Source organism: Nicotiana sylvestris, chromosome 11, assembly GCF_000393655.2.
Source record: "Nicotiana sylvestris chromosome 11, ASM39365v2, whole genome shotgun sequence".
Lineage (NCBI taxonomy): Eukaryota > Viridiplantae > Streptophyta > Magnoliopsida > Solanales > Solanaceae > Nicotiana > Nicotiana sylvestris.
Genome location: NC_091067.1, coordinates 5892075 through 5964013, shown reverse-complemented (window position 1 = coordinate 5964013; position 71939 = coordinate 5892075). Strand labels below are relative to the sequence as shown.

Below are 71939 nucleotides of genomic sequence, written 5' to 3'. Positions count from 1 at the left end.
GATCGTTCGATTCCGAATTGAGGGTTTGGGCTCGTTCTTGGTATTGGAAGTACACTTTGGAGCGAGGTAAGTATTCTTTCTAATCTTGTAAGAGGGAATTGTCCCCATAGGTGTAATAATTGAATAATTTGCTACTAAATGCGGGGGCTACGTACGCACTAGGTGATGAGAGTCCGTGTGTAGCTACTATTATGTTAATTGTTTGAGTAGTCTAGGAACCGTATCATGCTATATTTGTGAATTGTCTATACTATCTTGCTAATGTGATCACGGAGGATATGCTAGGAACTTGGAAAGGAATATAAGCGAATATATATACTTGTTGGACACTTGTATGAATTTGTTTGAAAATAAATGCGCCTTCATGTGTTTTCTTGATATTAATTGATATTTATGGATCGGGCGATCGCCTCGGTAGAAATAGATGCATCTATGGTTCGCGTCATTCGACCCTCTGGTAGTGCATAGTTTATTTTCTGTTGGATCGGGCTGCCGACCTCGGCATAATGTGCGCATGATATCTATATGAAATCTTATCCATGACTTGTTCTGCTAAATACTTGAAATGTAAATGGTTAACTATAAAATTGTTAAGAACATGACTTATTACCTCTTGCTACAAACTATTGATTATTTGTGACTCCCATACTTAGCATAACACATTATTATATTATTTGACCCTAGTAAGTATCAAGTCGACCTCTCGTCTACTTCTTCGAGATTAGACGAGATACTTACTGGGTACATATTGTTTATGTACCCATACTACACTTCTGTACTTTATTGTACAGGATCTGAGGCAGGTACATCTGGCTATCAATCTGGTGCGCGCTCCTGATTCATAGTCCAAGACTTCCACGGTGAGCTGCTCCCTTCCTGTGCCGTTCAGCAGCTTGATGGAGTCTTTCTTTACTTTTGTTGTCTATTCTATCTCAGACAGTATGATAGTTTTATTCTTTTGTACCCTCTACTAGTTGTCCACTACTTGTGACACCAAGTCTTGGAACACACATTAGTAGACTATTATTTTGGGGTTGTATAACTATTTTTGGCACATTACTGATCATTTCTAGTTTTAACTTTAACTTAAGAAAATGCTGCACTTATTTTTGGTGAAATTAAAATGAGAACTTAACTATATTTTCGAGTTGGATTGCCTGACAATGGTGTTGGGCGCCGTCCCGATCTATTATGGAAATGGGTCTTGACACTTTAGACCTAAGGAGAGCATGGGGCCGCCGTGGAGACCGGGGATTCGACCTAAGAAGGCAAGAACACACGAGGAGCAAGGCGGAGAATTCTTCTACGAGTTTTTCACTTCCTTCTTCCTATTTTCATTATTGGTTATGAATTATAGTATTGTAGTTATGCATACTATTATGAGTTTGTTATTTAGGGTTTTGATGGAAACTATTGGAGGATGATTTTCCTGTTACGTTAATATAGCTTTTCTGTAGATTTTTCTCTAATTGTTCAACTATACGTTTATATTGTGGTTAGTTGAAGAGCTCTCAATCGACTGTGCCTATTTAGTGTGTATTACTCGGGAGAGAGTGCATAGTTAGGTAGTTGTTGAACAACACTCCTAACGTATATAGGGGATCAATATGTAGGGTTTAAAGGTGGGTTTAGGGATAACAAAACCTTGGTGTGATCTGAGTGAGTCGTACTTAATGCCAGCTAGCGTAATTCGAGAAAATATGTCTAGTAAATTGTGATAGTAACTTGGAAAAGAATTACGACACTCAGAGCGCTCATGATCGGTAGAGAAAACTTAGGCAAATTTATAGAAAATTTAGCGGAAAGGATTTCGACAATAGGGGAAATCATAACTATATACCTCCTTAATCTTGTCTCCAATCATTATCCTTGTTAATTGATATTTTTACTGCTTTCTAGTATTTGTTAGTAATTAGATAAAAATAAGCATTATAATCTTCATAATTAGATAATTGTTTGGACTTGTGTTTCTTAGCGATATTGAATAATTGTAGCTAAGTCTTAGTTCTCTGTGGGATTCGACTCCGGACTTGTATATCGAATTATATTTGCAACGACTGCTTGGTCTTTTTTAGAAGGCATAATTGGGCATGATCAAATTTTCATGTCATTGTTGGGGAAATAACGGTGCAGCTGTAGGTGTACATATTTCTAGGTTGCAAGTTTGAATTGTTATTTTTATTTTCTTGTATTTGATTTTTTTAAAAAAAAAAATTGATTTGAGAGGCATCTTGGAATTATGAGAGTTTTGATATTGTGATGACCCACTTGTGTTGCAAGTGCATTCAACATTTCGAGGCCTAAAAACCTCCCTTTTTACTCCACCTTGATTTACGTGCATGATCCGGACTTATATTCGGAAAGCCTTCTATGTGAAAATATGAGAAATAGAAATTTTAGAATTAAAACTTTGATTATGGTTGACCTTTGTCAACATTTTTAGCAAACGGACCCGGATCCGTATTCCGACAATCCCCAGAGGTCCGTAGTAAAATATGGGACTTGGGCATTTTCCCGGAAATGAATTCTGAGGTCCCAAGCCTTAGAAATCAATTTTTGAAAGAAATTATTTTACTGAATTATCTAAGGAATAAAGAAAAGAATTAATGTTTGAAACCATTGTTATCGGGACCGTATTTTGGTTCCGGAGCCCGGTACAAACTTGTTATAGTATTTGAAAGATAACTCTGAAATTTGGTGAAAAACGGAGTTTATTTGACGTGAGTTGGACTTCCGGTTGAAGAGTTATTAACTTTGAGAGTTCTTGAGTAAAATATTGAGTTTTGAGGTTTAATTCATGATTTTACATGTTATTTTGATGATGTAATCGTATGAGTAGGTCCATATGATATTTTTGAGTTAGTATGCACACTTGGTTTGGAGTTCCGAGGGCTCGGGTGAGTTTCGGGTAGGTTCCGGGATGTCTTAGGCTTAAAAACATAGGTGTTGCAGGTTCAGAGAAGTGGAAGGCCTCTGAACCGACCAGTGGCGTCCACACAAAAAGGAATGCTGCCGCAGAGGGGCTTGTGAAGCTGCACTGAATTTTGTGCGGACCGCGGTAAGGGCCTGTGCGGCCCCACTAGATTCTGTGCGGTCCGCGGTGAAGAACGTTTCACTGTTCCGACTTCGGAATCACATATCTTTTGATTTACAAGGAGTTGTGAGATGATTCAAAAACGAAAGTTGTAGTTCTTTGTCTCTAGCTTCCAGAAAGGTAAAGAAATCATAATTTGGACATCTGTAGAGAAAGTTATGGCCAAAATACTAAAATATGTCCCTGCAGTCAACCAGGTGAGCTGTGCGGCCGCACTCCATTTTGTGCGGTCCGCACAGGGGGTCTGAGAGGAGTATATTTAGACGATATTTTCAATTATTTTCATTTTTCAAAACCCCAAAAACATAAGAGACAATTTTTCAAACAACATTTCTTCTCTAAAACGTTGGTAAGTGATTTCTAACTCATTTTCTTCACTCCTTAACATCTTTTAACATGATTTCAACTCAAAATCAATGATTTTCACGGGGGAAATTGGGTGTTTTGGGTAGAACCTAGGTTTTTTTCAAAAATTGGGGATTTGGACCTCGATTTGAGGTCCGATTTCAAAATAAATTATATATTTGAATTCGTGGGGGAATGAGTAATCGGGTTTTGGTTCAAACCTCGGGTTTTGACCATGTGGGCCTGGGGACGATTTTTGACTTTTTGGATAAAACTTTGAAAACTCATTTTCATGCATTGGGGTTAATTCATTTAGCGTTTATTGATATAATTAAGTAATTTGTGACTAGATACGAGCGAACTGGCGGTGGAATCAAGGGGTAAAGCTATAATTGAACCTTGAGTTGTGTTCGTGGCATCGAGGTAAGTGTTTGGTCTAACCTTAGCTTAAGGGATTAAGAGTTGAGTCATATTTGCTAATGTGGTAATTTTTGAGTACGACATATAGACATGGTGACGAGTATCTATATGTTGGTGTCTAACATAACCGTGAGTCTTTAAATTGTGAATATCTTGATTTCGTTGTATCTTTCATGCCTTGGTGATGATTTCTATTTGTTGTGAAAAGCTTGTGGAAGGAAATTGTGACCTTTGAACATCGAGGAGCATTGGCTCAGGTTATATTACAAATTGTGAAAGTATATGAGATGATTGAACCCTTTGGAGCATTGGCTCAAGTGGTAAAGTGAGTTATAAAATAAAAGTAAAAGAAAGAGAAAGCCGGGATTTAATTGTTTAATTGTGTTCCCTTGCCGGATTTTCTATTATTATTTTGTTTATTCCCTTGCCCCTTTGTTTGTGATTGTTGTTTGGGTGAGGAAGAGTGTTAAAGCACGAAGGGTGATGTCGTGCATTGTTTGTTATTGTGAGGAAAGAGTGTAAAGCACGAAGGGTGATGTCGTGTCGCACGACGTACCATTCTGTGCCGATTCTATTGATTATATGGTGAGGAAAGAGAGTAAAAGCACGAAGGGTGATGCCGTGCACATTTTGATTATATGATTGTTTTGGTGAGGAGGAGAGTAAAAGCACGAAGGGTGATACCGTGCACATTTTGATTATATAACTGCTTTGGTGAGGTTGAGAGTAAAAGCACGGAGGGTGATGCCATGCAATTGTTGATTTCTGCTTCCTTGTTGATATTCTAGTTATGCCATTTCTTTCTTTACTTGATGCCTTTCTATTCAGAACTATTATCTCTCCCACAGCATGTTTCCCCCTCCCACATTGATTGGTTATTTCTATATTTCTTTTTCGCTGTATATATATATGAACTGCACATGTTTATTTGGTAGTTTGGTCCTAGCCTTGTCACTACTTCGCCGAGGTTAGGCTAGACACTTACCAGCACATGAGGTCAGTTGTGCTGATACTACACTCTGCACTGTGTGCAGATCCAGGAGCAGCTTTCGGACAGTAGTTGGAGGGCTTCCTTCAGTCCACTCGGAGACCCAAGGTAGACCTGCAGGCGTCCGCAGGCCCTGTCGTCTCCCTCTATCTCTATTTCCTATTTCATTTTCCTTCTATTCAGAAATAGTGTATTATTATTTCTTCAGACTTTGTATGTAGTAAATCTTAGACCGTCTGTGACACCAAGTTTTGGGTGGTTGAGACTTAAGTAATCATAATAGACGTAGATTTAAGATATTTAATTGTTATCTTCCGCTTAATTATTTAAAGTTCCGCTGCTTTCCTGTTATCGCCTTACATTTGTTAAAAAGGAGTAGTTGATTAATGAAGTAAGAGGTTAAGGGTTTGGCTTGCCTAGCTCACACTAGTATGCGCCATCACGACTCCCGAGGGTGGAAAATCTGGGTCGTGACAGATGTTGGTAATTCTACTTTTGATCCTCCTTATGCATATTGTGGAGGAAACCACCCATTACAAAGTTGTCAAAATATTCTCGAGAATGAGTTATGTGCACCAACTCAATCTTTTGTGTGGAATGTGTGTGATATCTGTGGTGGTCAAGATGGTCACTTTAATGATTGTGCTTATGTTTCTTATCTTCCCCCAACCCCTTACTATGATGATTCTACTTTTTCTGGTGAAGTTAATCGGAACAAAGAACCCTGGGAAGCTTACATGAAGGAGATCAAAGATATGTTAAAGTGTTTCTTGGAACTATATGATAAGAAACCACTGTAGATACAAATTCAAGAGGCAACTATTCACCACTTGGAGGCTCAAGCAAATAACCTAATTGAACTTTGTAAAGCGCAACAAGCTTACATTGTGGATAATAACCAAGAAGAGCATGAATTGGCTGCAGAAATTGCCATTATACTGGAGGATTTAAAAAAATATGAGGAGGTGCTCCTAGAAAGCAAAGTCATTGGAAGAAAGCAAAAACAAGTGAGATGGTTAGAATTAAGTGTAGGATGCCCGCACAAAGAACCTGGGAGAAGTCCGAGTATCCCATGAGCTGCTAATGCTTCGGCCTATGGCCTACCAGGGAGTTTCTTTTATCCTCTTGTATTTATGAGTGTGCATTGTGAACAATATACGTTTAAGTGTGGGGTGAAGAGACTATTTGGGTAATTTTCTATGCTATTTTAGTTGTGTTATTTTATGCGTGTTGGAAAGAAGTATGGAGTTAATATATATTGATGTGAAGGTAGAGTTATGGTTTGACATAAGTGTGGGATTTTAAATGTTAAAATGTATGTATTAAAGTGCTTAGGGAGGTGTAATCACTCTTATATCTAAATGTATCTTACCTGACCTGCAACCTACATTACAACCAATTAAAGTCATACTTGATCCTATATTTAATGAGATCGATTACTAGAGTAGTACATTACGGGCAAGCCTATGGTGCATCTTTTGTGCCATATGATGTTATTTCTAAGAGTGAGTGAATTCTTTCTATCTTGAGTGCCTAAGTGTTCTTAAATTTTATTGTGTGGAACTACTCTCTTTTTTTGTGTGAGGGCGTTTGATTCATGAAGGAAAGGTGATACTTGACCTCTATGTCAGAGTAAGTGGGTGAGTTTTGAATAATGTGTGGTACTTGTGAGTCAAATCTTGAGGTGAAGATGTTACGCTTTTGTGCTTAGTCTATTTTAAATATTCTTGGTATGATAAGTTAGGAGAATTGTTTAAAAAGATCGTGTCTATATAAAGTGTAGTTTGATTGCTCGAGGACGAGCAATGTTTTATTCAGCTCCTGATTCGGAGACGAAGTCAGGATTTAAAGTTTATAGGTTATGAATTTACTATTAAGTTCAGAGTTTGTCTTAGTTGTTGGGTTCATAATTGATATTTGTACATATTTTATGAATTTTTCAATACAAATACAGAATCTAAACAACTGTTATTGAGTTCGTCTGAACTCATAGTACTCTAGTTCCTCCCGTCTCGTATACGTACATTCACGGTATATGAAATAGGGTTATCACTAACTCGAGATTATATATATTTGACTTGAAAAGTTGGCTCATTAAGGAAAAAACTAAGTAGGAGTTTGGACATAAAAGTTATAATTTTTAAAGAAAAAAATAGTATTTGGAGTTAAGTTGAAAAATAGTATTTGGACATGCATTTCACTTGAAAAAATATTTGTGGTTTTATGAGTGGGAAAAAAAATTGAAAATTTTGAAAAAGTGGTCAAAATCACTTTTTGGTTTTTGAAAAACTCTTTTTTGAAATTTTTATTTGCAATTTTTAGCATCATCATATATTCTAGTCAATAATGTGCGAATTGTTATAAAACAAAGACTATAAAGTAAAGACAAGTATAGAGAGAAACTGATATATTATTCGAATTCAAACTGATGTACATAATGAACTGAAATCTCTTCTATTTATAGAAGAAAGGAAGCTGCTACTACAAGCTGCTGTGTAAGCTGCTACTACAAGTTGCAGTGTAAGCTACTATAAGCTGCTGTGTAAGCTGCTACTACAAGCTGCTGTGTAAGCTGCTACAAGTTGCTGTGTAAGCTGCTGCTGTACCATATATGGATAATCTTCTACTGAGAGCAATATTTATCCATAACGGAGTACTGAATGTGTAAGCTGCTGCTGTACCAGATATGGATAATCTTCTACTGAGAGCAATATTTATCCATAACGGAGTACTGAATGGATAAGCTTATTATACCCGGTATGGATAATCTTCTACCGGGGGTAATGTTTATCCATAACTGGGTACTGAAAAGATAAGCTTATTATACCCGATATGGATAAACTTCTACTGGGGGTAATGTTTATCCATAACCGGGTACCGAAGTGATAAGCTTCTTCAGGAAGCTTATTTCCAATATAGTACTAAATAGATAAACATATTTACGGTGGAGTCTCATATGGATAAGCTTCTTCAGGAATCTTTTTTACAACGGAGTACTAAATGAACATCCATAATATAATATATTTATAATACTCCCCCTTGGATGTTCATTAAAAGATAATGTGCCTCATTAAAACCTTACTAGGAAAAACCACGTTGGAAAAAAAATCCCAGTGAAGGAAAAAGAGTACACATATTTAGTAAGACGCATTGCTAGGCGCCTCATTAAAAACCTTATAAGGAAAACCCCATGGGAAAAACCTTAGTAAGGGAAAAAGAGTGCATCGCGTATTTTACTCCCCCTGATGAAAACCTTGTTTCAAATATTTGAGTCTCCGCATTCCAATCTTGTATACCATCTTCTCAAAAGTTGAAGTTGGCAAAGATTTAGTGAATAAATCTGCTGGATTATTACTTGAACGGATTTGTTGCACATCAATGTCACCACTTTTCTGAAGATCGTGTGTGTAGAACAATTTTGGTGAAATGTGCTTCGTTCTATCTCCTTTTATAAATCCTCCCTTTAATAGTGCTATGCATGAAACATTGTCTCTGTATAATATTGTGGGTCTTTTATCACATTCCAACCCACATGTTTCTCGAATGAATCACTGATCTCAATCATATGCATTCCCTGCTTGCCGGTTTGAAATCGAACTTTATGGGTATCGGATAAATAACCTGCATTACCAATATGATCTGCACCACTTTTGTTAGCATTAGCAAGATAAATAAGTGCACCATCTACACCGAGATAGAGTATTTCAGGACCAAGGAGTTCCTCGTCCTCTTCTGGAGGTCGGAACAAATCCTTATTTACTTCAAGTGATCGAACAACCATTGGTGTACTCAATGGGTGCGCTTTGTCCATGTAAAAGCGTTTTAAGACCCTTTCTGTATAGGCAGATTGATGGATAAAGATCCCATCTGCTAAATATTCAATTTGCAGACCAAGACAAAGTTTTGTCTTTCCAAGATCTTTCATCTCAAATTCTTTCTTAAGATATTCAATTGCCTTTTGAAGCTCTTCTGGAGTTCCAACAAGATTTATGTCATCAACATAAACAACAAGTATAACAAATTCTGATGCCATTTTCTTTATAAAAATACATGGACAAATAACATCATTTATGTAACCTTCTTTCAGCAAATATTCACTAAGGCGATTATACCACATGCGCCCAGATTGCTTTAAACCGTACAAAGATCTTTATAATTTGATCGAGTACATTTCTCAAGACTTTGAATTATATGCTTCGGGCATTTTCAATCCTTCAAGGATCTTCATATAGATTTAGCCAAATAAGTCATATAGGTTAAGACTTGTATCTAAATGGTACGACATCTTCAAATGTCTAGACTGCTAGTCCGATCCTCACAATCGTTTACAATATTGTGCACTATATTGTGTTAAATGTATCGTCGACGATCATTTTGTGTCAGTTCCGAAGCGACATAACTTGTGGAGATCTCATCACTTTCTTTATTTTCAGGTACCTGAACTTTTCCGGGAGTTTCATGAAATGTTATGTCGTGGGCTCTTCTAGAGCATATTTCCTCCTCATTATGATCATTTTGATCATTAGCTCCTACTATTTTTCAAGGATTGTTACCTTTGGAACCGATTGGTCTACCACGCTTCATGCGTACAGTAAACTCTATCCTTCAGGGACTTTAATTTTAATAGGAGCATTTGCAGCTGAAATATGATATTTAATTTTAGATCAGCAAATGCTTCTGACATTCGACTTGAATTATCTTCTAAGTGAGGATCATGATAATTTCGATTCATATAGCATATTTTTCAACTGCTTATTCCATCCCCCAAATGTTAGAAAAACTAACATATATCCCCAATCATCTTTGGGAAACATATCTTTGTGTATTATGGTAGAGAAATTAATCATATACCACGCAACAAAAGATAGTAAAAATATTTGGTTTCTGATCCTAAACCAATTGTGAAGGGAGGACTTATCATATATTGTTGATCTGATGCATACAAGTGCTGCTATATGCAATTTAGAAAATCTTAGACCAACACATGAAGCTTTGTTCTCATAAGCAATGGTTTAGACATTAATAGGAGGTATTCAATGCTAAACCAGCTTGGATATAAACCAAGCATTATCAAGATGAACTGTCTTGATTTCATAATCTGAAAATTATGCTCTTAATCGAGAAAAGCAATTCCAAATGCCAAACTGCAGGTTGACAATAATTACACATGTAACCATCTCATATATGCACCTATAAGTGGTTCACATGATAGGTGAACGGGCCCATATTCACCTTTTATATATTTCAGAATCAGGGGTCTTAGTCCCAACTTTAGCTGGTATAATCAATTCATTATGAGAACAAGCAACACATGAGAATTCCTGAAGAATCTTCTAGTTCTTTAGTATATGCTTATCTGAATTCTCAAATAGCTCATTTAAAAATGGCAAATGAAAACTTCAAGTTTATCATGTCATGTGTTATCTCTTAGTAAACTTCTGGTTTACTATGGCATAAACTTTTGCTTTAGTAAACTTCTGGTTTACTGTGATACATGATATAGTACAAATTAAAGAATAAGGCAGGTAACTTAAAAATGGCAAATGAAAACTTCAAGTTTATCATGTCATGTGCTATCTCTTAGTAAACTTCTGGTTTACTATGGCATAAACTTTTGCTTTAGTAAACTTCTGGTTTACTGTGATACATGATATAGTACAAATTAAAGAATAAGGCAGGTAACTTCTCACATACATATTATTTTACCCCCTATGATTGTGGAAACATGAAGATTATCAATCTTCCAATCATTTGTAGTCTCAATATGATAGCCATTTGTATTAGTAAACTTCAGGTTTACTACAACATATGTTTTGACCATAATCATATAATATGAATGACATATTTGTATATAAGCTCTTCGAGAGCCTTAATTTATTATCCACAATCTAATATTTATCTGGCACTACTGGTGTCATGTATTCTTTAGGCAAACATTTAGCTCTTCAGGAGTTATTGATACATTTTGTACTATCAAATATTGCTCAGACACTGCTGGTGTCATGAGAGAAAATCACAATCAAATAAACAATGTAAAACAATTGTTTAAGCACACGAAAACTCTTCTTCATAATATTTTTCCACTTCAGGAGGCAATTTCAACTGTGTTACTTCTTCAGGAGCAAATTTAAAATACGAAATATTGAGTATATATTCTCTCAATTATATTAACTCTTCTGGAGGTGAATTGTAATGTATTCACATCAAGAGCGCGTTCATATTTACCCGACTTATTAGTATTGTCACATTCACTTCAGGGAATGGATTAATATTATCAAAAGTTCTCATCCTTCAGGAAATCGAACATAATTATCTGAATGCGCATTAATCACATCAAATTGTGATGCCTCAACCTCTTTTAAAATATTTACTACTTCAGGAGCAAATCGAGGCGTGCATTTAATATAGAGAATATTTATGTAGCTTATCTTCAATTGTAACTATAGAAAGCCTAAATTATCACTTCTGGTGATCATAGACATATACCACTTCTGGTGGTTAACAAAATATAATTACAATGAGATATATGAAATATAACTACTTCTGGTGGTTGTATATTTCTTGCAAACTCTGCTAGAGTTTAAGTTGATCTAATAATATTATTCATATTCTTTAAAATGACATAAATAAGATATATTATAGTAAACATCATTATCAAATCATAATTTTTCTTTATGTACAATAATTACATAACCATATTATCTATTACAAATAACAAAAATTAAAATATTTACATTTCTACAGATTCACCACCGATTACATGACTTGTTTCTCCTTCTGGGAGTGCAAAGTAATCAGCTACATCCAAATGCATGAAGTCTAAATTATCTTCAGAAATAAAATTTGCTTCAGCATTTTTCTCTGTCTTCTTCAGGGAGGCTTGATAAAGCTCAACCAGGTGCTTTGGCGTACGACAAGTACGTGACCAGTGCCCTTTTCCTCCACATCTATAGCATGCATTTTCTGCATTTGGCGCTTGCACCGCTTCATGCTTTTGTTCCTTCCTTTTCCACTGCTGGTGGTGAGGAGGCTTCTTTGGTGCATTATTATTACCATGATTGGGGTTTCTTCCCCGACCACGGCCATGACCACGACTGGGGCCACGACCTCTTCCACGTTTAGCTTGGTGGAAGTTCGTCTCATTCACTTCAGGGAATGGACAAGAACCAATAGGTCGGCTTTCATGATTTTTCATTAATAGCCCATTATGTTGCTCTGCTATAAGAAGATGTGAGATAAGTTCAGAATACTTTTTAAATCCCATCTCTCGATATTGCTGCTGCAGGAGCATATTCGAGGCATGAAAAGTGGTGAAAGTTTTCTCCAACATATCATGATCAGCAATATTATCACCACATAACTTCAATTGGGAAATAATTCTGAACATAGCAGAATTATACTCACTGATAGATTTAAAATCTTGTAGCCTTAGATGAGTCCAATCATATCGTGCTTGTGGAAAAACGACCATCTTCAGATGGTCATATCTATATTTCAAATTATTCCACAGTATGACTGGATCTTTAACAGTAAGATATTCCATTTTCAGGCCCTCATCAAGGTGATGGCGTAGGAATATCATTGCTTTGGCACGGTCTTGGTTTGATGCCTGATTTTTGTCTTTGATTGGTGTCTGTCAGACCCATCGCATCAAGATGAATTTCAGCATCAAGCACCCAAGACATGTAGCTTTTGCCCGATATATCCAGGGCTACAAATTCAAGTTTAGAAAGATTTGACATTATTTAGGAAAAGAAAGTTCTTACCTCAGATACTTTCAAAATATTTGCTCGAGATGGTAGAGCTTCGTGCTGATAACGTGTTATGAAATAAAGACTATAAAGTAAAGACAAGTATAGAGAGAAACTGATATATTATTCGAATTCAAACTGATGTACATAATGAACTGAAATCTCTTCTATTTATAGAAGAAAGGAAGCTGCTCTGTAAGCTGCTACTACAAGCTGCTGTGTAAGCTGCTACTACAAGCTGCAGTGTAAGCTACTATAAGCTGCTGTGTAAGCTGCTACTACAAGCTGCTACTGTACCAGATATGGATAATCTTCTACTGAGTGCAATATTTATCCATAACGGAGTACTGAATGGATAAGCTTATTATACCCGGTATGAATAATCTTCTACCGGGGGTAATGTTTATCCATAACTGGGTACTGAAAAGATGAGCTTATTATACCCGGTATGGATAATCTTTTACCGGAGGTAATGTTTATCCATAACTGGGTACTGAAAAGATAAGCTTATTATATCCGATATGGATAAACTTTTATTGGGGGTAATGTTTATCCATAACCGGGTACCGAAGTGATAAGCTTCTTCAGGAAGCTTATTTCCAATATAGTATTAAATAGATAAACATATTTACGGTGGAGTCCCATATGGATAAGCTTCTTCAGGAAGCTTATTTACAACGGAGTACTAAATGAACATCCATAATATAATATATTTATAACACGAATCATGCTTTCCAAGTTGAAAGACCCTTTCATTTCATAAGTTAATGTTCTTCTCCCTGTTTGACAAACACCACTTAAATAATAAATTATAGTTGATATTGTCAAACTCATCTCAATTACTTTAGGTTTTAAAAAGTATTAACTCCACATTATGCACCGCTAATGAAACTTTGATAAACCACTACAATAATAATAATATATTTAGTGTATTTTTACAGTGTAACGTTTGAAAAAGTTAAAATATACACAAATTTTACTTATATCTTCTCAAAGGAGATAAGTTATTTTCGATAGACAAATCGATTAAACTTTGATGAACTAATAAGGAAAAGGAATTGGTCACTTCCTTTGAGCCAACCTACTATGATTTGACAAAAATAAAATCCTTAGTTCAAGTAATAGGAATACTAGCTATTTGAGTTGTACCCTTTAATGATGTGATGTGATGATAACGACTTTTTCTTATATAAATAAAAGATTCAAGTTCGAATGTTAAATATAAAAACTTCAAAAGAAAATACTTTACTTTTCTTAATGACCTTTATGGCAAAAATCCAAATTAATTAAACACGTAGTGTTTGGATTCAAATACTTGAACCAAAAAAAAAAAAAAGAACCTTAATTTGTTAATGGTAACTAAATTACAATAATTACGATGACGTTTGTTTGACTCAAAAGATATTGAAATTTTTATAAACAAATCAATCAAAAAGAATGAAGGGGTAAATCTTAGTTAAACATAATAAACTCCAAATCGATAAACTAATTGAAAAAATAATGCATAAGTGAGATTGAGGTAACCAATATTATTAAAACTTTCCATTGTGACTCCCATTAATCAATGGAGGAGATCATTTTACATATTTTTTTGGAGATTGTTTCGTTCTTCTTTTTACTATGAAGATTACAGAGGAGAGAACAAGGGAGAGAGAAAGAAGTAAAAAACCGCCCCCTTTACCGACGGTTTTACCCCACTGTATATAGTCATGGAACCTTTGCTATGTATTTGGTCTGACGCTCTTTCACACTGTGACTGCCTTGGTCGTCCCTTAAACGCTGTTTCTTCTGGTTCGACGGGTATCATTAGTGCGGGATATGGAATAGACCATGTCATCTTTCGCCGCCTCGCTGCTTGGACGGGGTGTTGGTCAGCTTGATCGAATCGATCAGATTTTGACCAATACAACGTTAATTATTTTATTTTTCATTTTGAATCCTTCTTTTAAAATTGTGTCCACCCTCGAGAAACACAACTCATGCATATCAATTCAAACTTTTTAATATTCTTATTACCGATAGAAGTTTCAATTGAACTGATAGAAGCGGAGCTAAAATTTAAAATTTATATATTCTAAATTTACTAAGAAACTCATAACTTAGTTTAGTTATTGAGTTTGCAATATATATATATATATATATATATATATATATATATATATATATATATATATTAGTACAAATACTATATTTAAGAAAAAGTGACGATATTCAACTGAACCTGTGTCTAATAGATTAACTCCGCCTTGGTGACCTGATACTTGTGTTATGGTAGATAACATATAATAAATAATTAAGGCGTGTGCAAACTAATTTGATAATGAAAAAATGATATTGTATAGCCGCTATAAAAATAATAGCCGAAAAAAGTATAAAATTTATATATTTTTTGTATATATATATATATATATATATACAAAAATATGTTATATACAAAAATTATATAACTTTTACATACTTTTTCGGCTATCAAATATAAATAATTTCTGGTACGAGCTAGAAGTGATAATACTATTTGATATGTAATATTATTTTTGTTATTAAAAAGAAAATTTTTGTTTTAAAGTCGAAAACAAAGAAAAAGAAAAGTAGAAGACGTCAAATCGCGGAATTCCCGAAGATGATATTATTATTATTATTATATTATTATTATTATTAATAAAGAGAAAAATACACAAAATAGTTTTGAGTTTGTTGGCCTATTTTACTAATCAAAATTGGGTGGCGCCAAAAAAAAAAAACCGACTGCTTCTTCTTCTTTTTCTTCTCCTCCTCTCTCCCCAACCATATTATACGGTTAATTAACGTATCTTCGCCGGAAAATTAACGGCGGCTATCGTCCGGCGGCGACTCTGATGATCACTGCTAACGTGTCAGTTTGATTATTTAATTATTACTGGTTAGTTTTGATTTTTCGCATTTGAATTTTTTCTGCGAATATTATATACACGTGATATATATGTATTTGAAATTCGTACGCGATTACGTGTTTTCGCCGGCAAATTAACAGCGGCTTTCGTCCGGTGACTTCGATTAACAGTGCTTACGTGTCGGTTTGATTAATTAATTACTTGTTAAGGTTTGAATTTGCTCTGCGAATAATACATTTTTGCGTCTATTTGTTCATCGTTGATTATGTAAACCAGTATTTTTTGAACTTATTTTTCTTTTGTTTTAGAAATTAGAATATATTTTTTTACAAAAAAAATGAAAATTTTAAATTAAATTTCGGATTTTTTCTGGATTTTAGATATTTTTTCTGTCTTATATTGCTAGGGTTATGATCATGTATTAAAAAACGAAACTTTCAGTTGGATTAGAACATTTTTATCTTTGTTTGCCGTGTTTTTCGAATTTCATGCTGTGTGACTTCATATTCTAAAAAGGAATCTTCTTTGTCATATTTTGACAATTTTATTAAGATTTTTAATTTTATAGGGAAAATTAGACATTTTTGTTTAAATTTGGGATTTTTTTTCCTGTTTAGCTTCCTTTTTGTCTCTATTTTGCTAGGGTTCTGATCAAGATTTCTGTTTAGCTTCCTTTTGTTCAATATTTTTGAACTTTCAAATCATATTTTATGTTTTCCTCGAATCTAATGTAGTGGTACTTCATATATCTAAAGAAATAAAAAGAATCTTATTTTATCATTATATGTTTGAAAATTTACTGAGTTTTGTGTTAAATTCTATTTCATCACTCTGTTTCTATTTGTAGGCAAAAATACTACTACTACTTTGGACTAATTTGTTTCTAGTTTCTGAACAATCTTTATGATGACTGTACATGAATAATGCAAATGTTCACAGAATCAGGAACAAAATCTGCCATAGCACATTATTAGATCTATTTTCCTTATGATTTCAATATATTCTCAATATTTCATTGGTTTTTGTTCCTGAAATCCACTAAACAAGGGAAATAGTCAACATAAGAAATATATATATTTTTGGATTTCTTCTTTTATCGATGTAGGCTTGTTAGTGTAAAGAAATGTATATAGATTTTTTACATAGATATGAATAATTTTTTAAGTGCATTTATGATACTGAGAGTTCATGGGGATGGACAATGATCTTACTTGCACGTGGTCCTCCATTTCCGCCCCCATAACCCTATATATTTATCTATCATTTGCTTGCTTAATTATTTCCTTATTCCTTTTAGCAGGATTGTGATTGGGAAACAAACAAAAGTTTTATTATAATTTTAAATCATTGACCTAATTATTATTTAGTTAAAGCACCGAAATGGAGTTAATCTTGAAAAAGATGATTGAAGGCTTATTTGCTTGTTGATTCAAGTATGACCTCGTAATTAAAGTGGAGTTCAAATCCCAGGTAGTCAAAAAATAATATTAGAAGTTGATTTCTTCGCATATGCTCCAATGAGTTATTTGATACTTGTACTTGTGAGAGATAATAGGTACGGTGAAATTAATTAGGTACCTACAAGTAACTTGAACGCTACCGTTACTATATATAAAAAATAAATCCAATTTATTTATTTTTGAGAAACTACCTTAGGTGTAAGTTTAAGTGTAACTGAATTCCCTTTCATGAAAAGGAGTTGGGTGTGGGAGAGAAGGAACAGGACAGAAGGGCTGTGACTATCTGTGTAACGTATCCAGCTTGGCTGACCATGGCACTCCCGTGAGAGGGATAAAAGGTTGTTGTTGGGGCCACAGGGAAAGAGGAGGGTCAAAAAGAAGGAAAAAGCAAAATTAGGAATGGGAAGGAAAGAGATACAAAAAGAAAAAAAGAAAAACTAAAAGTTATGGTCCACATAAATATATTTTCATTCTTAACTAGAAATCTCGTATTTTTATTTTTAACTAGAAATCTCGAGTTTAAGCCAATGGAGTCGTCCGTGATAAGATCAACTATACCTCCAAAATGGAATTTTTTGGTATGAATTTGAATTGATCCGGTCTCCAGTATTGGACATCGGGTGAAAAAGTAAAAAAAAAAAATTAAGAGAAAGGGGGAAAAAATGTAAATGAGAGAAGCTTTTCTTGTCCTGTGCATCATTTTCTAGTCCTATTTCTTATCCTACACCCACCCCATCTCCCACTATACTTCCCCATTTCGAGGGAAGAGGTTAATATAACCTCTTTCTCTTTCTTTAACAAGCATACAATTGTTAAATTTTTTTCTCTGCCTGCCAATGTACATTCTTGTCTTGATAATAATACTGATTTGGCAAATATTAGCATAGGGGTTCCTCTTTTAATTGAGTTCTTGACATTTGCTTGATCTACCTGGTTTTGAGTATTGATCATTGTGATTATAAAACAAGAATTTGCAATTTATTGGCTGGGACTCTAATATTGATTCTTCTTCAGATCTGGGTGCCTGTAAAGATGTATTCTTTTGATCATCCTTTTTCTTTTCAAATGGTATATTAATTATTCCTTCTTTAATTTCATCTTTAGTATATCTTACTTTTAGCCTCGAATTTTTGTGGCAGATTTACAGCTGAGAAAAGGATCTTACTTTATTGGCATTGGTGTGTAATTCATTAGATTAATGTTGGGTTCTTGAGAGCTGGGCTTTTCAAGAATGGCTTAAGTTGTTATTAATATAAGAAAGGGGATATCATTATATCAATGCTGTCTAATCTTGGACAGTTTGGATGGATGTGTATGAATCAAAGGTAGCATTACAGAAGCAGAATTCAACATTGGAAAAGAACAATGGAAACATCCGTAGGCCAAGAACCAGAGAAGTTAGTTCTAGGTACAGGTCACCTACTCCATCAGCAGCATCCTCTGGCGTTAGACGTTGCTCTTCTCCAAATGTCACAAGAACTGGAACTACTACATCAACAATGTTCTTGCCTAAACGAGCCATATCGGCTGAAAGGAAACGCCCCACCACGCCTTCATCACCTACCAGTACTACATCACGACCGTCAACACCTGTACAGGATACATCTGCGGAAGAATTGTTGTCCAGAAAGTTGGGAGGTAATCGATTGCCAGAATCGTTGTGGCCCTCAACAATGAGGAGTCTCAGTGTTTCGTTTCAGTCGGATACCTTTTCTTTACCTGTAAGTAAGAGAGAAAAACCTGTTTCTCATGCTCTATGTGATCGTACTTTGAGGCCCTCATCAAATGTAGTGCAGAAACAGGGCGAAACACCTCCTGCTTCTCGAAAGGCGACACCTGAGAGGAGGAGGAGTCCATTGAAGGGAAAGAATTCTGCTGATCAAGCAGAGAATTCTAGGCCAGTTGATAGTTTAAATGCTCGATTAGTTGATCAGCATCGATGGCCAAGTAGAATGGGTGGGAAGGTATCATCTGGTACTATGAACAGAAGTGTTGATCTGAGTGATAAGAATAGTAAAATTGCGCCAATTAGTCGCTCAGTCACGCCTTCCTTGAGGAGATTATCATTGGATGGTTATACCAAACCGTTGCAAAAATCTTCCAGCGACTTGCTGTCACTAGTATCATCCGATGATAGAGTAAAAGGTAGAGTTCTGTCAGTAGATGATAGTTCACTTTCAATGCAGAAGTCCACATCTTCGAGTTCATTGGAAAGAACAGTACAAGGGAATCCAGTAGCTAGATCTCAGACTGTTTCAGCTCCTGGATCACGACTTCCGTCACCGAATAAGGCATCTGTTATATCATCCGCTGCATCTCGAGGAGTCAGTCCATCTCGAACAAGATCAGTCCCAAGTACACCATCTAGAGGGCCAAGTCCTTCTCGGATAAGACCATCTAGTCCATCTAGACAACCCAAAACCTCTACTTCTGTCCTCAGCTTTATTGCAGATATTAAAAAGGGGAAGAAGGCAGCTAACCACATAGAAGATGTTCATCAGCTGAGGCTATTGTATAATAGACATCTCCAATGGCGGTATGCTAATGCCAGGTCAGATGCAGCATTGCACGCGCAGAAACTTCAAGCAGAGGTTTGGTTATTTACCTTGCAAAGCTTCATTGTGTGCCTTTAGACTTATTTCTTTAGTTACCTTATAATCATTCAAAAAAATTCCATGTACCTCTCGGAGTTCTCTTCTTCTAAATTGGTTAATGGTGATCTTATGCATGGAAATGTTCATTTGGTTCCTGAGAAGTACTGCATGACAGAAAAATCCAATAAAAACAACTGCGGTATGGACATTATTTGGAATTGTAATACAGAAGGGGAAAGATTATAATTAATGAATTTTTTATCACAAGCAGAAGATTAAAACCCCTTTTTTATAATAGTATAGAAAAACTGGCATTCGTTTATCTTACTAATATTGGCTTCTTACTTTCTAATTTATTATTTAATTATGTCTTGTGGGGTTGGAATCATGGACTGATATCTTTGTGGCTTGATGTTCTCTGGGAGCTTTCTGATATTTCCCCATCATATAAGCGACTTGGTTGCGTTTTTGATGATTTAACTGACAGTTTTAATTTCCGCCTGTGCAGAAAACATTGTACAATGTCTGGAGGAATACGTCGGATTTATGGGCTTCTGTTATTAAAAAGAGAACTGCACTCCAACAGCTGAAGCTGAAGTTGAAGCTTTTTGCAGTCTTAAATGAACAGGTAATGTATCTTTATAACATATGATTCGAATATCATCCCTGATGTTTTAATCTTTATGTTTTTAGTGTTTTCCAGAAAAATCTGTGGATTGTAGATTTCTAGAACTTCCTTATCATAGGATGATCCCGTTCAAAATGAAGATTTGAGTTTAGACCACATCTTTTGTCTTTTCTCATTTGTGTAAGGGATTTGATATAGGCAATCATTGGCTTGTGGTTGAAGTTTGTAGCGACGGAAAGCAGGAATTTCATGTGGAATTCCATGAATTTTCCTCTGGCTTAGTTCAAATCATTGAACACCATATGAATGTAGTCTCCTTTTTCTGATGAGTTTCTTCTCATAATTGAACTATTAGGTATGAGTAGGACGCATTCACTTGTTAGCCAGAAGAATGCACCATTTTTAGGTACTATATGATATCGTCCTGTTATCTGGAACCTGACACCCATAAAATGCTTGAGGTTTGATATGAATATGTGAATTTAGATATCTTCTGTTCATAATAGTGAAAGCTTTTAAACCTAGAATTTTGAGCTTGATTTTTTCTTACAGAAACAGTCTGTAGTCAGGTCTTACCTTTAACTGTTCCAGATTTCTTCGTAGTTCCTTTCCTTATGCTGATTTGACTTCTCTGTATCTGGATATAGTTTGAAAATCAGGGTTCAGAAGAATGGTATGTTACTATATCATTTTTTCTTTTAAGGAGGGGGGTTGAAGGAGAGGGGAGTATGAGGTTTTTGTAGCATAACTGATGTTAAAACTCAAATTCATTTGTTCAGTAGACAATATGATTTCTATTTAGATCCTTACTGTAGATGTGGCGTTATTGTTTAAACTGATTTTTTTTCTGGAAATGATTGCTTCAGCTCACCTACCTTGATGAGTGGGCTTCAATTGAAAGGGATCATACCAGTTCAGTATCCCATGCTATACAAGATCTACAGGCATGCACTCTCCGTCTTCCAATAATTGGACAAGCAAAGGTATGCAACTTGATACTTAGTGTTTTGAGATCAATGATTCCTAAGACATAGAGTCTTATTCGAGTTGGCTCTTTTACAGGGTGATATTGAAAGTGTTAAGGAAGCTGTTTGCTCAGCTGTTGATGTAATGCAGGCAATGGGATCCTCCATGCGTTTTATATTGCCTAGGGTAAGTTCTTATATTATTTTAAGTTCTATTTTTTCTTGTTCTTTCTTACCATTAATTTACTTTCCGTTTCTTTAGTGTTTAAGTAACATAAAATGCAGTAGCAAATTGGACCAAATGGTGTTGTCTTTTACTATCAGGCTTTGTACAATCCTCAATTGTTGTTTGAGATAAGGAAGTGAGAGAGCTGATATTAGAGAGATAGAAAAGTCATTAGCACATAGTTTTCTGTAACAGAGCCGGTAGCTACGTTCTGCTAGAATCATTTTAGTTTGTTGATCAGCAGAAGTTGCAACTTTGACTGTTTGACAAATGTAGAGATTCTCTTTGCACATTTTCTGCTAGTGTTATACTGAGCGTCGATTTTTGAAAATAATATTGATTTGACAGAATGAATGATATGCATCTTGGAAAAATTTAAAGATTCTCTCGCTATTTTTTTTCTTTTTAACTTTCTTGCTATTCAAGATATGTTGCAGATGGAAAAGTAAACTATAGATGAGCACTACAATGCTCTAGAATTAGGCTTAAAATTCTTTCGCTTAGGCTTCTAGATTGCCTTTGGCCTTTACTGACAGTTAGAAACTCTTAATTGCCAAAATCCACCTAAAAAGTAGATTTTATTTCTTGTGTAAGATAGCCTCAATTGAAGTACTAAAAGGAGAATGTCAAACAATCTATAGGCTCAACTTGGTATCTTGATTGCTTAGAACTTCATAATTTTGTCTGCACTGTGTGTTTTTTTTCCTTTTGTGGTAAAATTGTTTCAGACAATTTAACAATTTTCCTAATTTTTGCACTCCGCACTTTTGCAGGTGGAAGGGATGAACTGCCTGGTTTCTGAACTTGCTGACGTGGCAGCTCAAGAGCGAGCCATGCTGGACGAATGTGAAGCCTTGTTGGCCTCAACAGCAGCTATGCAGGTGAGGCTGAAAATTTGTGGCCCCATAAAGTTATTGCCTTCATTACAGAATCTCAACTACTCCTTAGTCTTCTCTCTTCTCCCTGTCCTATTCCCTTCTCCATTTAACGCCTTTATCATAGTTCAACTCAGTTGATGTATCACTTTTATCATCTCCCATATCCATATAGTGATCTTCTTCTTTTGTCATTTGGACTGAGATTGCTTTTTTACTTTAGTTCAGATTCATTCTTCATTCCTTGCATGTTAAGATGACAACTTATGGTCATTATGGATCTGCATTGATCAGCATTAGTTTTTACCCAACAATGAAAATTCATGGTTCTAGTAACCAACAAAATGTGCAGTATCTATTATAGAAACTCAAAAAGTAAAGTCCCACCATGTCTAGCTTAAACATCTTAGGAGGTTAGCTCAGTTTTTAGGGCAGCCAGGTGCACTAAGTTCCCGCTATGCGCAGGGTCCGGGGAAGGACCGGACCACAAGGGTCTATTGTACGCAGTCTTACCCTGGATTTTTGCAAGAGGCTGTTTCCACGATTTGAACTTGTGACCTCCTGGTCACATGACAACAACTTTACCGGTTACGCCAAGGTTATCTAAGTGTTTGATAGTACATATAGTTCATGTAAGGAGTGTTTGTCATCTTAATTCTAAGCGTGCGCTAATTCATTTTCCATCTCTGTTCCAAATACATTACACGATGGACGGAATAGCGTGTACATTTTGCTGTTCCATGTCCGATGAACTTGATTATCTAATGCGATTACTTGACAATAATGCAGGTAGAAGAATATAGCATTAGGTCTCATCTTATACAATTGAAACAAGCTTGGAGAAGTGATGAGCAGCTGATACTTGGGAATTAGATAGCTTTTACCAAATGCTTCTCAAAATTCAATTCTAACCAACTCTTCCTCGTCAAATGAAGAATATGCCACATCTCCAGCCTTAGCTAGTGTGTATAGTAATAGGTTTTTTCTTCTCATTCTTTTTTTTTTCCTTCTAATTTATCATGGGAAATCTTGAATTATTCCATTCTTTTTTCTTTTTCTCTCTTTTTTTCTTCTCCACATATCTTGCAAAAAGCCGTCGTCCTTATCCTAATGTAACTTTTTGTATCATCAACAAAAAAAGAAATGCAAAGGAAGAACAAGATTCAAATTTAGTTATAGAAAAGAAGCAAACTTACCAAAGATCATCTTACGTTCTTAAAGTTTTCCTTAAACTCAAAGTTTTCTATTTATTCATTTACATACAAACAAATTTGACAATCATTTTTTCTATTGATCACTTAAGATTGGGATTGGAAATCATAAATAGAGAGCAAGTGACCATTGCTAAAGAAGATGACTCACTTTGACATAATATGATTTGAGTCCATTTCTGTTCATTTATTGAAGCATTGCCAGCTCTATGCATATTTTGCTTTAAAATTTTTGGAAAAGCATTCAAATTTGTCCTTGTGTTATTCGAAATTGCTCAAATTTGCCGTTTATTGGTCTTTAAGTTCATTGATACCGTTGCTTTTAGTAAATGTTTAGTATTTACGCCATTCAGAGACTTTTACTCCCTCCGTCTCATATTATTTGTCATGATTCTCTGGTACACGCTCCTCAAAAAATAGTTAATTAAAATAAGATTTTGATTACTTTACCCTTATTCATGTCTTAATATTTAATCTTTCTTCATTAGTATTTGGATAAAATTATCCATAATTGAGGTATTTGTAGTCTTCAAGGATAATTATTACTAAGGGAAAAAAGGAAAAAGTTGTCAATTTTGTCTTGAACTTCTGAAGGACAAATAATTTGAGACAACTATTTTTAGTAATCACGATTGATAATATGAGACAGAGGGAGTATGTTTGTGTTTACCAAACATATATACTAAATTGGGAAAATTTAAGTAGATTGTTCAAATGTGTGCAATTAGGAGCATCAAATAACAATAACATAACAAAGGGCATTTTAATTTGTTTAAAGAATTAGAAAATCTCCAATTCATAGGTCAGTAAAACAAATCCTTCGGGGATCAATGCGCGCGCAGACCCTGATGCTCAAGACAAAATTGTTGCCAACGGACTTGTTTCTACCTTGTAGAAGACTAAGTCCTTTTCATTGTAAATATAGATTAGTGTTACTTCATTTATGTTCAGTGTGCTCCTACAACTTTTATAGGTCAAGTTATGTAACTTTGGTTTATTTTTTTTAAGCATTATTAGGGGAGATCGAGCAAGCAAACAATTCTCTGTACTGGTGTCTCTCCCCCTCGACCCGCGTTGCCTTTCTGTAATAGCTTTCATCAATGCAATCAAGCTTTCTTTCAATTCTCATTTTTGTTCTCTCAATTGTTCTTGACATTAGTTTTCCGTACGACACTGACAATCTCGTCTAGCGTACGGAGGGGACCTCAGTTGGCGGACAACAATTGCTGACATAAGTTGCTTAGTCTTACGTCGCCCTTCCAAGAAATCTCCGAAAGGCGCCGCGTAACAGTACTCATGATACCATTATTATACAAGTATTATTACATATACTTGCTAATAAATTACATAATATACCATATCTGAAGCATCAGGATACAATTATTATACCAATATTATACATATATAAGACCTCCAAATAATATACACAAAAGTACATGAAATATCAAAACACTACCATTTTAGACAAGTAATACCTTTTTCTGTATTCAAATTATTGAATACAAGTATCTTGCATATAACGGATTGAGACCTGGGGAGTATTTCTATTTCAGTTACAGAATTTAATATTTTAGAACAAAAGTATAGGAAGTTAATCATTTGCGGTTGTACTTGTGTAATTCTCGGCTGGATTACTTTTATTTAGTAGAAGCTTTTATGATATGTTAATATTTAGTTGCCAAAAATGTTAATTAATGAATCCTGCTAAGATTTTGTAAAAAATTCGTAAATATTGCACTGTTATGTTTTTTTGACATTCCGGCCGTCCTATCCAATTTTTACGGTACGATGGTTGGTTGTTCACGGCCTAGCTGTACCTATCGTCTTTTTTCTTTGGGAGCAATATCAGCAATGTAGTTCATCCAACGATAAATTTAATCCGAATTATAGAGCTACGACACAATCAAACCCGAACGAACAAAATGTTGAATTAAATTGTACCAGTCTCTACTGGGGGTTATTACTCATTTTTGTACTTGCTGTTTTATTTTCCAATTATTCTTCAATTAAGAAAACGAAAGAGAAAAAATAAGATTCTCTTAGCTCATTCGGAAGGATCTCATAATTTAATTGATTGGATAGTTTGAATTTTTGGTTTTCGGATTAAACAAAATGACAATCCAAATACATTCCAAATAAGTATGGATTTTTTAAATTCGGTTTCGGATTAATCGGTTTGGATATTTTCGATTTTGAGCTTATAAGTTGATGAATATCCAAATGTATATAAGGTTTGAATAGATTATATCGCTTACTATCGTTTTATGATGTCATGCACTAACAATACGAAGAATAAACTTGCAACATTACTAAGAAAATATAAGATACGAAGTAGAATTATTATATAAACAAATAGAATAAAGGATAAAATATGATTATTTAATAATAAAGAAGGGCAAAATGAGAAAAAAAAAACAAGAAAACAACACCACCGTACTAAATCCATTGTTCCATAAATTAACACTTTTTACTGTCATGTAAAATGAGATTAACTATACGATACAATAAATTTTAATTAAATATAAAAACAAATATTATATTTAAACAATCAGAAAATTGGCATTCCCGCCAAACCTATATATACTGCCCGCACCATTCCACGCTGAAGCAAATTCTCAAATGATTTACAGAACCATAGCATCCATAGCTCAAAGAGACAGAAGCTTCTTCGTGAGCCTAATAAACCAAGCCACCACACTCTCACAACTCAATCAAACTCACGCCCATTTAATCCGCCATAGCCTAAGCACTGATCTCATTACAATCACAAAACTCACTCACAAATTTTTTGACTTTAAAGCCATTTCTAAAGCCAAGAATTTATTCACCACCTTTAATAAAACTAACCCACCTGATCTTTTTCTTTATAATGTCCTCATTAGAGGCTACTCAAAAAACAATTTGCCTTTTGAATCTTTGTCCCTTTATTTACAACTTATCAAGAATACAACACTTAAACCTGATAATTTTACCTTTGCTTTCATCGTTTCGGCTTTTTGTTCAAACGAGTATGAAAAAATTGGGATTTTGATTCATGGGCATGTGTTAGTTAGTGGATTTAGTAAAGATGTGTTTGTTGGGTCGGCATTGGTGGGTATGTACATGAATTTTTCAAGAATTAGTTATGCGTATAAGATGTTCGATGAAATTACTGAACGAGATGGTGTTTTGTGGAATACAATGGTTTCTGGGTTGGTGAAGAATTGCTGTTTTGAGGAGAGTATTCGGGTTTTTGGCGATATGGTTGCAAGGGGGATGAGGTTTGATTCTACTATGCTGGCTGTGGTACTTACGGCTGTTGCTGAGTTGCAGGAGTTGAGGAATGGAATGTCGATACATTGTTTGGTTGTTAAAATGGGTTATCATAGTCATGAGTATGTTCTTACTGGTTTAATTTCTTTGTATTCGAAATGTGGTGATGTTTCCGCGGCTAAATTGTTGTTTAGGATGATAAGAGAGCCGGATTTGATCTCGTGTAATGCGATGATTGCTGGTTTCTGTTTTAATAATGAGAATGAATCTTCGGTGAGGTTATTTAGAGAATTGCTTGTTCAGGGGGAGAAAGTTAATTCAAGTACCATTGTTGGTTTGATTCCTCTTTCTTGTCCTTTTGGACATCTGAACCTCATAAGTTCTATCCATGGGTTTTGTGTGAAATCTGGGATGGTCTCAAATCCTTCAGTTTCTACTGCTTTGACTACAGTTTACAGCCGACTCAATGAAATGGAATTGGCTCGGAGGCTCTTTGATGAATCCCCACAAAAAAGCTTAGCTTCATGGAATGCCATGATATCTGGTTATGCCCAAAATGGGTTGACAGAAATGGCTATATCTCTCTTTCGTGAAATGCAGAAGTTGGACATACATCCAAATCCTGTCACAATCACGAGTATACTTTCTGCATGTGCTCAACTTGGAACATTAAGTATGGGAAAATGGGTCCATGACTTAATAAAGAAAGAGAAATTTGAGTCAAACATTTATGTATTAACGGCTTTAGTTGACATGTATGCAAAGTGTGGGAACATTGAGGAGGCGCGGCAAGTATTTGACAGCATCGGGGAGAAAAATGTGGTTACTTGGAATGCCATGATTTCAGCTTATGGTCTCCATGGACGTGGTCGAGAAGCACTGGTGTTGTTTGATGAAATGCTTGATTCTGGAGTTTCCCCAACCGGCGTCACTTTCCTTTGTGTATTGTATGCTTGTAGCCATGCCGGCTTAGTAGAAGAAGGTGAGAAATTATTCCACTCTATGATTCATGATCATGGCATTGAGCCTTTATCTGAACATTATGCCTGCATGGTGGACCTTTTGGGCCGAGCTGGAAAACTAGAAAATGCATTGGAATTTATTTATAGGATGCCTCTTGAGCCAGGTGCAGCCGAGTGGGGTGCATTACTCGGTGCATGCATGGTCCACAAAAATATGGATTTGGCTCGCTTGTCTTCGGATAAGTTATTTGCGTTGGACATGGGAAGTGTTGGATACTATGTTTTACTTTCAAACATCTACTCAGCAGACCGTAATTATTTTCAAGCTGCTTCAGTTAGGAAAGTTCTTAAGAATAAGAATCTAGCAAAGACCCCTGGGTGCACTTTAATTGAGGTTAATGGACACCAGCATGTCTTTACATCCAGCGACCAGTCACATCCTCAAGCAGCGCCTATTTATGCAAAGCTGGAGGAGCTGATGGAAAAGATGAGGGAAGCTGGATTTCACGCCGAGACCAGCACAGCGTTGCATGATGTTGAAGAAGAAGAGAAGGAGTTGATGGTCAAAGTTCATAGTGAGAAGTTAGCTATTGCTTTTGGGCTTTTAACATCTGAACCTGGAACTGAAATCAGAATCATCAAGAACCTAAGGGTTTGTGTGGATTGCCATAATTTCACCAAGTTTGTCTCCAAGGTTACGGACAGAGTTATTGTTGTAAGGGATGCCAACAGGTTTCATCATTTCAAAGATGGAGAGTGTTCCTGTGGGGATTATTGGTAAATTGACTTTTTACTGCCAAGGATGTTTAGTCAGCGTTTTAGGAGCAATATGGAGGTTAATGGAGCCAGTTTGTGTTTACCTTGTGCATAGATCCACTTCTTATAGGAACAAGGGCAAGAGGATAGCTCAATCCATTTATCGCACGTGCAATTTCAAAGGTTTAAATTTTTCTGTGTCATTATTTGCTGTTTATTTCAAGTAGGCAACACGGTTTGGCTCATAAGGAAGGTTGAACCGAGAGGAATCTTTTGCTTGTAAAATACTGTTTTGAGTACAATGCAGTTTACAGAAGAGTGTAATCTCTTCTTTGGTCATGAAAACTGGTTGTATTCAGTGGTTTACATGATTTTAGTTTGTCTGGGCAAAATCAATAAATATCATCATACGTCGCAGATTTTATCCTTACATTAAGTCAGCACTTGATATTGCAGGAACAGCAGTCTTTCATTTCTTTTTCCTTCCACCCCTTTGTTAGCTTTCGTGTTATGTTGACGAAATATAATCCATACAAATGTATAGAAGAGCAGGATATCAACTGAAAGTTACTTTGGATCAAATAGGCATAACTAGGTTGAGCTCTTACACACATTTTTCCTTACTCATATGATATCTCATTTCTCTTAATCTTATTTTTCCAAGTTGTCCTAAACCTGTGGTGCACAGGAAGTTGCTGAGGAGTCTATCTGCTTGAATTCGCAGAGGATTTGGCGAGAAAGGTTGCTTAAATTTGTCAGAGAACAGGCTCTTTAGGTACTAAATCCTCTCAAAACCTAAAGAAGTATCACTCATCTACTGTTATTTCATTCGCTGATATGCATCTTCAAGTGCCAAGTGTTATCTTCTTGGAAATTATGTTCTCTTAACTCTTTTAAGATAGGACGAGGGTATTTGGCACACTCAAATTCTTCATTCATTTTGACTTCCCTAAGATATTGCACCTGCAGATTTGTTCATTAAGCTCAAAACTTTTATAGCTAAAAGTTCTATCAAAACTCATAGCTGGTCACCAAAGTGGGAAAAAACTTAGCAGATTGTTCAAATACTTTCATTTAGCCATATGCAAAATCGAGTACAATTTCTACACTAAACAAAACTTCTCACACTAGGTTTATTCTTTTGTTTTCGTACTCCACTTTGAGGGATGTGCTCCAAAGAGAAGTATGAGCCAGCACGTCAGCAGTTGAGTCCACATTGCTTGACATCTGGTCCCTTGGTTTTGAGCACAAATGGATCAATTCGAACCCACAGCAAGGAAAAGATGGAGGCTAAAAGTATTGACCATATGACAACAATGGTTGGGGTCCTGTTCTGCCTACCCATAAGACCCTTGAGGAATGGATATAAATGAACAATGACCCAAAAAGCAAAGAAAAGCTTTCCGAACAGGGGACCCCACGATTGGTATCCGTTGTTGATGGCATCAGAGATTCCGGCTACAACCCCAACCAAGTTGATTATGAGAATCGTCGTTGGAGGAATAAGGAGAGTAGTCCACTTGAAGGCATATAGCTCTCCAAAGTCGTCATCATCTGTTGCCTTAGATGTCACAGTAAAGTTGGTATCTATTCCAGCCAAAATCTTGAGAAGACCTTGCACTACAGCAAAAAGGTGGGCAGATATCCCTCCAATCACCCAAAACTGCTCATTTCTCCACCATTCCTCAATGCTTACTCCACTCCACCTTAGCTCGAGAATTCCCGTTGCAAAGATTGAGAGGAAAAGAGCGATGAAAAAGAGACTTGCAAAGGTGCTTATCTGCATCAATAAATTTAAGTTCAAATCAACTGAATAACTCAGAGAGCAAATAAGCTTGTGACATAAGTAGCTACTTAGTTGCAACTGGTGCTAGAAGCGTTCCTAATTTTCACTTATGGCCTTTAAGAGAAAAAATCGCATTCTTACCTCTGGCATTATGAACTTTCCAGTGAGCAAGCAGACAGCAGGGAGAGTACAGTAGGCAAGAAGAGGTAAGGAAGTGAAGGGGTATACGGTTGTGTTAACATATGATAATCGTTCAAGCCACTTAAGCTTTCCCCCCTTGTGACCATACCAAACTGGGCTGTGACGACTGAAAAAGATCTCAACGGAACCAAGAGCCCATCGAAGCACCTGGTTGAGACGATCTGACAGGTTGATGGGAGCGGACCCCTTAAACGCAGCTACTTTAGGCATACAGTAAACTGATCTCCAACCACGGCAGTGCATCTTGAAACCTGTTAAGATATCCTCTGTGATAGAGCCATAAATCCAACCCAGCTGCAAGTTGAAAAGCAGTTTCAACCAATCAAATGAGATATTCAGAAAGGTTATTACATTAGAGGTGGATTATGATTATTTATATATCTCAAGCAAGCTGCATATGTTACTGGTACAGAAAATATTAAGCATTTATATCCTCTTTAATTCACAAACTGAAATGTGCTTGTATCCATGCAATAGCATATTTTCTCTAACCACCGTTTCTTTTCGTTAGTTTTAGTTTGCTAAAGAGTTTCTCGAAGGTAATAGTTGAGCTATCAGAAGTACATCACACCACTTATTGATAATATTACCTCCAAACCCCATTCCGTTTTGTCTTCATAGCCACAGCTGATCACATGGATAGCTTCCTTTAGCAAGGCTGCTGGGCTCGATGAAGGAGGGACCCCGCCTTCAATCATTAAAGTTGAAGTCACAAAAATAGCTGACTGGCCAAATTTCTTTTCAAAGTTCATCTGGGACATTAGTAGCTCTTTGTCATCGTCAAATCCTGAGGAGAAAGAAGAAAAAGAAAATAAGGGGAAAAAATAATATCAAGGGGATCTTATTCAACATGCTGCTTGGGTTATCGTGAAAGTTGAAACTTAAATTTTTTAGAATATGATAATATATAAACCTTGACTATTTGCTGCATCTCCATTGACTTCACATTTATAACTATCAAGCTTCTTTTTGCGTCCGAAACATGGGCAACAGTCACAGCTGACCATTCTTGGACGCTTTGCACGTTTAGGAGGATTGTAGCCATATAAAGCTTGCCTTCTGAATACACATCCTGTCCCAACATATACTGGACCTTGTATTCCATCTAGGCCTTTCATGTTAATCTGCCCAATTAATAGAATAAAGTTCACGATTAGCTAATCTCAAATGAGTTAAAGCAATTGACCATCACTTTATCCGTTTGCTATTAATTTTTTGTAAAAAACCTTGTCAGTTTTAATGTATGTATTTTGGCAGTGGCTTTATGTAGCATATTTTGCTGGATCTTACATCAAAGAAGACTGTGTTTCTGTTGGCATATCTATCGTGCCTGTCTATTCCATCGAATCTTTGAGGAAACTGGACGAAGCAAATTTTTTTGCCCATTTGTGGATCCATTAAGAAGCACATGGCTTCTCTGGAAGCCTTGCTGTTGTTAAGGTAGTGATCACAGTCCAAGTTAAGCATAAATGGTGCATTGGTAAGAACTCCTGAAACACGAACCTGCAAAGTTGACATCGAGAAAATATTTTGTCATTCTGCAAAAATTCTTGTCAAGATATCTGATATAGTGCGCATAATGTTTCCAAGTAAATGTGTAACAATTTTGACATGTCAGTATGTTTACCAGGGCATTCATGGCGCCGGCCTTTTTGTGATGCTGGAAACCAGGCCTTTTTTCACGAGAAACATAAACAAGACGAGGGAGTTCATTTCCTTCAACATCAGTTCCTCCACTTTGGCCTAAAAAGACTTGAATCATACCGGGATGGTCCCTTGTATTATTTCCTGGCCACGGTGTTCCATCTTGCATGATCCATCCTCCCGGAGGCATTTTAGTTGCTTTGGCAACTAGTGCATTGATTCTAACTTTGAATTCTTCATACTCTCTCTGTCAAGTACAATAACGTTTGTGAATTCGTGACTTGGAAAAAGTTTTATATAGCACTAAGCTGCTGATGAAATCGAGAGTTCAAGCTATACCTTCATTGCTCGTCTCTCCTTAACAAATGTTGGCTGGACTTTGTCCTTGAGATAATCGATTTTTTGAGAGAAGTAAAACTCTGGTGCTCGAGGCTCTATAGCAAACTTCTTGCAGAAGGGAACCCATTTTCTAGCAAATTCTGCAGTTTCTGATAGTGCTTCAAAGGTGCACATTGAAGCTCCATCATCAGATAGGTAGCATGAAGTTTTGTCAACAGGGTAATCCATTGCTAATATTGAGAGGATCGTATTCGCCGTAACAAGAGGAGGTTCCTTCATAGGATCCACTGTACTGACAAAGATATCGACGGGGGCTAACATGTTTGGTTCTCCTTCTCTCTCATACCTACATAAAAAAATTGGTGAAATATGTATTCTCTAGTGGTAAAGTTTTTATCTTGAAAAGTTTGTTCCAACTTTTAAGAAGCAACTCGGACAGTGATTTGACTTGTAGTTGTAAAAATTTGTAAATATGATTTGTCATAGTTTCTCTTCTAGTATATTTTGCCTGAATGTAAGCTCTTCCGTGTAACTTTGATGTAGTTCTATTAGTATCTAAACTTGTACATAGAGTATGACATATTTTTACGAAAACAAGGGTCATACATTGGTAATACTCAATTGGTTGTATGTCCATGCTTAAGCAGGACAATAGACTTGCAAAGTATTGTCACCTGAGAGAGAGACGATCGAGGTAAGTCTCACGGTCGATTGGGAACCATTTGGGGAACTGATCAAGGATCCAAGAGAAGGCAAACCAGATCTCACAGATGATAGAAGTTAGCCAGAGACCAATCGCGTCATGCACTGGATTCAGAATTCTGTAACGTAGGAAGATGGCCAGAATAAACAGCCTAGCCACAATCACCATCCGGTAAGGATTGATCTTGCTTGATGCTATTGGCACTTTTCTTGACAAAGGCTGTCTTGCTTCATCCACCCTGCATTTTCTCACATCGATTAGCTGAGAGCATGTTGCAGTTTGTATTACAACTATTTTTAAGCATTGAATTGATGGGTTATAAAAGAAATCACTGCAATCTAGTGAATCTAATATGCATTATTAACTATTAAGCTACAAGAGTAGATATACTAGAAATTCTTACTGACTATAGGTTTCCATACATGAATAAACGCCTTTTCATTTCAACTAATTCATTCTTACTGCTACTGGCATGAACTTGTTATATGTACTCCTTTCACTTCCATTTATGTGGATGTGAATGAGAAAAGAGGGTGAAATTTAACTAGTCAAGTGCTAGTATTTGTATCTCCAACCTCAGGAAATAACCAAGCTAGACCGAGTAGGGGTTTGAATCTATCTCTTCAAAAGGGCTGAACACCGTGTAGTCCCTCCTTTTAGCCTAGAGGAATTTTTTAAAGAACTTTATGATGAATTAACGGATGGCGGGACAATGAGTGATGAACCTGTAGAAGTGGTAACTATGGGTGAGAAAAGTCGTCATCCCGATCTAGATGTGAGCATTTTTGTTCATTTGCAATTCCCATGCCTCAGTATTATGATTCAAGCTATGTACTTGCATAATGTTTTCATGTTAAAGTTCAATGTTAACAACTTACATGGCCATATCAGGGTCAGCATAGTCATCATAATCTTGCCCCAGATTTCCTTGCTGCAATTTCCAATCATCCATTCTTTCTTTCCACCCTCCCTCTTTCTTATCATCCCATCTTGCACTTCCAGGTTCGGAAGCTGGATACGGATGTATCCTTTTGTGAAGGGAAGATCCCAACATCTGCTCTCCGTTTGCATGACTTGATATCGGGAATTCACCACTAACCTGTATCCATGAAATGCATTCATATCCAAGGTATTCAAAAAAAATTCTTATCTTAGAAATTCTTGGACTGAGATTTTACTATTCATACCGGATGTGAGCGGATTCCAGCGATTACAGGAGGGTACTGAGCAGAATCTTCATCTTCTGGTCCTCTTCCATAGGTCATCTTACCATGTAGAATGGTCTCAACAATGTTTCTATTCCTGTTTTGCTCATCATCAATTTTGAATTCGTGTTCAATATCGTCAATATCTTCCTCATCTTCATCTCCCGCCACCCTTGGACTCCCTTCAAGCCATCAAATACAATTAAAAACGACACGAACAACCAGAACAAGTGTGCGTGGAAGTGAATGTTAATTCATCAAGGTGTATGTGTATATACCTTTGAGGCGTTTGTATCTGGTCTTGCACTGTGGACACTGTTGAGTTCCTTCCCTTCTCTCATACTCGTAGCACGGCCTGCACACAGGGAAACCACACTCATTGCAGGCCACAAAGAGATCACCATCCACTGTTAGTCCTATTTCATCCCCACATATCTCACAAACTTGTCCACTCAAATCCTTCAATGGCTTATGCTGCACCAAATATAGGACAAGAAAGAAAGTTAGATTTGGACGAAAAAGAAAAGCAAAGTCATCTTTTCCTTCTCTATATTTCATATTGAACATAAAGATATAATTAAATGTAACATTGTGAGGGGTCGTTTGGTACAATGGTGGGATATCTTTGGATATCCCATGAGATTAGTTATCCCACCTTTTGTATGAGAAAATTAATCCCACCATTTTCGTGTAAAAGTTGTCCCGGGATTAGCTAATACCCCAAACCAAACATGGGACAAAATTAATCCCAATTCTATCCCGAGATTATTATCCTTATCCCATGTACCAAACGACCCCTAAGATTACTTCTATGCATGCACTTCAATGTTAACTTTGGACATTCCTAAAGAATGTTCCAGACATAACTACCTCTTCATGGCCATGAATGACGACGAGCTCGTTCCGGTTATGCGAACCAGCGACAAGACCGGCACTGGCTTCCATGTCAGAGGGAGGTGGTGGATATGATTCTAGTGAGAAATGGAGGGTGATGACAATGGTATATATGGTTTAAGGTTTACTTTTTAAATGAAAGAAAGAATGATGGAAGGTAAACATTAGTAGTGCTAGTGTCATTTTCTATGTATCTTTCTTGTACCTAATATATGTCCATTCTATGGAAGATGTGTTGGTTGCAGAGTCTTCATTGCCTTTAAGCTAAGCTTCCTCAGTTTTTCAACAACCATGCATATTCTTTTTCTCTGTCTCCAACAGAATTTGCTAGTATGGCCAGCTTCTTTGCTTAAGCTTTTCCTTTGGTTGGTTAATTTTGTCAAATTAGCTCCACTATTTTTCTTATATTGTGTAATGGTCCTTTACTTTGAGAATTACTATTATGGATCATTAATTTCAGATATGGCTTTTATTCAAATCATGATTAGTATAAAAGAGTTTTCTACTCTCTCTCTCTCTCTCTCTCTCTCTCTCTCTCTCTCACACACACACACACACACAGATTTGCTAGTATGTCAGCTCTTTGCTTAAGCTTTTCCTTTGGTTGCAAATTAGCCCCTAGGTTTTTCTAATATTGCTTGAATGGTCCTTTTACTTTTGAGATTAACTGTTTTGAATCATTAATTTCAGATATGGATTTTATTCAACTCATGATTAGGATAAAAGTTTTTTACTTATTAGTAAGTCAAATTTCTTTCAACCGGAAAGCACACATTAATTTGTAATTTTGGAAGTATTTTATTGATTGGAATCTAGGCTTTTTTTTCTTCTTCTTGTCGTTAAAAGAAGCTTTTTTATGACAATATTTATAGAAGTGGAATATATAAGAAAATTGCATAAGTTGGGGGTATTATCACTTTTAGTCCGCGCCAGAAACTATTTACATCTAGTAGCCGAAAACGTGTATAAAATTTGTATAATTTTTTATCATATAACATACAAAATGTGTGTGTGTACTAGTTTTACAGTACGCACGTTGCACGTGTACCTTATCTCAATGAGTAGAAAATTAAAATAAATTACATAAATATTAGTATTAAAAAGGTATCAACAGAAGATTAGAAGTAGTGTTTGATTGAATGTAAAAGAGTCGTTCAACTTTACATGAGCACTTAGGTACATATCATGCATGTATATTTTATGTTAGTTATTGGAATATTTGTGTATGATGATTTACAACAATCAAAAATCCTTTTCCCTCATTCTACTCAGGTTATGAGAGTGCTAAAACTTGTTCGGAACTTTTACATTTTTTTAGTAGAAAAAAGGCTCTGTAACCTAAAAGAAGTAACTGTTTAAAACTTTTCTAATATAAATTTGCAGAATTAATTTGTAAAAAATTTATTAACAACAAAAAGGGACTTCTAAACCTAAAAGGAGTACAAGATGATTGGCGGTGTTAATTTTTAGAATACAAAAGCTTAAATTTCTTAACATTAAAGCTAATTTCAAATTCTAACGAACGATATTTCGCTAAGCGCCTTCGTGCTTTTAATATAGTATAGATATATATAGATTAAATATCTTCTAAAAAGTTATGTCAGATTATAACAAAAAAGAAGAAGAAAAAAAGCCACTTACCTTATTGCAAATAAATAACTATTATTTTTAAACCTAATAGTAGATACTATTTGTTGGAAAGTAGAAACAATTTTATTGAATCAAATTTTCTAGCTAAAAATATAAATATCAATGAGGTTCTAACTTTGTAAATATTTATGAATTAAATATTATAAATAACAAAATTAATGTCTAAACCTAGTAGATGCTGTTTGTAGAATATATATATATATATATATATATATATATATTATCCAATAGGTAAAGGGATAAAGACTATCAATCAAACTTTTAAGACATACTTAAGAATTAATTTTCTTGAATTGTTCTTATGTGATTAAAATACAATAGCAGAGGTTGATCTAGTAAATCAAAAAAATAAAGAATCAATAAGTGTTGGAGTTTCCATGTCTGAAACAACTTTCTGTAATCTTTTTTCTCTGTCTTTTATTTTCCTGATATCTTGCGTCGCTATTGGGGAAGATTAAATACCAATAAGATTAGACTTTTAAATTATATAATACACATAAGAGTTATAAGATATAAAACAATAGATACTTTATCGACGAATATTGGCAAGAGCGCTCCCATTTGAATATCACATATTATATTATATTCATGTTATCTTGTTTAAATAAGAAAAAGGATTTTTATATGGTAAGACTTAATTAATTTTAAAGTCCTATATATTAGGAATCCTTACAAAGTAATACAAATAATGAAAATGTCAATACCTAAAATTTAGTTGATTTTGATGCCAATGACTTTTTTATCCGATGCGAACTCTAACTTTAAAGGGTAAAAAAAGCGAACGACATTTCGCTAAGGACCTTCGTGCTTTTAATATAGTATATATATATATATATTATACATTTTTCCGGCTGTTATTTTTGCAGCATTGTTATTTTTCCGGTTTTTTAAGGTAAAAGTCACGATATAAATATCAGTGTGAAAGAAATCGAAAAACTGAAGTTTTTATACTAGTATTTTTATACTGTACTAAATAACTTTATAACTCAAATCGTATCCAACAATACCTTAGAGCTTATCTTTAAAAAAATAATCACATTCAGTGATGTGATAGTAACAGTTTAAAATCATATTTAACTTGTAAAAAAATGCTAACCCATTTATTTAGTAATTGTTAAACAAAATAAATTGCAAATGAAAAACTACCGGGAAGAAATAATTGTATATCAGCCTATTATGGATGAGATAATCAATATTTTGAATACTTTGGACCCTGACTTTGTCTTTTTTCTTCTTTTTTTCCTTAAAAGCATTACTGGCTACTATTCATATTATTAGAGGAAATGTTATAGTATACAAAATTAATACTCCTTCGTTTCATTTTATATGATGAATGATCGTGTTTGACGGACTCATAATTAGATATTAATTAGTAATGATGGAAGAATATTCTAAAATAGTGGTCGAAAAAGAGAAACATATTCCATTAATGTTAAGATATGAATACTTCGATAATTTAATTTCTTGAAAGTTGCAAAAGTCGTATAGATTAGAATAATGTTAGATATTTTGAGAGTTAATAAAACGAAAAAAAATATCATATAATTTAGAAGCGAAATGGACATTTCAAACTTAGCGAACCGAAAAATCTTAGCAGTTAAAAGGAAGAAAATAACCGCGATTAAATATCTTTGAAATCGATCCTATATTTTAGGTGCCAACAAGAAATATCGTTAGAGGATGCTTAGGCTGCAAGTACTTCTATATAAAGTTTCCCACAAAATAAGCTATTGAAAGTGTGGCTAGAAAACTAATTGATGGCTCATCATTCTGATAGGGAAGTCCCTCCTTTGGTATAAAACTCTAACCATACAAAAATGAAAAGGAGAAAAAGAGAGTACCCAAATTCTCTCTTTTTTTGGTAAAGGTCGTATTGTGTCCGAGCCAGCTTGCGCATTTCTGACTGGATATTTGTTACTTCCCACCAGTATAGGTACCGGATAATTTCATTCATCACAACCAACACAAGAATTGAATAACTCCATTCAGTATAACTTAGAACCATTCTCCTCTTCATCACTTTGGCCTGGAGCTAGTCTAGGGTGTAGGTGCATAGGCTCGGATCGGTGGCAAGCGATCCCTCTCCTTATTTGTAGTAGGGCGATTGGATGGGAAGGGAACACAAGTCTCATTCTACTTGGGATTCTGTATTTGGAGATACAGAGCGGGGTCCTAAATAGCATGATGTCTTCGTCTGGAGCTTCCGGCCTATGGTCCATTCTACCTTTAATTGACCGATAGGCCACACCCTTAGAGAATATTCAAATTCCTCAGGTCACCGCGTGAAATATAACAAGTGAAGTAAAGCTCAACTTACTTCAACTTTACCTATTAGATGTTACTACAAAAACTTGAATGTTTCTTGCTACTGTTACAGAGACTACACAAGTGTATATCCTATTACAGGCTTGTATTTGACTAATTCTATACAAGACATATATCAGGGTGGCATCTCACATTTCACTTTAGAAACATATGCATATGATTATCTGCTAATAAATTCATCTGATGCTCAAACACTGGCTGAGACTTCAGTTGCTGATTTTTCCTTTTTCTTCGGTTGCTCTTGACCTTTCTGTACAATAGCCTTATTCGGTACCAAAACTATGAACATGTTCCTATCCCTGAAACTTTTGTTCTCCTCGGTTGCAAGCTGCGAATGGCACACCATAATATAAGACGTTAACTAGCCGGAGAGGGAAAAAGAGTTAGATTACTACTTCACGCGAACTAATTGAAATCCTGCATGCACCAACTTACCTCGCCAATGTCATTCTGGAAACGCTTTATTAGCTCAATAGCATTATTTCTGAACTCATTTTCACGACCTTTTAAGTTTACTATGATTTTTACCTGCAGTAGTTACCATTAAATAATGTTTAAATATTAAATCATCAAATTCGCTAAAGCACTTGCATGCTGAAATACAAGATTCTGAGCTACCTTGTCGCCATCTTTCAAAAACTTCTGGGCAGCTCTCAAACGCACTGAATAATCATGAGAATCAATATTGTAACTGCAATAATATTCAAGAAAACTTTTCAGATAACAGGAAAGGAGGCCAAAATAAACAAGAGAGGGAAAATAGGATAAGAGATGTCACGTATTACTCCCTTCGTCCCAATTTATGAGGCACCCTATGACTTGAAACGGAGATTAAGAAAGAAATAAAGACTTTTAAACCTTGTGGTCTAAACCAGGCCTTTGACATTTGTGTGGTTATACATCATCTCATTAAGGAAAAAGGAAGTTATAGTGTTTCTAAATACAAAAAGGTGGCATTCTTCCCAAAAGGATGGGCGAGTTTGGTTTGAATGTTCATCGATCGGGTGGATCTATATGCTTCGGGGTGGTGAGACAAGGTGTAGCACAGTCTGGTCAGCGCATCTGTTTTGGGTACAGAGGGCCCCTTTAGTAGGTGATTCACTACTGAAGCGAAGAAAAGGCTGGATCAATCAAAGGGGTACTACGAGCCCTCTGCCCCATTTGGAACAGATTAAAAGGGAAAGAGCGTGTGTCACATAAATGTGACGACTCGGCCGGTCGTCTTAAGAATTAACGCCCCGATCCCCTATTAACTGCTTCCCCCGAGTTTATTTCTGCTATTTTGATTTGCCGGGATGTTCGGTTTTAAGTTTTGGGACACTTAGTCCCTAAATGAGAGCTTAAGTGTGGGATGGTTGACCGTAGTCGGAACAGTGCGAAGACGGCCTCAGAATGGAAATCTGATGGTTCCGTTAGCTACGTTAGGTGATTTTGGTCTTACGGGCGTGTTCGGATTGTGTTTTGGAAGCCCGTAGCTAACTTAACCTTGAAATGCCGAAAGTTGAATTTTTTAAGTTTCCGGTTCGATAGTGAGATTTTGATCCGAGGGTCAGAATGGAATTCCGAGAGTTGCAATAGTTCCGTCATGTCATTTGGGATGTGTGTGCAAAATTTCAGGTCATTCGGAGGTGGTTTGGTTGGGTTTTTGATCAACAGCGGAATTCGGAAGATTTTAGAAACTTAGGCTTGAATCCGATGTGTTTTGGGGAATTTGATGTTGTTTGAAGTGTTTTGAAGATTGGTACAAGTTTGAATAAGGTTTTAGGATATGTTGATGCCTTTGGTTGAGGTCCCGGGGGTCTCGGGTGTGTTTCGGATGCTCAATGGATCATTTTAAGTTGTTAAAAAGTTGCAGATTATGTTCAGCTGTTGCAGCGTTCACGAAGGGCTGGATACTTGTGAACCGCATTCGCGATTAGGCTTCGTGTTAGCGTAGGACGAAAATTGGCCCAGTAGAATTTACTCATCGCGTTCGCGATGAGAGGAACGCGTTCGCGAAGGTTTGTCTGGGTAAAGCATCGCGTTCGCGAGGGCCTTGTAGCGTTCGCGTAAGAGGTTTTTGGTCAAAGTCATTTTTGTGCTTTGCGAACGCGAGGCTTTGACCGCGTTCGCGAAGAATGATTTAAATGTCTGGGCAGAATGTTTTAAAAGGTTTATTTCGCGAATTTTAGCCTAGTTTCCTCCATTGTTAAGTGATTTTGAAGCTTTTTGAAGAGGGTTAAAGAGGGATTCAAGGGGAATCACTTGGAGGTAACATTTTTGACTTCATAACTCGTTTTTATGTGATTAAATACCTGATTAGTGGTGGAAAATTTGGGAGAAATGGGTAATTAGGGCTTGAGTTTAAGAGACCCAAAAAGGGGTATTTGAGGGGTCAATTGAACTCCGATTTTAGTGTTCTTGTTATGCATAGACTCATGAGAGTATGAGGATTCCGAAAATATAAATTTTACCCGATTCCGAGACGTGGGCTTGAGGGGCGTTTTGGTCATTTTACCTAATTTCGCGTATTAGCTTAGAATTTAATATGCAATTGAATTGAATAGATTTGGGCCATTTGGAGTCGGATACTCGTGGCAAAAGCGTGGTTTCGGGTTGACTTGCGCTTGTTCGAGGTAAGTGGCTTGTCTAACCTTGCGTGGGGGACTTTTCCCTTAGGATTTGGTATATTTGTTAATTGAAATGCCTTGTACGTAAGGTGACGAGTGCGTACTTGTGCTAATTGTTGGAAATCCGGTTTTTATTAAGTACTACTAGTATGTTTACTTCCCTGTTTAGTTCTTGTACTATTTAAAGCATGTGTTAGCTTAGTAAAAGCATGCCTAAATAATTAAATTGCCTTAATTGTTTAACTGCTTTACCTGAAGTCTGTGCAGCATGCTAGGCTAGACTAATTGTTTGCCTTAATATGAAGTTTGATAGTTTTCTGAGCATTTCTCCAGTTGTTGTTGTGTGATTACATTGGGACTACGGATGTGGGATTCCGGTAGCTCCCCCCTTGTCTGTTTATATTTGAGACTACGGATGTGGGATTCCGGTAGATCCCCCTGCACAGTTATATGGAACTACTGGAATACACCCGATAGATTCCCCCAGTACTGGGTATTTATGTTTGGGACTACGGAACGGGATTCCAGTAGATCCCCATGTACTATGAGCTGGACTATGGGGCGGTATCCCGAGAGACTTATTGGATATGTATAATTGGGACTTCAGGACGGTATCCTGGATGATCCCCGGTTGATATTGTTGTAGTTGAGCTGTATTTTCCTTCGGGGTTTACATTGTTACTGTGTAGTTGTTGTTGTCCTTTATATCTGTGTTACTTTCACTGTTGCTCATACTTATACTGTTTTCTGTTCTATACAGTCGAATTATATCTTTTATTTAACCTCAGTAGGGCCCTGACCTTCCTCGTCGCTACTCAACCGAGGTTAAGCTTGGCACTTACTGAGTACCGCTGTGGTGCACTCATGCCCTTTCTGCGCATGTTTTTCATGTGCAGATCCAGGTACCTCTACTCAGGCTTATCATTCTTGAGGCGAGGCGATTCTACGGGACTTCAAGGTATATATGCCGCGTCCGCAGACCGAGAAGTCTCTTTCTATTCCTGCATTTAGTATTTAGCCCTTCTGTACTTTCTGTTCTTGTTAGACATTCCAGATATTAGAGCTATGTAGTATTTTCTTAGCTTGTGGATCCGTGAGTTTCCGGGTTTTGGGATAGTGTATCAGATTTTGAGAAGTTATGTGTATATGCCGAGCGACATTTAAATATTGTTTCCTTCAGTTATTTTCGGCTTTTGATTATTTATTCTGCAAGTGTAGTTTAATTCCCGCATTTGTTAGGCTTACCTAGTTGTAGAGACTAGGTGCCGTCACGATAGTTCACGGAGGGCGAACTAGGATCGTGACAAGACAGAGTTAGTAGTAATGATTAGCACTACAACGCAAAAGATGTGACCCACTAGGGTTACTGGTCTTTTAATTCAGAGAACATTGGCATGGAAGCAGTTACCATGAGTTAAACCTAACAATATAACTAACTTTTCTTCCTGGCAAATATGTCAAGCAACTTAACTAAAACCAAGGGAACTACAATATTCGAAATTCCCTTTTTACCATTGAGAAATCCTATTAACACCAGAGAAATGGCAAGAAAATTTCAAGCACTTTTTCATAGAGGCCAAATATTAACAGAGCAGCAATCCCTTCAGAGACAGAGGAAAAGGTTACATACTACAATTGTTGACATAAAAGAGTAGCGAGCAGATGAGAAGAACCGTTTCTGAAGACTTACGACTCTGAAAGAATAAAAAATGCAAGACTTATGGTGTGTGAACAAAATCCTATGTTCTCTCTATCTTCTCCAAAACTCTGAAATTTCAGGACTTCACTCTCTTACCTATCAAGGAAAAGGTTTTCATGGTCCATTTCTTTAGTCAAGCCAAAGCAGATGTGACTTATATCTCTCTGTTAACTTTTCAGTCTGATTGTTATTTTAGCAATTTACTCGTCAGTCTCATTTTATATTGATCGAAATGTCAACCTAATTATTAATACTAAATAACAACACAGAAAAATTAGTTTACATTCAGAAGGTACGATCAACAAAAAAGTACAAAAAGACTTCTATTGTTAAAGAATGCTCCCATTTTTAACTTACCCCATTTTGAGCTCCTTCAAATCCATGCGGCTGGCTGTAATTGAAAAAAAATCGTCGGTAAAAGGAAGTTAGTACGGAGTCTCTACTTCAAAAGAAAAGCAAACCTCTAAAAGGCAAGACATTTACCAGCATTTTTCTTTTGCTGCTCCTTTTTCTTCTTTTGCAGTTCATACTTATACTTACTGACAAAAGATAAAGCATAATATCAATACATTGATCTTTAAGCAACTCAAAATAGTAAGATAACCATGAACAAGATATTCCTTCAGCATACAAACTATCTAAATTTGATATGGAGATAATAACTTGCACTATAATGTAATCATCAAGCAAAAATAGCACAGCATATACCTACGATCACAGCTTCTAACCCGCCTTATTCAAGTCAAATAGTATGCTTTTGAAACTTGCATGGTTCTATATGATTTTCACAGTATCATACAAGCTCGGCTTCCGGTTTAAGAAATATTCTTAACCCAGTTTGGTAAAAAAGAGTCAAAAGTCAAGCTCAAGCAGAATGTATTTGATGATTTTACTCTTTCAATTCTACTTCTCTATTCTATTCCCTGAACACAAGAAAATATTATACAACCCTACGAAATAGTAAACACTCTTAAATCTTATACTAGTAACTATTTCATGTAAAACTGGGACTAGCGAAACAGAACAAAGGGCTTGACAATTACTCCTATTAGATGTGTCAAGCTACAAATTACAACCTTAATGACTCATAAAACTTATACCCAAATTCCACACACGTGTAATTAGATCGTTCCAGGAATCAAGAAAAATCTGTCATAATTGAAGTTTAGAGACCAAAAAATTCTGATGGATATATCTTACTTGTAATCCATCATTTTGACAACCGGCGGATCTGCTTCTGGAGATAGAATCACCTACAAATATCCACCAAAGAAAGAATAATATAATCAAACCAATATTAACTTTATCCTAATCAGTATTCTGGATAAGCTATTCTTCCTCTAGCTCAACCTAGGATAGAACTTCTGTTGACCACTAAATAAGCATCAGTTTGCATTTCAATTTTTTTCCTGCAAGTACTGTATTCCCTTCTAAACAGGGGGGGATCCACCGCTATGGTACAGAGTTCCTCTGAACTCAATATTGTCGACGTGGAGCATAAATTTATGTGTAAAAATTTACTAAAATTACAATAAATAATAGATATGAACACATTACTTTAAAAATATAGTGGTTCATGTGAAGAACTCTAAACGTTGGACCCATAGAGTTTAAATCTTAGATCCGTCTTTGCTTCTAACTACACCTAATAACCCGAAGCAATATTATTCTTATCTTCCTGTAACCCCCCACCCCAAAAAAAATACCAGTACAGAGTATATTATCTTTCTTCTTGGAGCTTCGTAACTGCAGTCAACTTTGCCTAGTTTAACACTTATAACTGTATATTTTTTACCATCTTTTGAATAAAATTCTTTTCTTGACTCCACATTCTTTTTTACCATACAACACAAGATTACTAGCACAAACGCCGCGCAATAGAGGAATACATTATCACAGTTGAGGGATACTTTATTATCCCCATAAGCCCAAAACATGAAGAAAAAAGTTACATACAATCAATTCAGTCTTTCAAGGACATACCAAGTCAAGGCTTGCATCCTCAGCTTTCTGAAGAGCTTCCATTTTTGACACTATCCCCAACTACATAACAAAAACCAATGAGAAAAAAATAATCAATAATCAATAAAATTTTCTTAAACCAACACAAAAAAGCAAATATGAAATTAGACTAACCATGTTCTGCTTTTCATCAATGAGCCTAACCTTGTCTGACCTATTTCAAAGCACCACAAAAAAACTAAAAAAGTTAACATCTCTAACACAAGCCCAATACATTTTAACATTAAAAAAAAAAAGAACATTTAATATCACTATAACTAAGAAAACCAAAAAAAAAAGGACATGAATTTCCTCTAAACATTACAACAAGCTGAGCGCACAACAGAAGAAACTAAAATAAAGTTAACATATTTAACAAGAACCTAATACATTTTAAAATTAAACAAAAACATTTACTATCAAAATAACCAAAAAACTCTATTAAAAAGCAAAATAGATATAAGAATTTCACATAATGTTACTCAAGCTGAGTGCATAACAAAAGAACATGTGGAATACCTGATAGAGGAAATATCAAGGGCTTCATCATCATCAGAACGTGGGGGCGGCCGGAAGTTACCACGGCCGCCTCCGCCGCCGTAGCGGGCGGAGACAGTGGCAGTATAATAGATAAGAGAGGAGCAAGAACGGAACTGAGGAAGGTGAAAACGGAGGCCAAAAAGAGAAGAATTAAGGGAAGGGAGGAAAAGGGGTTTAGTATTTGGTTTAGAGGAAATGGTGGGTGTGAGAGTGAAGGTGGCAAGACCCGCCATGGATGATGGTGGGTGGGTGAGTGGGTGGTTTTACAGAGAGAGTTAACACACAGTGTGGTGGATCTTATCCATAGGTGCTTTTGCTCCTGAGGCTTGGCTACAAGTCTTTTTCTTTGGTGACATTGAGGGGGTGGCCCAAAGCATCTAACCCGCTCAATCCAGACACTAATGGGTCCAAATTAACCCATTATATTTTATGTAAAAATAGCATGGTATAGTCAGTTTTTGGACTGGTAATTTAAAAATAGTCACCGTTTACGAAGTTAATAAAAAATAGGCACTATTTTGCTGCAACAGAGACCGGTCCCGCATAATATACGGGAGTTCGTGCATCTGTGTACGAACTCCAGCATATTATGCTGGACCGTTATACTTTGCTGACTCTTGTATAATATACGGGACACTGGAGCGTCGGTGCTCCAAACTCCAGTATATTATACTGGACATTTATACTTGCTGCTGGAGTTCTAGTGTACTTATGCTGGAACTCCAACATATTATGGTGGAGTTCCAGCATAGTTATCCTGGAACTCCCGTATAATATGCTGGAGTTCCAGCATAAGTTATGCTGGAACTCCAGTATAATATACGGGCGTACTTTCCGGGTTTTGAACAGTGTTTTTGCTCAGATTTATCTTTACATGAAAAGTGGCTAAATTTCGATTACTTTTGAAACTGGCTATTTTTGAATGACCAGTTGTAAATCTGGCTATTTTTAAATTTCTCCCATATTTTATAGCCTATTCTGACCCTTAAGCAGCCCAAATACAACCCATTAAACTCACCCAAAACAAAAGATATCTCAACCCAACTTATATAGAAATTTATTTAGTTGTCCCAATTTTACTTTTTTTTTTGTATTTTCAATTTTATGTTCTTTTGTTTTTCTACACCATCCATACCCCACCCCCGCAAAACCCTTCCCCTCAAAAAAAATTTATCTTTTTTTTTTGTATTTTCAATTTTCTGTTTTTTTTCCTGCACCAACCATCCCCGCTCCCCCCGTAAAACCCCCCTCCCCTAAAAAAATTTACTTTTTTGTATTTTTAATTTTCTATTTTTTTTTCTGCAAACCCCTCAAAAAATAATTTACCTTTTTTTATTTTTAGTTTTTTATTTTCTATTTTTTTTCGTTTTTTTGCACTACTCACCCTCCCACTCCACCCCTACCCCAACCCTCCAAAAAAAAATTCAACTTACACATTTTTAGACTTTTTTTTATTAAGATGAGCATGGTTCTAAAACATGGGTCAAGTTGGGCGGGTTGGGTTATGACCCATTGTTTAACCCATCTTGACCCAACTCATCTTAGCCCAAATACACTTTGAGCTGGGTTGGGCAATGACCCATTTATTAACCTAACCCATTTTGACCCGCCCAAATTCAGCCCAACCCGCCCATTTGACACCCCTAAGTACATATAGGTAAAGATCACTTCAGGCTATTTGTGACCTAAAGACAGTGGACTTGGGCCTGATGATAAAGTCGGATTGTTGACACAGCAGAGTAGAAAGCCCAATATTTACCGGGCTGAGCTATCACATTAGCATTTGCCCAACTTCCCCGAAACCCTACTATAAACTTTCTAGTGTTTTAACGCAGCAGACAGCAGCAAAGACTCTTCTCCGCCGAAGGTGAACTACTCTCTCCTTATTCTCTCTATCATTATTTACAAACACAAAAATCATGCGAAATGTATTGTTTTAAATATTAAATTCAGTGCAGCAGGTGAATAATCGGTGCAGAAGAAGAAATGATGCAGGTGTAGTAGTTGCCCCAGTGGATGTGCCCCAGTGGATGCAAGCGCAAAGAATAAGGTTCACAACGATGTTATGATTTTCAATCGCTGGACCTACGACGATGTTCAGGTACCTTCCATTTCTCTTAATTCCTTTTAAGTAACTCATTTTTTCATAATGACATATTTATTGCTGCTAAAAACTCCTTCCTTTTCCTAAAATCAAGCTGAATGTACTTCCTTTAAATTATACTATGTTGCTCCACTTAGCACTAGAAGTTCTTTACAATTTATTTGTTGCTATATAGATATCTCTACAAGACTGAGAGGTTTCTAGCAATAATTTGTGTCACTTACCTATGTAGATCCTTTGCCATATTATTCGTTCATCTGCACTGAATCCAAGATATTTACGTCTTTTTGGACTGCGCATGTCCATGTGATTTTAGGTTTATCCGTCTCTATTTAGATGATGTTCACTCAGCATGGTTGTGTCATGACCCTGGTTCGCCCTCCGTGAACCATCGTGACGGCACCTAGTCTCTACGACTAAGTAAGCCTAACTTTGCGGAAGATAACCAAACTTGCGAAAGTAAAACAATTTAAAAACAAAAATAAAGTAATAACAGTGTATAAATGTGTCGCTCGGCATACACCATGTTTAACTCTCAACACCAATCATAAATCCAAGACCCGAAAATCCATGAATCACAAGCTAAGAAAGAAATACTACATAGCTCTAACTCCGGAATTTCTAATAAAGAACAAAGAAGTACAGAAGGGTTAAATACTACAAGCAGGAATAGAAAGGGACTCCTTGGTCTACGGACGCGGTAGATGTACCTCGGAGTCTCTAAGCAATCGCCTCCCTCAACGATAGTAGGCCTGATCAGCGGCATCTGGATCTGCACATGAAAAACATGCGCAGAAGGGGCATGAGTACACCACAACGGTACTCAGTAAGTGTCAAGCCTAACCTTGGTTGGGTAGTGAAGAGGAAGGTCAGGGCCCTACTGAGATTAAATAAAATATAAAGGTTAACAGTATAGAACAGAACAGTATAAATGAATACAACGGTAAAACAACACAGGGTGAACAGAACAGCAACAACTATACAGAACCTGGTAAACATGGAAAGGGAACACACTCAGCACCGATAGTAAAAATCGGGGATCTCCCAGGATACCGTCCTGTAGTCCCATCTTTACATCTCCAGTGGATCTCCCGGGATACCATCCCATAGTCCATATATATATATATATATATATATCCGAAGGATCTCCCGGGATACCTTCCCGTAGTCCAACTCATAGTGCGCGGGGATCTATCGGAATCCCGTTCCGTAGTCCCAAATGTAAATACCCAATACTGGGGGAATTTATCGGGTGCATTCCCGTAGTTCCATATAACTGTGCAGGTGGATCTACCGGGAATCTAATCCGTAGTCCCAAAGTAAATATGCAGGGGGATCTACCGGGAATCTAACCCGTAGTCCCAAAGTAAACAGACAAGGAGGGAGCTACTGGAATTCCATATCCGTAGTCCCAATATAAATACGCAGCAACAACAAGAAGATATTCAGAAATGAAATTTCATATCAAGGAAACAAGTAATTCTAGCCTAACATGTTTCACGTAGTGCAATCAAGACAATTTAAGCAACTAGGCAATTCAAGTCAACTAAACATGCTTTCTAACTAACAACATGCTAAATTTTGCAAGTATAATAAAGCAGGAAAGGAATCATGCTAATAAATACTTTAAGAAAAATCGGATTTCCAATAATTTGCACAAGTACGCGCCCGTTACCTCACGCACAAGGCAATTCAATTACCAAACATATCAATCCTAAGGGGAAGGTCCCCCACACAAGGTTAGACAAGCCACTTACCTCGAACCGGCTCAAAATCAACTTGAAACCACACTTTTGCCCCGAGTATCCAGCTCTAAATGGCCCAAATCTATTCAATTCAATTGTATATTATAAATAACACTTCAAGTAACTAATTCTACAACTAAATTCTAAACTAATACGCGAAATCATGTAAAATGACCAAAATGCCCCTCAGGCCAATGTCTCGAAATCGGGTGAAATTTACATTTTTAGAAGCCTCGTACTCTCACGAGTCTATACATAATAAGAACACTAAAATCAGAGTCCAAATGGCCACTCAAATCCTCATTTAAAGGCCTCTTAAACTCAAGTTCTAATTACCCATTTTCCTCAATTTCTCACCACTAATTAGGTCTATAATCATATATAAACGAGTTATGAAGTCAAGGACATTACCTCCAATCGATTTCCCTTTATTTTTCTCAAGAATCCCCCTCAAAAGCTCCAAACCCGGATAAAAGTGGTGGAAGAATAGCCAATTTTCGCAAAGGCAACTATTTATATGTTCTGCCCCGCGATTTCTGCATTTGCGGCTCTGGGACCGCATATGTGGTCCCGCTTATGCGGACCACATGTCACATCTGCAACTTTCATTAAACAACCTAGGAGCTGTATCTGCGATACTTATTTCGCATATGCGAAATCTGAAGGAGAATCGAGAATCCGCTTCCGCGGCTCCGCACCTGCGGAATCCAAACCGCAGGTGCGGTTATGACAGACACCAACAAATTTTCTAAATCTCTAACTTCAAAATCTTTCCGTCAATCATCCAAAATCATCCCGAGGCCCCCGAGACCTCAACCAAAAACACCAACATCACCTAATACCTTATTCAAACTTGTATCAATCCTTAAAACACCTAAAACAACATCGAAACCTCGGATTAATCAAGGATTTAAGCCTAAGAACTCCAAATTTCCTCAAAATACGCTTTCGATCAAAAACCTAACCAAACCACGTCCGAATGACCTGAAATTTTGCACACACATTCCAAATGACATGACAGAACTATTGCAACTTCCAAAATTCCATTCCGACCCTCGGATCAAAATCTCACTATTGGACCGGAAACTTCAAAAATTTGACTTTCGGCATTTCAAGCCTAAATTAGCTACGAACCTCCAAAACATATTCCGATCACGCTACTAACCCCGAAATCACCTTAACGGGGCTAACGGAACCATCTGATTTCCATTCCAAGTCCGTCTTCACACTGCTCCGACTACGGTCAACTTCCCAACACTTAAGCTCTCATTTAGGGACTAAGTGTCACAAAACTCTCCGAAACTCTGAACCGAATGTCTCGACAAACCAAAATAGCAGAAATAAATACGGGGAAAACAGTTAATAGGGGATCAGGGCGTTAATTCTTAAGACGACCGGCCGGGTCGTCACAGGTTGCACTTCTATTGACTGGTACTAGATAGGCAAATAAGCTAATTCTGGGGAATGGGGAGATTATGAGGGTAATATTATGTGCTTTGGTGTTTAGTTTCTTATTCCACGAAAACTAGGTGCTGATATTCAGTAAAAGTGTGTAATTCTTTCTCAACAACATTCCTGAAATGGAGAACATTTTGTTAGAAATGTAAATTTAATAATTAACAGACACTGGATAGAAATAGAAAATGAAGAGTGTTAAGTAATACCTAGGTGATTGTATCTTCTGTTTCTGCCTTTTATACTTGAGTTTTATTTTTAAGTTCCTCTATTAGCAAGGCTGAAACTTATCTTGAATACAATTTAAAATTTCTCTCTAACTATGATCTCACTTTTTGGTGAAGATCAATGACATCTCTGTTGAGGATTATATTACAGCAACTACTTCCAAGCATCTAGTTTATATGCCACACACAGCTGGTAGATACCAGGCTAAGCATTCCAGGAAGGCCCAGTGCCCAATTGTTTAGAGGCTCACCAACTCTCTTATGATGCATGGACGGAACAATGGGAAGAAACTAATGGTTGTCCGCATCATCAAGCATGCAATAGAGATCATTCATTTGTTGACTGACCAGAACCCAATTCAAGTAATTGTTGATGTTGTCATCAATAGGTGCGCACTGATGATGGGCGCTTAATTAATCCATATATTCTTCTTTCTTTATTTTTGGGGTAACAATGGGCCCATCTTGGCATCAAATGTTGTTTCAGTATTTGCCGATATTGGTTTGGCCATCCATATTTGCAAATACTAACATTGAGTATCCAAAATACTGGTGGATCTTTTGAATACTAGTTTGACTAATCTCAAATAAAATAATGATTTTTGCTAATAAATATTCAACTTTCTTCAACTGTTTTTTCTAAGTGAAGTTCATGCCTACCATATATGTCTCATTAATAGCTTTGTCTTCTTCATTTGATCATCTAGTGGGCCAAGGCAAGATGCAACTCGTATTGGTTCAGCTGGTGTTGTGAGGCGTCAGATTGTTGATATTTCTTCACTTCGCCGAGTTAACCAGGCCATTTATTTGTTGACAACTGGTGCACGTGAGAGTGCTTTCAGGAACATCAAGACCATAGCTGAGTGCCTTGCAGATGAACTCATCAATGCTGCTAAGGGTTCTTCAAACAAGTAAAAGGCTTGAGATTTTGAGTGTTCACGCATCTTAGAAAATTATAAATATATTTCAAACTTACTGCTTCGTTATAAAATAGTATACTTGAATTGTGAACCTTTTTTTCCAAATCACTTTCTTTGGATGTTTGCAACTTATTTGCTTACTACTATGGATTATGTTTGTTTCTGCAGCTATGCCATTAAAAAGAAGGATGATATTGAGAGGGTTGCCAAGGCCAACCGTTGAAAAGGTCGATATTGGAGAACTATTTACAAGACAGTTTTGGGTTGTCATTTTCTCTTCTTTTTTTGTCATGTAGTATTTTAGCCTGTCATGGAAATGAAAGGATCCAATTATCAGCATCTGATATTCCTTGTTGAGTTAATTTATTAGATTATTTTACGTGTTTAAACTTGATATACTTGGAATTGGTATAGATGTTAAAATTTGAAGTTCCTTTCGTCGGGTTCTCAGTATTTTTTTAAAAAAACTTAATATGCTTGGAATTGTTATAGATGTTAAAACATGAAGTTCCTTTGTTGTTTTTATGTGTGCCTGAGTGCTATTGTTGACCCTGAAGGTGGTCGATGCTTTCAGATATTTAACATGATGTCAAGATAATTCCTTGGGCATGTCACTTCTTGATTCGAAACTTGCCGAGATTAGCTGTGCTTTATTCATGTTACTTTTGTAGTCATCTCAATCTGGTACTGTGTATGTTTATTAAGGTGAATTGAGGTTTTCTAAAATTAGGTGTTTTACGACATCCATTGGATATGGAGGTCTATTTAGGATATAAGCCTGTAAATTACATAACAATAGTTTTGTTTTGATCCTTGCTATATGCATATAAGGATTTTGATTCCGCCAAAAGGCGAGTAAACTCTGTATTCACGATTAATGACATTAAACAATTTTGTTGGTCTAATCTTATCAAGATTAGTCATACAAGGTTACCTAACACAAACAAACATGAAAAAATAGCAAAAATGAGACAGAAAGAATCCCACATTAACAATAAAACGAAGACATGTAAACGACTTTTTACATGCCATAAAGACCAAGTAAACAACCTCAAAAACTCCATTGTTTTTTTACATAATCTTCATTTCAATATTAATCAACTTCCAAATGAAGAAGCAAAAAGAAACAACCCCAGTGAAGAAAATAACCAAATTCAAGGGAGAAAAAGAAGCAATAGTAGTAGTAACAAGTTTGTTGGTGTAAGTCTTCAGGGAAATGGACAGCTAAAAATTAAAGGCACAACATAGAAAATAAGGATATGGCTTGTATTTTTTGAAACTGTTGAGGATGATGCTCGTGCTTAGGATCAAAATGCTTGTCTTCTTCGTGGATCAAACACTTGAACGAATTTTGTTACTCGTGTTTCTGTTGATTCCCCACTTGCTTTTAGAACAGAACAAATAGGGGAATTCTATTGGAGCTTTAACATGTAGTAAGAAGAACCAATCAACCGCAATAATAATCTCTTCAACCACACTCATACACCCGTCCCTATTAATGTCATCTGCCTCTTAGCTGCTGAGCTCAAATATCTAACCTCTGCCAACCCTCTTCCACGCCAACTCACAACTATCCATATTTCTTGGCAGCTACCTAAACCCGGCATCTACAAGCTTAATATAGATGGTGCATTTGATCTCAACACACATCGTGGAGGGGTTGGAGGCGTCTTTCGATATTCCATTGGTGATTGGTTAGGAGGTTACTGTAAACCCCTATACTTTACCAATGTTTTGCAAACTGAATTGCTTGCTCTTTATTATGGCCTAAGTTTTGCAATCAATCGATCACTCACCTCACTCATAGTGGAGACCGACTCTCAGATACTTATCGCTCTCTTACAATCAGGTAATCATAAATACTTACACATTTTTAATGCTTGCAGGTTGATGTTATATGAGTTGCATATGTCGGTCATTCAACACACATTCAGGGAGGGGAATGGAGTAGCGGATGCTCTGGCATGTCTTGGAAGGGATATGCAAATTACCCAGCCTTAGGATGTTATATTTTTTGAGAATCTCCCATCTTTATGTTAACGCACTTATTTTTGGACTCCACGGGGACTACAACTGCGCGTTCAGTTCCTTCCTTGTAATGTTCTACTGTATGTTTTCAATAAAATGACAAATGCATGGTTTAGCAAAAAAAAAAAGAACCATAGTACTAGTACTAGTGGTATGACTAGTAACACCAGCAATAATAGTCCAGTCAAATTAGGGTTGACGATTCAGTTTCTAGTGAGAAAATGCAAGAAATTTATCTTCTTGAAGATATTATAGCAGCTGATTTCAAGAGTAATGAAATAGTACTTAATTCTTATGATGAGAAAATCGTACAAGAAACCAACTATTTGACAACTTATATAAGCTAAAACAATTATGCCGCAGTTTCAAACAAGTTAGAATCGGCTATATGAATCCTCACAGGCCATTTCTATTTAAGTTCAACTCCGACTGAAAATAATTTATATGAGCCTGATTTGATAAATTGCTCTAATGAATTCGATGAGAGTTCGTATTCTTTACAACATGAAATGTCATGGGGCTTTGATCAAGGCTTTGAGTTTCTGAAGAATTATAAGATTTTCCCAAGAACTTGGTTTTGGGTGAGAATAAAACTGCAATGGGATTCATAGAAATTGAGAGAATAAAATTAGAAAGACAAATATCAGCATAAGTTAATCAAGAACACATGGAGACTATATATGATCCTGCTGAATCTCTTTTCGGATCTTTACCCTTAATGTTCTTTGTTACGCTAAAATTTACCAACAGATTATGTTACCATAACTTCTTGTTTTTTGTCAATTAAGCTGTATATTTCCTTTGTCTGCTTTCCTTGAGAATTAGGAGAGAGATGAAAGGCAATTCAGAATTGACTGCAAAATAATAGAGAAAATTTTAGTGGAAAAGTCAGGAGATATCCTTCTGTGTTTTATTGGAGTTAGTAAGTAGGCGATTGGACATATAAATTGTAATTTTTGAAAAACAATGATACTTAGAGTTAAGTTGAAAAATTGTATTTGGAATTTGAAATTATGTTTGGACATGCATTTCACGTGAAAAAATATTTGCAATTTTATGAGTGGAGAAAAAAGTTTTCGAAAAATATGAAACAATGGTCAAAACCACTTTTTAATTTTTGAAAAACTCATTTTTGAAAAATCTCCAAAAACTTACAAAATTTTATGGACAAAGGTATTTTTTGAAAAGAAGATCGAAAAAAGAATAAAATTCTATGGGAAAACGGGTCCTAAAAAATATGTAGATATGACAACATTTCACGATATTAGTATAAGCAAATCATTTTTGAGTTAGATACTATGAGACCTTTTCTTTAATTACATGACCGGTCATTTTGAGCTTTTGCACTTTGATCGCCAGTTCTCGGGTATGACTTGCCCCGTGTGATGTTTTATGACTTATGTAAATCGTTGGTTTTGGTTTTCAGGGTAATCGGAATGAATTTGGAAGAAAATAGTTCTCAATTGAAGTTTGAAATTTGAGAGGGTTGACCAAGATTTGACTTGTTCGTATATGATTTCAGATTGGATTTTTATGATTTGGTTAGCTCTGTTAGGTGATTTGGGACTTATGAGCGTGATCGGAATGCATTTTGGAAGTCCGTGAAAGGTTTAGGCTTGAATTGGCAAAATTGAGATTTCGGCATTTTTCGATTGATAGATGAGATTTTGATATAGAGGTTGGAATGAAATTACGAAAGTTGCAGTAGCTCTGTTGTGTCATTTGTAACATGTGTGCATAATTTTAGGTCATTCCAACGTGGTTTGGTTGGGTTTTTGATCAAAAACGGAATTTGAAAGTTCTTGAAATTCTTAGGCTTGAATCCGATGTGATTTTGGTGTTTTGATGTTGTTTTGAGCGTTCAGAAGGTTGGAAAGTTTGAATGATGTTATGGGACAAGTTGGCATGTTTGGTTGAGGTCCCAAAGGCCTCGGGTGGTCAATCGGACCATTTTGAAGTTGGAAAAATTGCAGATTTTGAGTTCCAACAGTTGCAGACATTTTGGTCTTCGCGTTCGCAAGAGGACCCTCGCGTTCGCGAAGAGTCTGCTGAGGGAGTGAAAGTTTAGCCTTCGCGTTCGCGAGGCAGGTGATGCATTCACAAAGGGCTGTGAGTTTGTTCATCGCGTTCGCAGGTTAGGTTCGCGTTCGCATAGAAGGTATGGTGAGGCTGAGCTTCAGAGGATTTAACTCATCGTGTTCGCGATGGGCTGAACGCGTTCGCGGAGGGTTGCCTGGGTAAAGCTTCGCGTTCGCGATCTCGATGTCGCATTCGCGTAAGGAAATTTTTGGTCAGCGGATTTTTGTGCTTCGCGAACTCGAGGCTTTGACCGCGTTCGCGAAGAAGGATTTTATGCATGGGCAGAATGTTTTAAAAGGGCCATTCCGCGTTTTTGAGGCTAAGAACTTTCATTGTTGAGCGATTTTGGAGCTTGGGAGAGATAATTGAAAAGGGAATTCAAGAAGATTTCTTGAAGGTAAGATTTTTGAACTCAAAAGCTCGATTCTTGTGTGAATTCCACCTAATTAATCATGGAATTAAGCCTAAAATTGAGGAATTAGGGCTTGAATTTGGAGAGTGTAAATTTGGGATTTGAGGTCCAATTTTGATGTTCTTGGTATGTATAGACTCGTGAGAGGACGAGGATTCCATTGATGTTGATTTTATCGGATTCTGAGACGTGGGCCTGGGGGCCGGGTTTGAGCAATTTCGGGATTTTGATGTTAAATTGGATATTTTTGAGTGGGCTTCGATCCCTTACCATATTTTAATGATTATGTACTGATTGTGGCTAGACTTGGAGCACTCGGAGGTTGATTCATGCGGGCGAGGCATCGCGGGCTAGAGTTTGGACCGGATCAAGGTGAGTAATGATTGTAAATGATGTTCTGAGGGTTTGAAACCTCGGATTGTACATCGTAGTGCTATATTGAGGTGAGACACACGCTTGGTGACGAGAGTGAGGTCGTGTACTATTGGGGATTGTGACTTGGTCTGTCCCGACTGATGACTTTACCGCGTATTTGACTGAAAACTATTTGCTATCATCATTATTTGGGCTAAATACCATATTTGGGCCTAGTTCCAACTATTTGAACCCTTCGGGGATTTTTACTATTATTTCCTCACTATTTCGACTTTATACTTGAACTCAGTCACGTTATTTTTCATTGTTTACAAAACTCAGCCAAGTTTTATTTTGTTTTCACACCTGAAATGATATTTCAAATAGTATTTTGGGCTGAGCATGATGTTTTACTATTGCCCGAGTGGCTTATGTGATTTTTGACTGAGTAAGGCCGAGGGCCTGTATTATGAGGATACTTTTGGATCGGGCTGCACGTCGCAGCAATGAGATACTGATTTGATTATGAGGCCGAGGGCCTGAGATATGTACACTACGAGGTGGCTTGTTGATTGATATAAGGTCGAGGGCCTAGATTTGATGCCACAAGATGGTTTGATATTGCGCTTGGGCCATAAGGGGCCCCTCCCGGAGTCTGTACACCCCCAGTAAGTACGGGTACCCATTGCGATGTGAGATATAGCCTGAGGGGCTGATATTGTTCTATGTGACAGCCCGAGGGGCTGATATTGTTCTATGTGACAGCCCGAGGGGCTGGTATTGTTCTATGTGATAGCCCGAGGGGCTCGTATTGTTATATGTGATTCCCCGAGGGGCTGGTACTGTTCTATGTGATTGTCCGAGGGGTTGGTATTGTTCTAAGATATTGCCCGAGGGGCAGAGTTGTTGACATTGTGCCCGAGGGGTGAACCTTTATGTGTTTGTCTTTCATATTTACCTATCATTTACCTGTTAAACTATGGTATTTGTGCCCGAGGGGTGGATTTCTATGCTTATCTGCACTAATTGTTTTGCATTCATTTGCGTAACTGTTGAAAAAGTCATTTTCCAAGAAGTTTAAACTGAGCTGACATGTTTTAAGAGATTTTTACAGCTTCACTGTTTTCTTACTGGTTTTGAACTACTTCTGTACAACATATTGATATGCTTTTCGTGATTTCTTACCATTCAGACTTTAGTTATGATTATTACTCACTGAGCTGGAGTACTCACTTTACTCCCTGCACCTTGTGTGCAGATTCAGGTATTTCTAAAACCGGTAGCGGGTTTTGGCTGATCAGAGGCAGAGTCATTGGAGTTTAGCAAGGTAGCTGCAGGCGTTCGCAACACTGCTTTTCTCTCTCTTCTTTTCACTAGTTTGTATTTGTACACTTCAAACTTTCAGTTGTATTTATACCATAGGAGATGCTCGTGACTTGTAACACCCCGGTAAGGGCTGTGTCGGGTTGTGTTTCTACTACTTATTATCATTTAATCATGTTTAGACTTCTTTTATATTGTTTAACTGTTTAAAAAAAGTGAATTGCGTTTGATTGACTGGCCTTATCTTCACGAGAGGCGCCATCACGACCGAGTTTGGGGTTAGGGTCGTGATATGTTGGTATCAGAGCCTAGGTTACATAGGTCTCACGAGTCATGAACAGGTTTAGTAGAGTCTCGCGGATCGGTACGCAGACGTCTGTATTTATCCTCGAGTGGCTGCAGAACCTTTAGGAAAAACTTCACATTCTTGAATTTTTATCGTGCGTCCTTGATTCAGTTTGAAATGTAACTCTTGAAATTCCTTCCACGCGTTTGTATGCGCGCATGAGTGCTCAGTATCAGATATGCATCGATGGCTTGTGACCCCGATCGAGGGGCGAGATGTGATCCCTGTAAGTTGATGTTGGGCCAGTCTGGAGGACTTGAGGCCGGATCTTTGCCTATGGCTCGAGCATCGAGCTGCTGATTGTGTGAGCAAGTGTTTTTAAACTTATATGTTCGGTATTGTCCCTATTAGTGGAAGTGACAGATGGATAACTATGAGATGAGTATGTTGGTACTGCGAGATGTATCCATATGATTTGGAAGCAATGAGAATGGTCTGCGGGAGGATAGAAGAACTATTAGGTGCTTGAATTCCATCTTGATTCGAGGTATAGCCCCGAGTTATGGGCGTGTGAAGGATCTTTTCATGTTTCCCAGTTAAGGGTGAAGTAATTTCATGTTGCAGTATGAGTTCAGACTCAGGAAGACTAAGTGACTGCGTATAGTTTATGACGGTAAAAGGTATACATGAATGTTAGTTGGAGGCAAAGCGGGTGGGTTATCTCTTGCGAAGTGTTCTGAGGTTGTGCGATCCTTATGTGTCTGTTAGAAGATCTCATTGGCAAGTGAAAGATATGTGTTGCAATTTAAATTGGGTCGCTTAAGAGAGTGGGTTTAACTGTTGTGAGAGTGAGTGCGAGATATGCTGAAGATTTAAAGTACTAGATGATCGGTGTTTTCACAAGCTTACAAAGAGATTTGAGTTTAATCTCACTATGGTATTATGGAAGCAAGAGAGTATATGCGTTATGAGTTATTGGGTGTGTGATGAGCTATGGCTTCGAGCCAATTAGGGGAGTCTACTATTGATTAGTTGATTGCACAGTTATGTGCTATGTTGATTCCAGTTTGAGGCGTGCTGGTGAATCAATTATGGCTTGCGGAAATTGAGATCGAGGATGGCTCGAGTAAAGGAAATTTTTTTAACAAAGGTTACAAGATGCTTCACAGGTGTGTGAGAATCACAAAATGTCTTGAGTTGTTGTTGGTAAAGGATGCTCAGTGCATAGATGAGGAAGTTGCTTGGTTGTAATGGAATGATGTCACATTCTGCGGTGTCAGAGTGCCAACGAGGCATGGGTTGTTCAGTTCGCTTGATCAGGCTAATTGCAGTTTGAATAGAGTGAATGACTCTCGGGAATGGTTCCATTGTGTTCAAGATTCTACATGTAACAATGGGGTATTTTAAAGTTGTATATGTGGCTAGAGACTGAGTTTTCATTGGAAGATGTCAAGACTTGTGGTGTTTTCTATATTAATTATGGGATTCTATGTATCAGTATCAGGAAGGTAAAGGTAACGAATTTAGATTCGCAGGAAGTTCTTTAGAGTAAAGTATTTTAAATGTGGTGCTTTTGGGAATATTTAAGAGAGTATTCAGCAGCTTATGAGCCTTAGACGGTGTAGCTTTATGCTTGGGTTCCGTGTGGTAAGTCTGGGTTGAGGAATTGTAATGATATATCAAGAAAGGATATCAAGCTGAAGGTAAATCAGAAAGAAACTCAGATAGAGGGGGTGGCTTGGTACTAGGGCGGATCGGTATGGTAAGGATATGATTAGTTCCTTGGGTGTGTACGGGGTAATGAGTTCCTACAGGTATTTTGCGACGATGCTCTTAGGTTTTGATGGTTTGCGTAGCTCGGTTGAGTTAAAAGGATTCAGTCTTGATGAGTTAGTATTGTGCAAAAGGAATTCGGGGAGTTCTAGATGGTTTCCACCACAGTTAGAGAGGTATATCTTTTCTATTGGCGTGAGGAGCATGGGATGTATAATGGTTCTCTTCTAGATGGGATCAATGGGAAGTTCTTGGCTAGTGGAATGCATACCTGCTTGTGGTTCGGAAGGGATATGAAGTTCTCATGGTTATCCTAGGATGGTATGGTATATACGGTATGTTGTGGAGGATTTAGAATTGCGTGTGTAAGGTTACGGTTCAGTTTTGAATGGAAAGTCATAAAACTCTTAGGCAGCGGGCTGTTTCAGATGACTAGAGAAATGAGCTTCAGATGATTAGGGGGATGATCTTCAGATGATTAAGGAAATGGTATTGCTAATTGGAGTGATTTGACGGGGATATATGTTTGAGGAAAGGCAATGTGATTAAGTTGATGGTACTTCGGTAGTATTGCGGCACCTTCTTGTTAGATCGATTGCTGGTATTCGAGTTTGCGTGGTGGCACCGAGGAATTTCAGAGTATCTCTCGTGGAATGATTGGGTATTTGAGGCGTGGTATGCATTCGGACGATGAAATTGGGATCAGGTGTGTTGAGTCATGTGCCATATGGATTTGGAGTTAGGGAAGTTCTCATATTTAGGCTATGTTGAAATGGTGAGTCGTGTGTATTGGCACTTTTAGTGACTATCAGGGTTTGGAGACCGAGCGGGTCTTTTGTGCTTGGTATGTTTAATCTTGGAGGTGATATTGGGTTCAGACTGGTTGTCCCCGTATTGTGTCATTCTGGACTATTGCTCTAAGGCAGCACTGTTGGCTATGCCAGAAATGCCACGGATTGAGTGGCGAGGTTCGACGGATTATGTCCTATTGAAGTGTTTTATATTTCGAAGACCCAGCGGACGACTGGGAAGGATTGTCTTTCTTAGTTGGGCTTTCGTGATAGATGTCAGTGCAGAAGCTCATACCATTGATTTAGTTCTGGTGGTGAGGGACTTTTCGGATGTGTTTATTGTGGCCGGGCATGTCGTCGGGCAAGGTTGTTGATTTCAGTATTGATTTGATGTCGGACACCGTATCGTATAGTACCGGTAGAGTTAAAAGAGTTGAAGGAGCAGCTTCAGGGTTTCCTTGATAAGGAGTTCGTTAGCAGGGCTATGTGGATGCGTGTCCTAACTTGAGTCGGCTTTGTTGGCACCAAATTGTATTGTCTTGTTGAGGGATGTATTGATTCGATTGTTATCGAGCTTATTAGTAATCTGGGGAGATCTATGAGTTACCTTTATGTGTTGCGAGATGTTACAATTTGTTGGTTATGGGCACATATGGTGCGGTTCTATTGGGGTTTCATAGTGGAAGTCGGGCGGGAAGAGTAATTGGTTGTTGCCCGGTGAATGGCGTATCGGTTATGTCCTTTCAGGTTTGTGTGGTGTATGTTAGTTACTTCACCGTGGGTATGATGATTTGCTTTGGTTCCAGATATCAAATTGCACGTGGTTGTCGATTTCGAGCATAATGACTTGAGGTGTTTCATGTGGAGTAGTGTTTGGATATGTGGGGGTATGATCTTGCGGGTTAGATTTATGCGTTCTGTTTTTATGGTGTGAGATGGGTTCTCAGCCTTGTATTGTGGTGGTACTGGTAAGCTTGTGGTACAACTCTTCCAATTGAGTCATTTTCATGATTTGGGTATGTTCGGACTGTTGCTTATTGGTACGCGGATTGCACAAGTTGTGGTTTTAGACTATATTGGTGTGTCGTGTCACCAAAGTAGTGGGTTGAATTAGAGGAGATCTTTGGGATCATTAAAGAATACAAACGGATTCGATTTCAGCATGTTGGAAGGATAATATCGAGCTTCGGGTCAGAAATTTGCTATGGTATTTGCCAAAGAAGAAGTGGCTTCATGAATGTTTGATATGGGAAATGGTTATGGCTTACTGCGTGTCTTAGGGATCATTGGCAGTATATGAAAGTGTTGGGATGAGACTTTAGTTGATAAGAGTTTTTCTATCGGTATGCGGATGTTGTGTGCAGGTGTTGTGGTTAGAAGTTATCATTACAAGTGTCTGAGTTATGTGGTACATCATGTGATTGCACCTGAGGTAGCATATATGGTTTGTTACAGATTGTTAGGATTTATTCATCGTATAAATGCGAGATTCTGATCGTATTGATGATTTTAGAAATGGAAATATGGTTTTATGGTTTATGGGCTAGATTGGATTGTGAAATTTCAGATATATTGTGTTATCAAATCTATGTGAGATAGGGTGACGTGGGATCACCCCCAGGTATGTGCATGGTGAGGTTATTCAGCAATTGGTTGGCTTTTGGAACAACTCTGGGCACGTTCGAGGACGAACGTATGTTTAAGTGGGGGAGGATGTAACGACCCGACCAGTCGTTTTGAGCTTTTGCACTTTGATCGCCAGTTCTCGTGCATGACTTGCCCCGTGTGATATATTATGACTTATTAAATTGTTGGTTTTGGTTTTCAAGGTAATCGGAATGAATTTGGAAGAAAACAGTTCTCAGTTAAAACTTGAAATTTGAAAGGGTTGACCGAGATTTGACTTGTTTGTATATGATATCAGATTGGAATTTTTATGATTTGGTTAGCTCCGCTAGGTGATTTAGGACTTAGTAGCGTAATCGGAATGCATTTTGGAAGTCCGTGGAAGGTTTAGGCTTGAATTGGCGAAATTGAGATTTCGGCGTTTTCCGGTTGATAGGTGAGATTTTGATATAGAGGTCGAAATGAAATTCCGAAAGTTGCAGTAGCTCCGTTGTGTCATTTTTGACGTGTGTGCAAAATTTCAAGTCATTCGGACGTGGTTTGGTTGGGTTTTTTTTTATCAAAAAGGGAATTTGGAAGTTCTTGAAATTCTTAGGCTTGAATCTAATGTGATTTTGGTGTTTTGATATTGTTTTGAGCGTTCCGAAGGATGGAACAAGTTTTAATGATGTTATGGGATATGTTGGCATGGTTGGTTAAGGTCCCGAGGGCCTCGGGTGAGTTTCGGGTGGTCAATCGGACCATTTTGAAGTTGGAAAAATTGCAGATTTTGAGTTCCAACAGTTGCAGACATTTTGGTCTTTGCGTTCGCGAGAGGACCCTCGCGTTCGCGAAGAGTCTGCTGAGGGAGTGAAAGTTTAGCCTTCGCGTTCGTGAGTGTGACGAGTTCGCGAAGGGCTGTGAGTTTGTTCATCGCGTTCGTCGGGTAGGTTCGCGTTCGCATAGAAGGTATGGTGAGGCTGAGCTTCAGAGGATTTAACTCATCGCGTTCGCGATGGGCTGAACGCGTTCGCGGAGGGTTGCCTGGGTAAAGCTTCACGTTCACGAGCTCGATGTCGCGTTCGCGTAAGGGAAATTTTGGTCAGCGGATTTTTGTGTTTCACGAATGCGAGGCTTTGACCGCGTTCGCGAAGAAGGATTTTATGCCTGGGCAGAATGTTTTAAAAGGGCCATTCCGCGTTTTTGAGGCTAAGAACCTCCATTGTTGAGCGATTTTGGAGCTTGGGAGAGCTAATTGAAGAGGGAATTCAAGAAGATTTCTTGAAGGTAAGATTTTTGAACTCAAAAGCTCGATTCTTGTGTGAATTCCACCTAATTAATCATGAAATTAAGCCTAAAATTGAGGAATTAGGGCTTGAATTTGGAGAGTGTAAATTTGGGATTTGATGGGCCATTTGAGGTCCGATTTTGATGTTCTTGGTATGTATAGACTCGCGAGAGGACTAGGATTCCATCGATGTTGATTTTATTGGATTCCGAGACGTGGGCCCTGGGGCCGAGTTTGAGCAATTTCGGGATTTTAATGTTAAATTGGATATTTTTGAGTGGGCTTCGATACCTTAGCATATTTTAATGATTATGTACTGATTGTGGCTAGACTTGGAGCATCCGGAGGTCAATTTATGTGGGCGAGGCATCGCGGGCTAGAGTTTGGACCGGATCGATGTGAGTAATGATTGTAAATGATGTTCTGAGGGTTTGAAACCCGGGATTGCACATCGTAGTGTTATATTGAGGTGAGGCACACGCTTGATGACGAATGTGGGGTCGTGTACTATTGGGGATTGTGACTTGGTCCGTCCCGATTGATGATTTTACCGCGTATTTGACTGAAAACTATTTGATATCATCATTATTTGGGCTAAATGCCATATTTGGGCCTAGTGCCAGCTATTTGAACCCTTCGAGGATTTTTACTACTATTTCGACTTTATACTTGAACTCAATCACGTTATTTTTCATTGTTTTCAAAACTCAACCAAGTTTTATTTTGCTTTCACACCTGAAATGATATTTCAAATAGTATTTTGGGCTGAGCATCATGTTTTACTGTTGCCCGAGTGACTTATGTGATTTTTGACTGAGTAAGGCCGAGGGCCTGTATTGTGAGGATACTTTTAGATCGGGTTGCATGCCGCAGCAGTGAGATACTGATTTAATTATGAGGCCGAGGGCCTGAGATATGTAAGCCACGAGGTGGCTTGTTGATTGATATGAGGGCAAGGGCCTAGATTTGATGCCACGAGATGAATTGATATTGTGCTTGGGCCGTAAAGGGACACTCTCGGAGTCTGTACACCCCCAGTGAGCGCGGGTGCCCATTATGATGTGAGATTTAGCCCGAGGGGCTGATATTGTTCTATGTGACAGCCCGAGGGGCTGGTATTATTCTATGTGATAGCCCGAGGGACTGGTATTGTTCTATGTGATTACTCGAGGGGCTGGTACCGTTCTTTGTGATTGTCCGAGGGGCTGGTATTGTTCTGAGATATTGCCCGAGGGGCAAAGTTGTTGACATTGTGCCCGAGAGGTGAACCTTTATGTGTTTGTCTTTCATATTTACCTGTCATTTACCTGTTAAACTATGGTATTTATGACCGATGGGTAGATTTCTATGCTTATCTGCACTAACTGTTTTGCATTCATTTGTGTAACTGTTGAAAAAGTCATTTTCCAAGAAGTTTAAGCTGAGCTGAGATGTTTTAAGAGATTTTTACAACTTCACTGCTTTCTTACTGGTTTTAAATTGCTTCTATATAGTATCTTGATATGCTTTTCGTGATTTCTTACAATTCAGACTTTAGTTATGATTATTACTCACTGAGTTGGAGTACTCACTTTACTCCTTGCACCTTGCGTGTAGATTCAGGTATTTCTAAAACCGGTAGCGGGTTTTGGCTGATCGGAGGCAGAGTCATGGAGTTTAGCAAGGTAGCTGCCGGCGTTCGCAACACTGCTTTTCTCTCTCTTCTTTTCACTAGTATGTATTTGTACACTTCAGACTTTCAGTTGTATTTATACCCTAGAAGATGCTAGTGACTTGTGACACCCCGGTTAGGGCTGTGTCGGGTTGTGTTTCCGCTACTTATTATCATTTAATCATGTTTAGATTGCTTTTATATTGTTTAATTGTTTTAAAAAAATTGAATTGGGTTTGATTGGCTGGCCTTGTCTTCACGAGAGACACCTCACGACCGGGTTCGGGGTTAGGGCCGTGACAGTTTGGTAGGAGGTATTAGAAAAAATAATGCAAACATTAGCTCTATGCATTATTAATACCTTGTTTGGTACATTTTTTCAACATGTATATAGTATACTTGTATTAGTTATACATCATACTTGGTATTATCCTATGTATAAGTAATGTATAGAAAACCATGACATTAGTAATACCAAGGCTATTAATGCATGCATTAATATGGTCATAGACAAAATTGTCCTTAAAATCTCTTAAAGCTAGAGAATATGGAGGGCCTTTTTGTAAATAATTATTTTTCTTAAAATTTATGCAATGCATTATAATTTTAATACACCACACCAAACAGTAGATAAGAAATAATATCTGCATAACTAATGCTTGCATTACTAAGTCATGCATTACTAATACACCTTATTCCGCACTATTCTTATACACCCTACCAACCGACCCCTTTGTGTTCACATCTACTATTCATCTGACACATGCTACCTTTCACCAACAAAGTTAATTACACTATGAAACTTGTGACTTGAAAATAAATTTGAGAAATTTTCAAAAATCACTATTATTTAGTGGCTATTAACTTTCTATAGCTACCATATTCATAATTACTTTCTATAGCTACTGTTTAGTTATTACGGTAATGTATTTGATGTATTCACGTTGTTGTATTCATGAATACAACAACAAAAAGTGCCTAAAATCAGGGCAGTCCAGCTGTATGCGCATGTATTCACATGTATTTGTGCTGCTGTATTCATGAATACAACAATAAAAAGCGCTTAAAATCAGGGCAATCCAGCTCTACGGGCATGTATTCACATGTATTCGCGACTTGTATTCATGAATACAACAACAAAAAGCGCTTAAAATCAGGCAGTCCAGCTGTATTCACATGTATTCGTGCCATGTATTTATAAATACAGTAACATCAATCACCTTAAAAATAGGTATGTCCAGCTGTCTAAGAGAGAAGAAAAACATAAATAGCGTATTCCATGCCTCAATGGTAATATATACCATAAATATTTATTTTGCTATAAAATATAAAAAGTAGCTATAGAAAATAATATTTTAAAATGATTTTGATTTATAATAAATAGGGTGTATATCTTTACCATAGGAGGTAAAATTTCCAATAAATTTCCGCACTTGTTGGTCTGGGTTAAGGTCTCAACTTACCACTTAGTATTGGTTAACGAAGTGTTGCAAAAATGATACTTTAAGTTTATGGAATGAGAATATTATTCAGCGTTATAGAAGCCCTTTAAGTTGAATGAAGTTATAGGAATTAGGAAATAATTAAAGTTGGTATGTATGGAAATTGGCATTCCGTTTGTCTTCTTCCCAATAAAAAGGTTGTTCTTGTTAAGATTTTAGTTGAGATTCATTCACATTAAGGAAATGTGAAAAAGGAAAAAAAAATGGGGGTACAATGTAGAAGCTACTCTGTCTATCAGAGCCAGGTTTCGATCCTGGGACCTGTGGGTTATGGGCCCACCACGCTTCCGCTGCGCCACTCTGATTTGTTGATAGTACTGTGCTTGAAATTTGTATACTATATTTAACACCTTGAGTGTAGTTTCTCGTGAAAAAAAAAAGCCCAAAAATGTAACTACCTTTTTCTTTTTGCCATGTAACCTACATTCTTATTTGATCGGTCTTCATAGTCCAAATACACATTGTGTCCTTAATTTAGGGACTCCAAATAGACCACATTCAATGGTAACGGGGTGTACAAACAAAACTAGTAAACCCTACCAAATCGATAATTAGAGTCAAACTAGAAAAAGAAAACTCGATTGTGGTTTTGATTTGGTTTGATATTGAAAATAAATCCGACTATAATTGGTTTGGTTTAGTTTTAACTAAAAAAAGTCAAACCGAAACCAAACCAACCCGATGGTACATTTATAAAAAAATTAAATATATATATATATATATATATATTGTAATATAATTTATAAATATTTCTTAAACTTTTTCACAATTTTATCTTTTAACGTATTATTTCAAGTTGGACTTAACATTGTTGAATGGTAAATAAATTTTATAGCCCATAAATGAAGTAACTCAAACAAAGTTCAAATCAATATTAATGCTAACAAAAAAAAAATCAATTCAACACTAGGTAGAATGATAGTGTTGGATATCTATTTTTTAATTTTACATTAATTTATAACGAAGACGTATAACTTAGTTTATATTTTTATTTAGTACTTAATTATGTAACTAATATCACTTATTAGCTATACTTATTTTAGCATTACCTATATAGTATTTTTAGATTATGTTAATTTTCACTATCGCTTATTAATTAGCAATATTTATTTTATGTAATTTTATTACCTTTGTTATTGAATATTTAGTATAATTCTATGACTTATCTCATATTATTGTGTTATTTTATTGGAAAATTCATCATATAATTGTATTTTATTAGGATTAGAGAAATATTTGGAGCACAAGTTACACATGTTGTGCTACAAAGACTTTACCGGAAAAAAAATTCAAAAACTCAAAAAACCCCGACTTTATTGGTTTGGTTTGGTTTATAGATCTAAAAATCCGACATCATTAGTTTGGTTTGTGTATACGGTCGAGATCGTATGCCTTCGATCTATAGGCTCGAGAGATTGCCCAAAGCCCGAGTTCAGGTGAGATCAAGTTTGAGTTCGAGGGACCAGACCCAAGGTCGAGGACAGAGCACGATGCATACCGAGACCGAGTATGCTCGACCCCGAAATAATACCGTTATGGATTTTTAACAAATTGAGCTAGATTCCTGCCACGTCCCCTAGATCATGGAGTAAATCTCAGAATAGGATTGTACGACTCCGTATTATACGGTTAGACAACTGTATCAAGAATATTCCTTATTGTAAATATAAATATACCTTATTTAGGGTTACCCTATTATATAAATGGGACCCCAATTATTTATAACATCATCTTATCATTGGCAAGAATATACTATCTTACTTTTCTCTTTTACCGTTCATCAGAATTATTCTTTACTGTCCTTTACATTTATTGTTCTTACTTTACTGGCCAAATCTGATGAGGAGGAGGACAAGGAGGAAGATGAGGTAAGTTTTCTTGATGTTCAAAGAAATTTGAAAACTTACTCTAAGAAAAAATTGATGCCCTTAGCAAATGTGTTGATTGATGCATATCATAGCCTTGTTAATGAGAAAAATTCTTTAATAGAAGAAATTGGTGGCATTGAACAAGAGAGGGATTATATGGTAGCTTCCATTGTAGACTTAGAGAAAACCATTGAGAGTCTGAAGAAAGAAAAAGAGGTTTTAACTGAGAGTAATGCTAACATTGAGCATGAGAGAGATAACCTATTAGTGGTAGTTGTAAACTTAAAGGAAACAATTGGGGAACTTAAAATGAAAAGTAGGCTTGAGAATTCTCAAAAGGGAAAAGAAGTTGCAAGTGAGGCACACATTAAGCTTGAAAGTGAGTTAAATTCAGTGAAATCTAGTCTGTGTGCTGAGCTTGAAGAAAATAAACAACTTCAGGAAGAACTAGGAAGAGTGAAAAGTGATCTTGAAAAATCACTTAAGTGGACATGGTCCTCTAATTCTATCACTGCCTTGTACGCAAACAATGGGGGAAACAGGCAGGGAATCGGGTTCCAAAGGGAAAAGACTCCCTACAACCCTCATAGCAAGCACGTTACTGTACCTGACAATTGGCCTTGCACTCACTATGGTAACACTGGGCACTTCAAAGAAAATTGTAAGGCTAGATTTCAATCCCAATAGAAAAATAAAGTTTTTGCTGAAAAAATAACTATTGTTAGGGAACCTGGTCCTTCACATAAAAAATTATAATGCCTGCTTGAACCAAAAGAGCCCTAATTCACCCATTTCCTCATTACAAGGGACCTAAACTTGTTTGGGTTCCTAAGTCTAACCCTTGATTTCCTTGTGCAGGGAACAGTGAAAGGGAACAGTCAACAATGGTACATGGCTAGCGACTGCTCGAAGCTCATGAATGGAAGTACAAATGATTTACTTTCACTTAAGGCCCTTCAAGGAGAGAGTGTACCCTTTGGAAATAGCTAAAAGGGGTACGCTCTAGGAGTAAGAAGGATTGAGAAGTCACTCACTCAATTGAGAACGTGTACTATGTCTATGGTTTAAAGTACAGCCTCTGGAGTGTTTCTCATATATGTGACAAGGAAAATAAGGTAGAATTCTTGTCCAAGATATGCACAGTCACAAATCTTGTGACTGGTGAGGTGGTGCATGTAACTAAAAGATATAAGAATATCTATGTTGTTGACTTTGATTCTCTACAAGATGATTATATGAGCTGCTTGAAGGTAGTTGATAATAATGCAGAACCTTGGCATAGAAGATTAGGGCATACAAGCTTCTGACTTCTAAATAAATTGATACAGAAGGACCTGGTTTGTGGTCTGCCAAATTCAAATTTCAAAGAGCACAGAGTGTGTGATGCATGTGCTAAGGGAAATATCTAATGTTTCAAATGGAAAGGCTGATATGATGAGCCAGATAATGGAGCCAAGTTAAGACAATGTCACATCCTTTTCCGCTTCTCAAGAGGAACCTAGTACCCCAATTACTACCACTGAAGCTGAAGAAAGAGTTTTTGATGTAGTGCAAGGCACTCCACATGTAGTAGAACAAGGAGTGTAGGTTCATCTAATTTTCCCAGTTCCCCTACCAATCAAACTTCAGTCCCAAATTGGAAACACAAAAGGACAAAGCACATTGATGTCAGACACCATTTTCTCAGGGACTATGTTGAAAGGGTTCTGATTTGTAAGAGTTCTAGAAGACGAAGGATCAGGTAGCAGAAATCTTCACCAAGACACTGAGCAGGGAACATTTTGAAACAAATTGTTTGGAGTTGGGGTTGATCAAGCTCAACTAAGGACCTGGTCCTTCGATGATTGGCTATGTTAAGAAGGAAAGGTACAATGCTAAAAAGTTTTTTTGGCGACATCTAACTCAAATATATACCATTACAGGTATACATATATAGCAGTTTCAGGACACAAACAAGTAAGAGTGACTTTGCACTTCTAGGAGTCTTTGCTCAAAAGTTTCAAAAACCGTCATGGAACCTGGTTCCTGTGACTTAGGTTAGTAGTCTCTTAGACACTTATATGCCTTTTCATATCATTAATTTGTTTCTACCTTTCTCCTGCCTCTCCTGACAACTTTTGAAGTCCAAAATGTTAAACTTTTTCTGAACTGGCCCTTTGCCCCAAAAAGGCACTTCTCTATATTACACCCAAATAAAATTGATTCTTTTATTCAAAACCAAAATCAACGTTGTCTCAAAATAATCCTCCTTTACAAATATGCTAGAAGTGAACCCAATTCTCTCAAAAACCTAACTCCATCAGAATCAAAACCCAAGAAATCTTTGGTAGATTTTGATGAAAGTTTAACTGAAAGGGAACATGGTAGATCTAATATTCTAGGGCATGAGGCTGAAGTTATTGTTGGATTTATGGAAGTCTTGAAGGATGGAGAAATTGGTAAATGTAAGGACTAAATGAGGGACCTGATTTTTCAAGTCTTTCTCATGAAGTCAATTTCAATGATAATCTTTTTCTCTTTGAGTTATGTGTTTAA

The 71939-nt window shown here is 36.9% G+C and overlaps 4 protein-coding genes and 1 pseudogene across 7 annotated transcripts; 3 read left to right on the top strand and 2 right to left on the bottom strand.

Moving 5' to 3' along the window:
• Positions 1 to 15316: 15316 nt before the first annotated feature.
• On the top strand, positions 15317 to 23416 carry LOC104227154 (AUGMIN subunit 8). 2 transcript variants are annotated; one of them, XM_009779318.2, is made up of 7 exons: positions 15317 to 15497; positions 18068 to 19519; positions 20031 to 20150; positions 21017 to 21133; positions 21213 to 21302; positions 22115 to 22222; positions 23006 to 23416. In XM_009779318.2, the coding sequence occupies exons 2-7, from the start codon at positions 18233 to 18235 to the stop codon at positions 23087 to 23089; spliced, it is 1806 nt and encodes a 601-aa protein (XP_009777620.1). In that variant the 5' UTR covers positions 15317 to 15497; positions 18068 to 18232; the 3' UTR covers positions 23090 to 23416. The 2 variants fall into 2 exon arrangements, with proteins under 2 accessions (XP_009777620.1, XP_009777619.1); XM_009779317.2 differs by lacking the exon at positions 15317 to 15497 and adding an exon at positions 17445 to 17962.
• Positions 23417 to 26446: 3030 nt separating this feature from the next.
• On the top strand, positions 26447 to 31723 carry LOC104227155 (pentatricopeptide repeat-containing protein At4g30700). 3 transcript variants are annotated; one of them, XM_070162430.1, is made up of 3 exons: positions 26447 to 28580; positions 28854 to 29172; positions 31642 to 31723. In XM_070162430.1, the coding sequence occupies exon 1, from the start codon at positions 26524 to 26526 to the stop codon at positions 28420 to 28422; it is 1899 nt and encodes a 632-aa protein (XP_070018531.1). In that variant the 5' UTR covers positions 26447 to 26523; the 3' UTR covers positions 28423 to 28580; positions 28854 to 29172; positions 31642 to 31723. The 3 variants fall into 3 exon arrangements, with proteins under 3 accessions (XP_070018531.1, XP_009777623.2, XP_009777622.2); XM_009779321.2 differs by lacking the exon at positions 31642 to 31723 and having other exon boundaries at positions 29086 to 30179; XM_009779320.2 differs by lacking the exon at positions 31642 to 31723 and having other exon boundaries at positions 28854 to 30179.
• On the bottom strand, positions 29454 to 35293 carry LOC104227156 (cellulose synthase A catalytic subunit 7 [UDP-forming]). Its single transcript, XM_009779322.2, has 12 exons — positions 35146 to 35293; positions 34554 to 34749; positions 34258 to 34457; positions 33949 to 34169; positions 33042 to 33308; positions 32368 to 32713; positions 32012 to 32275; positions 31675 to 31887; positions 31298 to 31508; positions 30975 to 31171; positions 30325 to 30678; positions 29454 to 30177 (listed from the first exon to the last, which is right to left on the bottom strand). The coding sequence occupies exons 1-12, from the start codon at positions 35218 to 35220 to the stop codon at positions 29596 to 29598; spliced, it is 3126 nt and encodes a 1041-aa protein (XP_009777624.1). The 5' UTR covers positions 35221 to 35293; the 3' UTR covers positions 29454 to 29595.
• Positions 35294 to 39121: 3828 nt separating this feature from the next.
• On the bottom strand, positions 39122 to 46376 carry LOC104227157 (translation initiation factor IF3-4, chloroplastic). The gene is made up of 9 exons (XM_009779323.2): positions 45973 to 46376; positions 45589 to 45628; positions 45436 to 45495; positions 44653 to 44705; positions 43936 to 43991; positions 43810 to 43843; positions 39763 to 39835; positions 39580 to 39672; positions 39122 to 39472 (listed from the first exon to the last, which is right to left on the bottom strand). The coding sequence occupies exons 1-9, from the start codon at positions 46224 to 46226 to the stop codon at positions 39332 to 39334; spliced, it is 804 nt and encodes a 267-aa protein (XP_009777625.1). The 5' UTR covers positions 46227 to 46376; the 3' UTR covers positions 39122 to 39331.
• LOC104227158 (small ribosomal subunit protein uS7-like) lies at positions 46225 to 52700 on the top strand (annotated as a pseudogene).
• Positions 52701 to 71939: the final 19239 nt, after the last annotated feature.

Excerpts from the sequence above, each read along its gene's own strand:
- LOC104227154 (XM_009779318.2), top strand. The coding sequence starts at position 18,233 with ATGGATGTGTATGAATCAAAGGTAGCATTACAGAAGCAGAATTCAACA. Across the intron at positions 19,520-20,030 it reads CGCAGAAACTTCAAGCAGAG|AAAACATTGTACAATGTCTG; the intron begins GTTTGGTTATTT and ends CCGCCTGTGCAG. Across the intron at positions 20,151-21,016 it reads TTGCAGTCTTAAATGAACAG|CTCACCTACCTTGATGAGTG; the intron begins GTAATGTATCTT and ends TGATTGCTTCAG.
- LOC104227155 (XM_070162430.1), top strand. The coding sequence starts at position 26,524 with ATGTACATGAATTTTTCAAGAATTAGTTATGCGTATAAGATGTTCGAT.
- LOC104227156 (XM_009779322.2), bottom strand. The coding sequence starts at position 35,220 with ATGGAAGCCAGTGCCGGTCTTGTCGCTGGTTCGCATAACCGGAACGAG. Across the intron at positions 33,309-33,948 it reads GCTGACCCTGATATGGCCAT|GGTGGATGAAGCAAGACAGC; the intron begins GTAAGTTGTTAA and ends GAGAAAATGCAG. Across the intron at positions 31,172-31,297 it reads AGATGCAGCAAATAGTCAAG|GATTTGACGATGACAAAGAG; the intron begins GTTTATATATTA and ends CTTTCTCCTCAG.
- LOC104227157 (XM_009779323.2), bottom strand. The coding sequence starts at position 46,226 with ATGGCGGGTCTTGCCACCTTCACTCTCACACCCACCATTTCCTCTAAA. Across the intron at positions 43,992-44,652 it reads GTCAAAATGATGGATTACAA|TAAGTATAAGTATGAACTGC; the intron begins GTAAGATATATC and ends ATCTTTTGTCAG. Across the intron at positions 39,836-43,809 it reads TTGAAGGAGCTCAAAATGGG|TTACAATATTGATTCTCATG; the intron begins GTAAGTTAAAAA and ends ATATTATTGCAG.